Below are 71,343 nucleotides of genomic sequence, written 5' to 3' on the forward strand. Positions count from 1 at the left end.
TCCCTATTGATGCTAACTACTCTAAAGTACATCTAAACATCGAGAGATCCTTCATAACAAGAATCATAACCCTTGAATCCATAATTCAAATTCAAGGTAGAGTTAAGAGTAAAGTCTTGAGAGTTCTTTCGAGTCTTTTTGAGAAGTCTTTTACAATCTTTTAAAACTTGTTTTAAGACTTGAGTATGAGGATGAGTAGATTTGAGTTTAATTCTTCAAAATGAATATATGGGAACTAAGTATTCCCAAGAGTAAATGTTTTTACATTTAAAATGAGGGGGAACATCGATTTCCAAAGGAATTCATGATGAGTTTTAAGTACTATCTCTTTTCAAAGAAATATGTTGAGTAATAATCTAAAAAAAAATGTTTTTAAACATATCAGCTAAGTTATATTTTGGGAGTAGTATTAAGCATCAATATGGGGACGAGTTCAGATAACTCAAAGTCCTTATAAACCATGTAGCCAACATGGGTAGTAAGGGTCATACTTATTGATTTTTAAGCATAGCTTAGTGGATCCACTTAGTTGAGGAGTTCTATACCCGACAAGGTATATGACAGCTCTGGCAGCGTGGACAAGACTATGTATCATCACATAGCTCATAGTGATAGTTGTCGGTTAGAGAATCTCCCAAATCGAGTTATTTTGTATCTTTAAATACAAACTGAGTTATTATTGTATTTTTAAATACATTGATTTGTTATTTATTGTTTTAAATGATTTATATAAATTGCAGTTTTATTGTTGTTTTATACTGCATTGAGTTGAGGTTGAGTTGAGTAGAGTCGAGGTGAGTATGTTTCCTTCTTTCCAAGTTCAAGCTTTTATGTTATGATCAGTATTTTCTCTTACATGCTCGTACATTCAATGTACTGATGTCATTTGGCCTGCATCATTTCATGATGTAGATAAATGAGATCAGGGTCATCAATAGGCGATTCGTGGATACCATCTACAGTTCCAGAGTTGTTTGGTGAGCCTCCTTGCTTCTGGAGGATCCCTTGTTTATCTTCATCTATTTTAATTTGTTACGATGATCAGGGGTATTGTCTCAACAACTCTCATAGCATTTGAGGCTTCATAGATAGATAGACAGTAGTTCATGAGTCTTTTCATTTTCAGATGTCAATGTTCTAGACTTGCGTTGCCTCTTTGGCTAGTGAATGTTTTATTTTAAAAATATTCTGAGTTTACCTTTTGAGACAGTTGAGTAAAGTTACTTTTGAGTTCTTTTAAATGTTGAGTAAGTCTTCCACTGAGTATTGAGTCAGACCAAGGGTTCGCTTGGGGCCAACAATGGTTCTCGAGTGCCGGCCACTCCCAGGGTGTAGGCTCGGGACGTGACACGTTATACTATTAGTTTTTTTATCGATGAGAGAAAACAAATTATGTGTCTATAGAACAAACATATATATTGATTAGTCAATTTATCATTGTATAGTTTATTGCTCAAATAAAATATAAATATGTAATCAAATTTTTAAAAATTGTCTATCACATTACTTAAGATGCTATTTAGTTTTACTCATATAAATAATTTACTCATACATACACATCACTTAATATCACTCTAAAATCCTCACTTGGAATAATTAGGAACAAAATAATTCAATGCAAAAAATATTAAAAGGATACGTGATAAAATATAGTACTCGTATAGATTTAACGTAATAAATATCACGTTTTGTTAAAAGTTTTTCATGTGACACAAAAAAGCTTCTTAGTTATCACCTTCTTCCATTAAGAAATATAATTACACATATATAATCTAAGGAAATAAATTATCTTATCAACGTCCATAAGATAATTAATCAAAAACTCATTCCTGTACAAATTAGCAAAATTTAAGTTAATAATATTTATTTTTCTCAAAAAAATATATTTTATTTTGTTGTTTAGTTTTTTAATGACTAATTAGGCCACCACAACATTACCAAAACTGAAAATCAGTGACAATATCTAATTGAAATATCTAACTATTATCAAATCAAAGAATTAAGAAGCATATGATTTTTACGACCTTGTGAGACATATCGCATGAATAAAAGAGAATTAAAACATACCTTTGATAGACTCGCAAATGAACTTTCAATATAATAATTTCAAAGTTACGACATCATTTAGACAACATAATATACGAAATTAAATATAAATATAAACATGAATGAACAAAAATTAAGTTAAATTAATATTTATTTTTCTCAATAAAAGACTTATTTTACTCTTATTGTTTAGTTTTTTAATAACTAATTAGGCCACCAATACATTACCGAAACTGAAAAATCAGAGATAATATCTCATTGGAATATTTAACTATTATCAAATCAAAGAAATTAAGAAGCATACGATTTTTACCACCTTATGATACATATCACATGAATAAAAGAGAATTAAAACATACCTTTGATAGACTCGCAAATAAAAGTCGGTATAATAACTTTGAACCTTGGCCTAAAAATATTCTCAATCGCATCAACAATCAAATGACCATTACTTTCACAAAATAAATGTCATATATTTATAATTTAGTTCAAACTAAGCAATCAAAAAGAGGAAAATAATATGGCATGCGACACTTTCGATTTTAATAAAAAAAAAACTAATTCACGTAAAGCTTCAAATAATATAATGTAATCTGGGCTCTCTTAGAAACATATTTCTTGCCGATTAGAAATATGAATATGTCTCCATAAACATATTTCTCAATTGTACTTCTTGAATGTATCTCCATTAACATATTTCTCAATTGTACTTCTTGAATGTGTTTGGGATTATGTGTGTGGGTATATATAGATATGCATTTGAATCAGTGGCGGAGCCAGGAATTTCACAAAGGGTGTCCAAAAATAGCACAATAAAAGCTTTTTTCGAAAAGTAGAACTAGTGAGATTCGAGCACACAAGCACTACCTCATTCCAAGGAGGTGAAACCACTGGGCTAAAATACCTTGTTGTCCAATTGGACACCCTGACCACCATGTGGCTATGCCACTGCTCTCGACTCAAGTAAAGCATATCAAATTCATAATCAAAAGGAAGTACTGTAGTGAGGAAGCTATATAAAAAGTAATGATAAAAAATAATAGCAACAAATAATACAATAACGGAAGCCTTTCAATTTTAATTGATTTGGAGGAATATTTGGATAGTTAATTTTAGCATTTTATCATGACATGTAAAGCACACACAATATTTATTTTGAGGCTTTATTACTACCATGATTGCTTCTAGTCGTGCCTACTAAAATTTATTAATATTATAAATTTAAGCACTAATATTTCACTTTTTTCTAAATGGGTATTCACGCTTCTCATATTAAGAGTTGATTTGATTATTTTTAAAATAAAATTTTGATTTGATTAATTTAGTATTTTAAAATTAAAATTTTGACGTCCAAAAACTTTTGAGTTCTTTGATTAATCAAGCAGAAGCTTGCTTAGCACTTTCATACATACAAACTTTTAGTGTAGCAGGGTGGTACATGTTCCCATTGTACTGGTGTGGTACCCATTCCAGATGTTAGTGTACGGACATGGTACCCATTCCAATAATAGATGTGTTGATGTTGCAACCGATACCAATCATCAACACACAACGCATTTACAACCACAATGAATCGCAATAAGACGTGTACATTCATGTAACATATTTATTTTATGCGACTGATAACATCTTTTATTTCACATCATATATTTATGATTTCCCTAATTTATATCATGTATGCAGTATAACAACATAGTTAAAAAGCACATATAAAATAAACTGGAAAAACACACATTTATCACCTACCTCAGATCAAGCCTTGGAAACTCTAAAGAATTTGAGCTTTTCCCTTGTTATGATTTTTTGCTTGTTCTTAGTCTAAAACAACAATAAAACACGACAATCAATTAATAATGGCCTAACAATACTTGTATTATAGTAAAAACCTAAACCCCAGGTCATTGCCATGATCATCCCACTTAGAAAGGGTCATTTATATCATTAATTCATGCTTAAATCCTTCCCCAAGAGTAACACCCTTGATTCTAAGGCTTAAGAATCAAAATACAAGTTGGGGAAGTAATTAATTTACCTTTACCGAAGATCTTGGTGGAAAAACTGAAGAAAGTTTCCCTAAGTCACCCATTATTTTCCCAAGAATGAAGTTTAAGAAAATAAGAGGTTTTGAGACTTTTTTCTGCATAAAACCCCCCACTAACTCCGCTATAGCGGTGTCACCATAGGGGCCCACCCTCTATAACGAGAATTAATTTATCCCGCTATAGAGGCGTGAAACCCGCTATAGTATCTTGCATGAAAACAAAAAATCCTTCCAAATGCCTCCATTTTGCAATACACCTTCGAACATTTACGTTCTATAATAACGCCTTCACACCAAATTCGATAGTGGGAGTTTTTTTCACTCGAATTGATTGTGAAAAACCCTATGGATACCATAATGTCTTAGCTACTCAGAAACATGATCCAATCTTAGACATATCACCCAACCCCTTCCACGATTTCCCTAGAGTTTACCAAACTCTACCTCCACATTACCAAAATACCCATCCATATTATCAATATCCATTAGTTAATTTTTCAAATATCCAATCAAGTTACCAAAATCCACCTCTGCACTACCAAAACACCCATCCTAGCTATCGAGCTCCACAATACCCAAATTTCCAAACGCAAGCACCAACTCACCAAAATCCTCCAAACTACCATCAAGTACCTTCACATTCAGGAAATAATTACTATCCTCCTCACCCAAATCATGAGAAGAAACCTTCTAGAGTCTTTACTCCTTTGGTTGAGAGTCGAACACAATTTTTTGAGAGATTAAAATCAGCTGGCCTGATACAGACAATCGATCAAAAAAATATCAATGTCAACTCTAAGCTTTATAGACCCGATTTTCACTGTGCTTACCATTCAGGAGGTGCTGGGCATATTACTGAGGATTGTATCAACTTGAAGCATAAAATTCAAGACTTGATAGCTCAAAAGGTCGTCACCCTTCAGACTGCCACTCATAATATTAATAGTAACCCCATGCCGAATCATGAAGGGTGACTATTAACGTGGTTGAAGTCGAAGAAGATTTGAATGTGGAGAAAGTCATAATCTCAGTCAACCTTGAAAAGCTTGAGAAAGTTGTAGTCTCTCCAACCAAAAGAGAGAAATCCAAATTTGCGATCATGGCACCTCATCAATCTTTTGCTTTAGTCCCGAAAAAGGGGTCAGAACAAACACAAGATCGATCAAGCTTTTCCAAAATCATTGCCTCACTTATATCAATCTTTTCCAATGCAAAATGGTCCAGGGGAGGGAATCAAAAATTGGTTCAAAGAAGGTGATATTATGCTTGAAGAGATGACTCAGACACCAGTCATACTAGACAACGAGTCAAAGGAGCAAATGACTAACTGGACATCCACTTCGCTCTTGATTCCTCGATCATCTTGGTAGACAGAGACAATTTTATATGTTATTTCTAAAATTGGTGGGGTTCCGAATGAGGCTTGAGACCCCTCCTTTACTCTATTTTTGCCTCAGTATATTTTAAATCTTCTTCTTAATATTTTGAAAAAAAAGGCAAAATGATTTATCTTCGTGGACAAAGTTCTTATACAAACGAAAACCTCCCTTAATGAGAAAATTTGCTTTACTTGTTTTATATTTGCTATCTAATCTAATAGTATCTCTCTATGATTTCAGTGAAAATATTTTCAAATTTGTCAATATCATGTCACGTCACAAGCTGAATGAACAAAATAGGGCAGATGCGTACGAATTTGAAGACTACAATGAGAAGAACATAGTACCCAAACACCTAGCTGAGGAATTTAGACAGTTCGAAAGTCACTAAGAGCCGAATTCAGAAAAGATCAGAATACTGAATAAAGAGAATGATGAATGCATTAAAGAAATCAAAATTGGTGCCTACATGACAAAGGCGCAAGAAAGAGAACTCATCAGTTTGCTTGGAGAACACATCGATACATTTGTTTGATGACATCACATGGTTAAGCATGAACATTGGATCTCACAAGTTATCGATCTACTTAAATGTTGTCAAAATATAACATAACTGAAGATTCGATTTCTATCTTTTCCTTGTAACCACTTTTATTTGTTTGTAATCGTTTATGGTTGAAATTTTTCCTTTTGTATATGAACTACGTCTAAACTGAATTCTCAAGAATGAGATACGTAGGCAACCTATGTCGGCCTCGGTCACCCCTCTATCCCCTTTTGATATTTTTCGTTGGAACTTGAACTACGTTCGGCCTGAATTCTCAAGAATGAGATACGTAGACGGCCTATGTCGACCTCGGTCGGTTCCTTGTTTAAATTAATCCTATTTCGGTTAATCCTCAAGTTGGAGAACTACGTTTGACCTGCTTCCTGCCTCAACGGAATACGTAGGTGCCACAACGGCTCGGTCATATCTCTCGTAAAATTTCTATTTTTCTTTACAATAGAAACAAGGAAAGAATTTTTGAAAGGGACTCAAAAATTCTCGAGATGAGGATCTCTCCAATAAGTCGAGACTGAATATACATTAACAGTTGCAACTGGGAAAATTTTTTTTAGAGGATCTCAAAAATTCTACAAGTCATATATCAACAGTTCGAAATACCCTAAGGCATCTAACTGGGACAAAAATTTTTTAGGATGGCCTCAAAAATTCCTTCAAGCATCACTAGAAGTTTGTAGTAAATTTTGAATATTTCGAGCATATTAAAAGTTTAAAGCTAACTTCAAATGATATTTGGCATCGTTAAAGTTCATAGTCAACTACAACAATCTCCGAAACCTTTGGATTTCAGAGTCAACTACAAAACTTCCCGATTATAGTAGATTTCGGGAAAACCATGTCAGAAATTTCTCAATCTTTAAGTATTTTTGAATTCTACAGAACAAGCTATCGGACACACCAAAATTTTGAACCAAGGACGTCCATTTAAGCTTGACGTGACATGACACTTGATAGTGACCTTTTACAATTATAGCTTTTTGAAAACCTTTTTTTCTTAAAGATTTTATCTATATGTTTCAAATATTTTTGCATAAAATGTTTTGTCTTGTCTATCGAGAAGCAAGAGATCAGAGAGATCAACTGAAGATAGCAAGGAGCAACCGATTGAAGAAATCAACACAGATCAGTTTGTTTTAAAAACTAACAATTTCTCTGTGGATGCAGGTCTAAAAGATTGCCTCAAGTTCATCATATTTCTCCATTCAACGAATATGGAAAAGCCAAAATGGCGAGGAGCTCCCCATAATCGACAACTTTTCTGTGCATGCAGGAAAGTCATTGAAGTTTTTTAGAAAAAAAAGAAAGAGTTTGGAATACGAACAACAACACCTCGTTTAAATTCCCAGCAAAGCATAAGTCACAACGAAAACAAAGTGTTCAAAATGGGAACAAGTGAAAACATCACTCTCAACATATACAAGCATCTTCGATGACACGAGATTACACTTTTCAGCATCAAGAACGTTTGAAGACCATCATCTAGAGTATTATCAAATGAGATAATACCATCACCCAGAGGGACATCATCGTCATTTTATCAATGGAATATCCTCATCCTACCGATGAATCTTCATTTTCATCAACATCATCCTACCGAAGGATCTTTATTATCATTATCCTACCAATTGATCAACATTATCCTACCAATGGATCATCGACATTATCCTACCAATGGATCATTGACACTATCTTTCCAATTGATCAACATTATCCTACCAATAGATCATCAACATTATCCTACCGACGGATCTTCTTCATCATCATCATTATCCTACTGACGGTTCTTTATTATCATCATCCTACCAATGGACCCTCATCAATATTATCCTACTAATGGAGCATCAACATCATCATCCTATCGATGGAGCAACATCATCCCATCATTATCGTCATCTTACCAATGAAGAATCATCATCATTATTTTCATTTGCAAGAATGCCATCAAGAGAGTCATCAATATATTACATCAGTCTATATTTTATTATTTTGATATCAAAGGAAAAGTACATTCGAAGAATTATATTGCAAATATGAGATATAAGTTTTATTGGCCTACGTCAAGATGAAGGAACTAACGTTAAATGTTCAAGTAGAGCAACTAAGCGTCAACATGGTAAAAGACGCTATCTCTCCATTTGAATTACATTTTTTATGCTAATGATTTTTATCTCAGTCTTTGGCGAGAGCATCCAAGAGAATGAATTATCAAATCAAACCACAGGTGCGGACGACATCAACAAGGATGCAGCACAACGTGAAACTTTTTCTTAGCAGCGAACTGGGACATAGTCCGAAGAGAAGTACCAAATTCCTAGGACGCGAGCTGAGGAGAAATTTCCACCATAATCAAACCACACCCCTATTAGAAGGCATGTGGGTTTTTCTTTGAGTTTACCGATTTCAGTTCGCATCCAGAAATTTTTGGTCTCCACCGAAAGCAGCATTCCAATCCGAGTGACAATACACCAAGAGCTTTGGAAATTATGTCCGTGTAAGTTCTTACTTATGGGTGTGAAGTGCACCACATTCATAGTTAAGAGGCTGCAAGCCTCTTTTTTATACTCGACTTATTTGTCACTCTTCCAAAACCAAGGGTTATCTAGCATAATAGATTTTCTTTTCAACTGATCGAGTCGAACTACAAACAGTTTGATTCCTTGAGTTGAGGGATAGGTAGGCGGGATCAGTGTTGAAAACTTGGTTGTGTTATGATATTCTCTCTTAAATATTATTCCCAAGTGTTTCGGTCTCTTCATAATTCAATATAGGAATAACTTTTGAATTTTTTCAAAATCGTGCGTTAAATTAAGCATATCGAACTACAAGTGGCCTGAATTCTCATATCGCCTGAGATATGTAGGAAACCCATTTTCGGGGTTCGGCCATAATTCTTAAAGTCTGTACCAAACCCATTTTTCAAAAAACGAAGATGTGGTAGGTCAAAATTGGATTAGTCAATTTCATTTTCCTCGAATTTCTTGCATCAATCCAAGTAAAACAAGGGATAGTTGTTGACACCCAATTTTGACCCTCCCCGATAATAATTAATTTCCTAGCTTCTTAATTTTCAAACAATTTAGAATAATTAGCCTTATAAAATTCAAATATTTTTCAAGGTTATTTTAAGTATTTCATTCGATTTTTATAGTTTTTAAACGATAAATATGTTTCATATAATTACGTATATATAATTAGTATATTTTATGAATATCAGAAAATCACCTCAAAAGGATTTTACATTTTTTGAATTGAATAGTTTATTAATTTAGTTTGGTTTAAATTATGGTTAATTTTAAAAATTAATTAGTTTATAGTTGAATTGATTATTTTATTTTGTTAAGAATGAGAAGCTCCTAAATTAATTTTATTAATTCTTCTTATTTAGATTTTAACCGAATTTTCAAATAAAATTCAATTTGGTTAAGCGTGTAATCTCAATTGGCCAATTACTATTCAATTTGGCTTAATTAGTAATATCAAAGACCAACTTTGGGACAATTCCTTTCACCAGCCCACTTCTCAAACAAAACAAACCCAACACCTTAATTTCAATGCAATCAGCAACCAACAAAATAACCCATACTTCAACAACACACCAGTAATATACATACAACGATACCAAACCCACTACAACACCATACCCGACCCAAACAGTACGTGATACCCATCGACCCCATATGTGACTTCTTCCTCGCGAGAATTCAAAACCCAGTCCAGAAAAAGCCAGCGAACCAAAAACCAGCCCAGAAATTCGTGAGCAGCCCAACTCGCGAACCAGTACGCAGCAAAATCGAATCCAGCGACCCGAGTCCAGCAGCGACGAGTCCATCTCGTACGAGGACCATTGTTGAATTTTCCAAGTGTTGCCATCTTGATGTCTTGCTTGTCCTTGTTCAAGATCGGACGACTCTTCTTTCAATTTCGTTGGGAATTAGTACAATGGACAGCTTTCAGCCTTATCTCCTTAAGAAAAATTTGAATTTCAAATTGGAAATCACCTGAATTCTCGTCCCTTTTCTCCCCAAAAACAACCCTAGAATTTCCCCTATTTAAACCTCTTCTTCTTTAATGAAAAGGGTCGGCATTTTTTAGTAGAAAATTCTATAGAAAGTTTAGTTTGTGAAAGTGAAGAAGCGAGAAATAGATACATAAATCAGAAAAAGTTACACTCGAGAACAGAGAGTAAGATCGATTTTTGGATTCAGTTTCACTCCCTTAATCTGTTCATTGCTCGTTCGAGTTTGTGGAAGTGCATTCTAGCTCGTCTGTTTCGTTTGCTGTCCGGAAAAAGGTAACGTCTTCTCTGATATTCCCTTCATCTTTCTCATGTCGTTTCCAACATTGTAAAGTTGTTACTCTGTGGTCATGTAATGCTAATGTGGATTCAAAATTTTATTGTCTTGCTTTAAGTGTTGTCGCCTCTCTGTATCCTTGCTTGAATTCATTTGTGATTGTTTCTCTCGTTTTCTTATTTGGATTTTGTCAAATCCATTTTCATTCAATTATCCTTTTGTTTAAAATCAAAGGTCTTCGTTAAGTTCTGCTACTGTTACTGTTATCTGCTTTTCAAAATGAGATAGAATCTCAGAAGCTCTAATATTGGAGGTTGAGTGTTGTTGTATCTATTATTCATTGGATGCAACAGTTCATATTTTCTCCATTTTTGTTGGTCTCATGATAGTCCTCTAATAGCAGGTTCCGCTTGATTCATGCTTGTGTCTTCATTTCGTCCAGATTTTAATTTAAAAAATTGCTTGTTGTTTATAGCTTCTTGAGAGGGTATATCATGACTATATTATTCTAAAAAAGGAGAAGCTAAGATAGTGATGGGTTGCTGTCAATAATGGTGTCATCTAGTCTTTTTTTTCACGTCCCAGTCTTGACACTATTTGTTCGTATCTTGTTGTTACAATTCATTTGGAAAGCTCATCTTGGTAAATAGTATTTCTTTTTTTATTGTTATTTTTATTTTACCTACTGTATATGTTTACAATTTTGCCTTTGAAGGTTTAAAGAAGTAGTAGAAATGTCTCTGTCCAATTTAATCAAGTTTCTAAATATAAAAATTTAGCTAGCAATGAGAGTTCGTTTTGTTTATGGCCCGTTCTCATTAGTTTATTTGCAAGGGGAGTTGAAATGTTTTATTTGAGTATGTTCTGATTTGCTAAAAGTATCCCTCGATGTTGTTTGAGTTTCAATAGGCTCTATGAATTAGATGTTTATTTTTATTTTTTGTTGTTGTCAGGAAAAGGCTCAAATAGCATGTGCCATGAGATAATTGTTGAATGATTGTATTAGTAGATAGTTTAATTGTTCACTGCCATTTTGAATTTCACCTTGAAATATGTTTTATTTTTCTTAGCTATCTCTGGCATATTGATTATCTTATTTTCATTATCTGAATTTTGGATAAAGTTCTTTCATTAATTTGTTATTTGTTCCATGTCATTTGCCTTTGATTAATTCTTATCATCGTTTTTGTTGCATGTGAAATCTGCCCTGAGTCCTCACGGACTCCATCTTTGCATTTTCAATGGGGCCATGAAGGCCCCAAAATTCCTTTTTTTATTCGAGTCAGTCGGCCATTAAAATCGACGAACGGGTCCTGGAATCAAAAGAATATGCGGCAGATCAAAAAATTGAAAAGATTGGGCCAATGACCCACTCTTAATTCCAAAAGTTGTATTTTATTACTTTCGGGCCTAAGCCCACTTATCTATTATCCTGTTATATTCTAGGACAGATTTTTATTGGGCCTAAGGCCCAATAAAAATTAGATTTGTAGGAAAGGTACCAAATATTGGGCCAAAGGCCCTAAAAGTAGAAATCAGGCCCAAGTACTGGCCTAGGCGGACAGATCCAGACTTGGGCCCAAATCTTGTTTCCCTATCTACTTAATTGTCATTATGTGTTTATTTGTTAAAACAAATTTTGAGGTTTCAAAAATTCAACTCCCCAAAAGATAACCAATTTAAATAAAAAAAATTAAAATTAAATAATTCTTTTTTAATTTCTCTTATTCAAGCATGTGTATATTCTTAAAACTTATTAACCAAATAATTAATTATTAGATAACTGCGTGTTAGCGGGCATTTCGGGTGCTTTCAAACCCTTCCTGGAATGCTAATATGAACCCCGAACCCCGAACCCCCTTTAAGTATTTTCAAACGATTTCTGTTTTTTTAATCTTTTGGAAATAATAGTTTTATTGATTTTTCTTAAAAATTAAGTGGCGACTCTTAAAACCAGTCTAAGTATATGTTTTATAATAAAACAGGGAGTACTAAGTGGGATTTTACAACATAATTCAAACAAACGTATCAACCTCCCCAAATTCATTATTACACCTTTCCTATTTCCAAACGAATTTTCCATTTACCAATTAAACTATTTATTATTTAAATGACCTTTATAATTTGGGGAGGTTGATAAGTTTGTTTGAATTATGTTGTAAAATCCTACTTAGTACTCCCTCCTCCGGTTCCCTTATCTAGTTTGGTAGTTTGTTATTACTTAATCTACGTAATTTCTCCCAAAATTACCTTTTTTTTTATAACTCTGTTCATCTCTTTTCCTTAACCTAAGTTCTTAGCAACTTCTTCTTTAACCAAACCCCGGATACACTGTCCTTCGGTTCTCTGACCATGGCGGACTTTCAACTTCCCTAGGCATTTACAGGTTAATCTATCGTTGTTACTAAGAGGATAAGGAACTAACCATTTACTAAGAATAAGTAATGACCCATTATATGAGTATAAACAGTACATGTATGAACATTATATTATATTATATAACAGTAGTACTAAATATATAAAATAATACATAAAACTAGGAGAAACTACTAAGATCTAGAAAACACATAACTACTTACATTGATAGTGGTCGGAGAGTGGTTTCCCTTTCGGGAGTCCCCGAGTGACTTTGCAGTTACTTGAGAAAATAAACACTCACACAATTTTTACAAACTCACTTAACTCTTTTTTCTTAAGGGGAAAGAGATATGTAAAGCTAACTCGTAAACTAATTCTTTTTCTTTGCTATGCTCCGCTTGCTCTTTTCTCTCTTTTTTCTTCTTGCAAATGGTTTGGTATTTATAGGCGAGGATGGCGTTCTCCGGATTTGAAATTCGGATTTCAAAATGTTGAATAGTCTTTCTTTTACCTGTTGGGTGCTCTTTGGGCCCCATCGTCACATGGCTTTGCAAAACATTCCAAATTTTTGTCCGCTTTAGACTAGAGGTTTATTACGTCATGACTTACCTATCTTCCTTTGTCTTTTCTCTTGATTCGTCATTACTTACGTATTTTCTACGTATCTAAGTTGTGTAATGCTATGGAGTCGAAACTCATCCCTGAGTCGTCGTCTTCGTTTGGATCTTAGGAAAATTGTTCTAGTGATGGATTGTATTCACTTCCGTACTCATTACTTTCTGAACCTTCTGTGCCTGGAGTTTCTGGTTCGGGTTTTGGGTTTTTGCTTATGATTTCTTTGGTCTTTTCACTAAGTAACTTATGGAGGGAATTTTGTATTATTTGTTCAATTTTTTGTCTTTCTTTCTTTTTAACAAGAATTCTTTAGTCCTTTTTACATGTTATGCAGTTCTTGTTGTATTAAAACTGGCTGGTAATTTTCTTACACTTTTTGGCAAAGTGTCAACCATCAATTGATTTGATAAGTCTTCACTCGCTATCATTTGATCGAGACTAGTTGTACCTTTAGCTGGTACAATAGCTTCTTCTACATTCATTGGGGAATGTACACCCTTCTTATCCATTTTAGACCGAGATGGAGAACTCTCTTGTTCCTTTGGATGATCTTCTATTTGTAATGGTTGGGTCTGGTTGATTTCGAAATGTAAAGTTTTGATTCTTTCTTGTAAAAGGTAGATGTGTTGCGTTATTTTTTATTTTTCCTTTTCGAGCCTCTCAATGGTCTGGTTTTGTCTTTTGAAGCCATCTGTCATTGTAGAGCAGTGGTCGCAAAATATTATTTTGTCTGTGTCTTTCTGGATATTAGATTGTGGGAAAGGATTTGTGATTTGTCTTAAGGCTGGGCTTAGAAAATAATTTGGTCCAAGAGTTTCCCTTGCGTAATCCAGAGCTTCGTTTAGGTCATTGAATCTTTTGAAGAGGAGAGTAGGGAAGTCTTTTATTGAGTCTATTACTTTCGCCCATGTCTGGAAAATTCTAGTCAGTCTTCCTTGGACTATCACATAAAACTTGAACTTTTTGTCTTCATTTTTTACTGTGAAATAATGGCTTAATGAATTCATTACTGAAATGAAGTAACTATTATGTCTCGTGGTACTTTGTTATATGATATCCATAAATTGTCTATCAAACATCTATGCGGTCTATCTATCTTTGATTCTGGCTTTATTCTGAAACTTAAGTTGGATGGGGGGTAAAATATTAAATTTTGTCTTTCGAAATGTAGTCTCTCAAAGCTTGGGGTGTTCAATCTTGTTTCGTTTAATTTCGTCTATGGTTTGAACAAGGTGTTCTTTAGTAAAGTTTGGAGATATAAGTCTTTGTCCATTCCATATGTAGTGTTGCTTGAGCTGGAGGCCTTGGCTTTATCTTTCCCTGTACTCATTCTGAAAATAAATAGTTAGTATTCATGAGTCTGCTAAGCTGATCCGCTAACAAATTATCTTTCCCTTTGATATGTTCCAGGGATATATTATATATTGACATAGCATCTAAAAAATTTAACCATCTTCTTTTACTAGTACTCTTTCCATCTATCTTTTGATGAAATTTTACGATAGCTTCGCAATCAGTTCTTACTAAAATTTCCTTTTTATTGATAATATATAGTTTAAAACTATTTAGGCCGTAGATTAATGCTAATATTTTTGCGTCTATACTACTTGTGTTTCCTTTTTCTTTATATTTTCCGCTTTGGTAGGCGCAGATTCTTTCCTCCTTTTTGTCTCCGTACTTATTTTTCTTTGTTTTAAGTACTGCTCCCCACCCTTCTAGACTTCCGTCCGTTTCAACTATTGGATAGTCAGTTTCTAAAGGGAGGGATAAGTCTGGTATGGTTCTAACCATATGTTTGAGTTTTTGTACTAACTTTATATCTTCTGCGTTGACTGTTTTTTGTCCATTAGTCCCTGTTTTTGAATATAGGGGTCCTGCTATTTTTCCTAAGTCTTTTATAAAGTTCCTTGCATAATTTAAAATCCCTAGAATTTTTTGTAAATCTTTAGTCTTGTCTAATTTATCTGGCATATCTAGGACTTTTTTTGCTATGTGAGGTTGTAATTTAATTTTTCCATCTCCTATTTCTACTCCTAAAAAATTCATAAGGTTTTTACATAAATTCATTTTTTTCTACTAATTATGATACCATTGTCTACAAATAGCTTAAAGACTGTCTGTAAGTGACCTAAATGTTCTTTAATATTGTTCTAAATACTAAAAATCGTCTACGTTATAAGAATAAAGCTTTTATAATCTCTAAAAATACTATCCATTTTCCTTTGAAAGATTGGGGGCTATTTTTAGTCTGAAAGACATTACTAGCCATTCGAAGTGTCCTTCTGGACATGTAAAAGCAGTCCATTCTATACTATCTTCATGCATTTTTACTTGCTAGTATCCGGACTTACAATCGAATTTACTAAAACTCTTTCTTCTTTGTATTCTATTTATTAGCTCTGTTTTATCTGGTAGCTTTTATCCGTCCATTCGGGTGTTATCATTGAGTCTTTTGTAATTTATAACCATTCTTGCTTTTCCCCTTACTATTTCACTATGATTTCCGACCATGAACGTTGTTGATCTATGCTTTGATGTTGATCTTCTGATTACTCATATTTCTAGTAACTCCCTTATTTGATCCTCGAATTCCTTTAGGTCTTCATTTGTTGATTCTATAGAGGTTGTTTTTACCGTGTATTCTGGATTAATTATGTCTAGTTTGCAGGTTATGTGATTGGTGTCCCAGTATTTCAAGGGTCTTTCTCCAATTATTTCTAGTCTATCTAGAATTAGAATTACTTCTTCTAGATCCTTTTGATTCTTTATTACTCCTTTGTGTTGTAATCCCTTTTTAAAGTTGTAAAACTCTGTATTTATTTCTATTAAGGTGTAATTCTTTTCCACATCTTCTATATTTGAAACGCTCAGTTCTAATAGTTCAATTTCTTCCTTCTCCTCTATAATATGTATCTTGGCACAAGTGCATTCTTCTCCTTTGTTGCACCTTTTTGAAGTATTTGGGCTAAGTTCACTAGTTTCTGTAAGATATCTAGATTTTGTTGGAATAGATTCGGTTGTTATTGTGGTTTGAGTAGTGTTTTTTGAGAATATTATTCCATCTCTGGTAAGACAACTTCCATTATTATGTAGTTAGAAATCTATCCTTAAACAAAGTCTACCCTAATATTTAGATCTCTTGCTCAGATTTTTTCTAACTTATAGGTAGGTTTATAGAAGTCTGCACAAGTGTTTAGAAAACTTATTTTTGCATTATTAACGTAATGATCATATATATTAGAGGATCCGTTCATTTGCATGACGCTTTGTGGCTCTGGGAAATCTTTTATTACTTCTGGGGGAAAATGCATCTATTTATTATACTCTTCGTACATCCTGAATCTACTAGAGCGAGGGTTTCTATCTCATAGTCTTGAATTTTTATTCTAGTCAAGATTTTTATGGTATTCATTTTTTTTATCTTCATTGCAAATTAATCCTTCAAATGACATAGCCTTTTCCTTTTTGTTTAAGAGTTCTATTTCTAGTTCGGGCGGTTTATTGTTAATTTGGTTGGTTTCCTCTATTTCTACTCCTTTCCCTTTTTCTAGTTTACCCATTCTTTCTTCTAGTTTATCCATCCTATCTTCTAATGCTTTTAGCGATTTTTATTTTTGTGATAACATGTTCGTCTTTGACTTTAATATTAAACATCTTATCAATGCACCGAATGCATCCTACTAAGTAGCAGTTCTTGCATTTTGCTCTTCTATCTTTACTTGGATATCCTGTGCAATGAAAACATCATTGGCTGTCTAAACCTTTTCCTTTGGAAAATTCGTGGTCACATTGTATATTGATAAAAGTGTGGTCATTTAGGTTATTTAAATCTAGCTTCTCTAATCCTATTTCATTTATTAATGTTTTTCCTGAGTCCGATGAATCTTGTATTTCTCTATCTATGGTATTTATGCTTACTACTGAATATATACTTTCGTTATCTGACATATATTCGTCTACATTTATCAGAGTTTCTTGAAAATCTTCTATGAGCTGGGCATTTCTTGTCCTACTGTTGTTTCTTCCTGAGCAAGTATTGGCCAGATATTCTTCACATCCGCATGTGAAACAAGCTAGTCTATTTTTATAAATCTTGTTATTATTATGTTTTCTTACATGTTTGTCTTTATTTAGGTAGAGTTTCTTTGCAGTTGATTTTCTTACATAGTACTTTCTCTTAGGTTTGTATTCATGTCTACTTTGATATGGATTTTTATACTTTCTTGGTGGTTTACTTTGATCGTAACTTTGCGTTGTCTATATATTTTTACAGAAACCGATATGTAAAGCCAACTCGTAAACTAATTCTTTTTATTTGCTATGCTCCGCTTGCTCTTTACTCTCTCTTTTCTTCTTGCAAATGGTCTGATATTTATAGGCGAGGATAGCATTCTCAGGATTTGAAATTTGGATTTCAAAATGTTGAATAGTCTTTCTTTTACCTGTCGGGTGCTCTTTGGGCCCCATCGTCACATGACTTTGAAAAATGTTCCAAATTTTTGTCATCTTTCTTGTCCGCTTTAGACTAGTGGTTTAATTTATTACGTCATGGCTTACCTATCTTCCTTTGTCTTTTCTCTTGATTCGTCATTGCTTACGTATTTTCTACGTGTCTAAGTTGTGTAATATATATATATATATATATATATATATATATATATATATATTAGTACTTTTTTGTTTTAATTTATTTGTTTTTATTTTAATTTTGTACAACAATTTTAAAAATATAATTATTTTAAATTTATTTGATTGATTTTAATTTATATAACAACTAGTAAAATTACCCACACTTCGCGCGAGAATTTAATTTCACGGAATTTATAAAATAATACTTAAAACATATCGGTCATTAAAACTAAAACACTATATTATCTTACATACAAGATTACGTAGTAACAAACATTAATATAATGTAAAGGAAAATGAAAATTATTACATCTTAGTATCATTTATCATTATCCTTAATAACATAAGCATAAATTAATGACTGTAAAAATACATATCATGATCTATAACATAAGTAATGTCGTCAGTGAGTCACTCAACATGATCAAAGTACACAAATATTTAATTGTGAAGAAGAAGAAGAAGAAGAAGAAGAGGTTCAGAATTTTCGTTGTTTTAAAATGAGAAGAAATCCCTCTATTTATAGACAACAAATGATAGTGTGAACAAATGTTTATTGTGCCTTATCGGAAAAGTTACAACTATTTAAAAAAGTTGCAACCCTTCGGAAAGGTCACAACCTTTCATAAAAGTCACAACTTTTCATAAAAGTCGTAACTCTTCATTAAAGTCACAATTTTTCATAAAAGTCCCGACTTTTCATAAAAATCACAACTCTTCATTCAAGTCACAACTCTTCATTCAAGTCGCAACTTTTCATGAAAGATGAAGGCTAATTTTGAAAATAAATAAATTAAAAGGGAATTCTGGTTTGTGATGGCAGCGCAACGTAGGCGGACCTAAAGTTTTTCTTTATGCATATGATATATGATTAAAAAGTACAGACTATTTTTTTTTAATATAAATAATTTATCACCTGAAAGTTAAAAATAAAAAGTTATACGCTCATTTACAAATAAATAAAAATAAAATAAAATATGCGCCGGAATGACGAACACACACCGGGAATGAAGGCCCAAATGATTCAGTTGGAACACGCGCCGGCTCGAGATGGACACTCGAACTGTACGGGTGGCGCGCCGGAGAAAGCTGGTTCGGCCGGAAAAGTTACTCCGCCTCCTCCTATGGTTGCGGTGACACAGAATGACCTCTTTTGTAACAGATCCCAAACAAGATGACGCCCTTTTCTTATACCATTTAATCAATCAATAAATTGGAAGATCTTAGGTGAGCAATTCATAAATACAATACATTATGCTACTATTCAGGCATTCAACTTTTGTGGAGCTGAGTAGCAGCGCAGCCAGAATTTTTACTACCGTATTCAAAATATAAAGAAGTAAACAATCTTTTTAAGGAGTAGTATAATTTTTTTTGTCAAAGGATTTACCTGGCTTATGTCAAGTTCAAGTGGGTAGCTATGAGTTCCTGTATTTGTTTGACTCTAATGAACATGTTCATTTGGGAGATTTGTGTTAAAGTGTAAATATAACTCCTTAAAGGATTCAGCTATCTTTAATCTGCAACTATTCATAATTTCATATAGTATATTTTCAGGCTTTGGAGAGAATTCGTTTTGGAACTGCAATCCTCTGCATCACTGTAATGCAGCTTTTGTAATCTAGCTTTCTGCGGTTGGCTCTTAAATTATGCATGGTTAGGGGTGCAAAGTTCCACTCGCGCAGCATAGCTATGGAATATAAAGGAAAAAAGAAGTTAAGTGGCAGGCCTATTTTGAGTTTCGAGTTGTGTGCTGCAGACCCTCGGGGAGTTCTCGGTTTAAAAAAATAAAGGAAATAAAAACATGATATCTGATATGTAGATGCGGCTTAAGTAAATCTTCATCTTTACAGAAAAGCATGAGGTTATAGTTCAGATCCATAGTGTACAAATATTATCTGACCTGTGTTTAAATGTCCAAACCACTTTCTAACAAAGAAGTCCTTGTAGCTTCTTGATTTGAGCATAGTTGAATGTCCCATTACATGCATCTATAGATATCAATGATATGGGATATGTAAATGCGGCTTTAGTAAATCTTCATCGTTCTAGTGTTTATAATTTCTTTTGATGCTCATTTCTTTGTTGCAGTGTCCTCTCTTGTTCAAATGTTCGGTCTTTATTCTTCTCTCATCTCTCTCACTCTCTTTATAATTTCATAAAAATTGACGCATTCATCTCAGTGCATGTGTAATTAATTAAATTTTCTGTAGTTTTACTTTTGACTTCATAAATTGCTTCTGCTCTAATTTTATGACCTTCTTTATCGTTTAATACATATATTTCAAAATTTGAATAACCATTTTCTTCCTTTTCCCACTTTTCTATCTATTAGAATCAAATAGTATCTATTTAATTCTATCTCCATGTTCTCTAGTATTTGTGGCTTGCTGGTTTAGCTATGTTTTTGTATTTCCCTTTAGTAATAGTAAGCTAAACAACCCCCACTTATACACTGTGTGTCCATTTTCGAGTTGTTGGATCCATAATTTTGAATGGATATGTTTTTTCCTTGTCGTCGGAACTCACTACACCTCTTAGCCTATATTTTCTGCCCAACTCTTCAGGAATTTGTAGTTTCTATTTCTGTTCAGATAATTGATCTGGATTTCTATGATCTCTCTCTGTTCCATTCTGGTGGTTTCTCTGAAGTTGCTCTTTCTTTGGCCGTACAGAGATAGGCCTGACAGGTACCAAGCTAGGCTGTGGTCAAGGTGGCTGTGGGGCATGCACTGTCATGGTTTCTTATTATGATCAGAATTCAAAGAAATGCGTGTGAGTCTCTTTCTATCTATGTCTCTTATAAGTCTGTGTTGTCCCTTTTGTGCTTGGGATTGGGTGTATGCATGACTAAATGGGTAGCAATGATTTCTGCAACTGCTTTCTTGAAAAATGAATACACTTTCTTGTTTCTCATTAATACTATGTAAGGTTTTGGCTGGTATATAAACCCCCTTCCCTTAAGAAAACACTCATCACCAATAAAAAGAGACCTACTACCAAAACTTGAAATGACAAATTATGTGCAAGATGTCTTCATTCTTGTATCCAGGAACACGAGGTTGTTGTAATATTGTTAGTACATTGGACTTTGATACCATTTTCGTATATCCTTGGTGTCATGGCTTACGTGTGCATCAACTAATTTCACGGGGTACCCGCTATCTTCCACCAACACAGGTATCGGGTAACTTTGTCTACCAAGACTTGAATAGATGAGAAGAAATCATCTAGCTTTTTTTTTTGTCAACATTGGGATTTCAAACTTTAGATCTCATGGTTTTTAACCCACTTTATTGACCACTAGGCTACATCCTTGGGTGCTAATTTTAATACCTTTTCTTACTTTGCAAAAAGTTCTCTTAGGACGTGGAATATGAGTCTGCCGCAAATGTAGTTAGACTTAGTTAGAGAAACTAACGGAGAACATGGATAGTGAAGAGATAAAAAGCATAATGTAATACTAATATTGACAATAATTTGGTAAACATGAAGTCTAATTTGATTGGCCTGGGGTACATCTCTTCAATTGAGTTAGTATATGACCAACACTAAATTTTACATAAATCATATTTGGTTTCTCATGTCATAATTTCTCTATAGGCACCATGCAATAAATGCATGCTTGGCTCCTCTATATTCTGTGGAAGGGATGCATGTCATCACAGTGGAGGGAATCGGGAGCAACAAAGCTGGATTGCATCCAATTCAGGTAACATAGTTGGTTTCATATGTCCCCTGGTTTTCTTCACATGGTTTTTCTACATAATTTATTGATGGAAATAGGGTTCATTTCTCATATGGTCACTCAACTAATAGTTGTTATTATCTCAGAAAATCACTTTTCTTCTTGATTACAGTTTTTCAACAAAGAAAGTGACTTTCAACTATTACTTGAGTGACCATGTGAGAAATCTAACTCGATGGAAATATTTCCTTATGCAACTTTCTTCTGACTCTCCTGCTATGTCCACTACATCTAAAGGAATCATTGGCTCGCTTGCATCGCTCACAATGTGGATTCTGTACTCCTGGTTTCTTGATGTCCATGTATGCATTGCTACGATCATCTAAAGAACCGCCTACAGAAGAGCAAATTGAAGAAAACCTTGCAGGAAATTTATGTCGATGTACTGGTTATAGGCCGATTATTGATGCATTTTGAGTATTCGCAAAAACTAACAATGTGTTGTACACCAAAATATCTTTACAAGGCATTAGCACTGGTGAGTTTATCTGTCCTTCAACGGGTAAGCCTTGTTCATGTGGGCCGCAGGCTGGAAGTAGTGAAGTAGAAAGCATCGAGAAAAAATTAAGCAATTGCTGTGGCTGGAAGCCATTTCACAATGAGACTGATGGAACCACATACACCAGCAAAGAACTTATTTTCCCTCCTGAACTTTTATTAAGGAAATTGACTTATTTAAGTTTGAGTGGATCAAATGGACTAAAGTGGCACAGGCCTTTAAAACTTCAACATGTGTTGGATCTAAAAGCAAGATTTCCAGATGCCAAGTTAGTTGTTGGAAATACAGAGGTGGGAATTGAAGTCAGGCTTAAAAGAATTCACTGTCCTGTATTAATATCTGTTGCACATGTTCCTGAACTTAACCATATAAGAGTTGAGGATTGCAGCTTAGAAATAGGTGCTGCAGTGAAATTGTCACGGCTCGTGCATGTATTAAAGAAGGTAAGAGACAAGCGTCCTGAGTATGAAACATCATCATGTCGAGCTCTCATTGACCGGATAAAGTGGTTTGGTGGAATACAAATACGGAACGTTGCATCGGTTGGCGGGAACATCTGCACTGCAAGCCCAATATCGGATTTGAACCCTCTTTGGATAGCAGCAGGAGCAAAGTTTTGTATAATGGACTGCGAAGGAAATGTCAGAACATGTTTGGCTAAAAATTTCTTCAAGGGCGATTCTAAAGTGGATCTCAGAAGTAGTGAAATTTTACTGTCAGTATCATTGCCTTGGAACAGGCAATTTGAATTTGTGAAAGAATTTAAGCAATCTCATAGAAGAGATGATGATTTTGCCATCGTGAATGCTGGGATGCGTGTCTGCCTTGAAGAGAAGCACCGGAAATGGGTAGTTTCAGATGCTTTGATTGTGTATGGTGGGGTCGCTCCATTTTCATTTGCTGCATCAAAAACTAGTCATTTTTTAGTCGGGAAAAATTGGAACAAGGAGCTGTTGCATGGTGCTTTGAAAATGTTAGGGGAGGAAATTGTGCTGAAGGAAGATGCACCGGGTGGGATGGTTGAATTCCGAAAATCATTAACGTTTAGTTTCTTCTTCAAATTTTTCTTGTGGGTTTGTCATCAAATGGATGGACAACCATCATTTATTGAGAAAGTTCCAGCTTTACATATTTCAGCTGTAGATTCACCTCTTCGACCATACGTTGGTTCAGTTCAGGATTTTGAGATTAAGAAGCAGGGTAATTCTGTGGGTTCCCCTGAGGCTCATCTTTCATCAAGGCTTCAGGTAACAATGTTCATAACTTGATAAAAGAACTTATAACCTATTTTTAACTCACTTTTCACTATTGAAGTTGAATTTAAGTACATTTAGCATGAACATTAGACTAACTATTCTTTACAAAAAGTATAATCAAACACAACTCCAACGCCAACTCCATAAATTCCAAAAAAATGAAAAATATTTGGAATCTATGGCAAAATGCCTACTAAGACATTTAGCTTTCAAAAATTGTGTTTGGGGTAGTGGTTTCACGTTTTAGCTTTTTCCCATTTTATTTGTTTTCTGGCTTGTGTAGGAGCATATTTCTATCGATAAACACCATTGGTGCACTTTAATATTCGTGGATCCATTAAGTAAATGGATTTTTGTATTACTTTATTAATAATTACCAACAACTTTGGGTCTGTTTGTTGCTTCTAACTTTGCTTAGGTATAACTCTTTCTTCTGGGAAGGAAACTTTTACTATAATCGTGATGTCTATAGTGTACGAACTTTGAAATTGTTTGTCTATTCTGGAATTGGCATTCTGATAAAATAGTTGTCCTTCATCTGCTATGCTTTTCCGAAATCACCACTTAATATTTTGCTGGAAAACGTGACCATTTTCAGGTATCTGGAGAAGCAGAATATCTTGATGATGGGCCAATGCCACCCAATTTTTTGCATGCTTCTTTGGTATTAAGCGAAAAACCTCATGCTCATATACTTTCAATAGACGATTCGGGTGCCAAGTCCTCTCCTGGATTTGCTGGAATATTTTTGGCTAAAGACGTACCTAGTAACAACAAAATTGGAGCAATTGTTGCTGATGAAGAAGTTTTTGCCACAGAGTTTGTCACTTGTGTGGGTCAGGTATGACACCATGCTTTGAGATGTTGTTTCCATGATTAAATATATCTATACCCTAATATAGATTAATATTCATGTTAAAGAAATGGACCTTGGGCCTATTATTTTCTGGGTGAATACTATTATTTTGTAGGTTATCGGAGTTGTTGTAGCTGACACACATGAAAATGCAAAACTTGCTGCTAGAAAAGTTCAAGTTGAGTATGAAGAGCTACCTGCAGTTTTATCAATAGAGGATGCAATACAGGCTAACAGTTATCATCCTAATGCGGAAAGGCATCTGAATATGGGTGATGTTGAACAGTGTTTTCAATCAGGTCAATGTGACCATATTATAGAAGAAGAAGTTAGGGTAGCTGGTCAGGAACATTTTTATTTGGAGCCTCAGGGCACTTTAATATGGACAGTGGATAGTGGGAATGAGGTGCACATGCTCTCATCTACCCAGGTACTTCAACAGAAATCTAGTTATTTTCTCATGGTTTGTCAAGTATATTTTGGTTTATAGGACATCAATTGTGGTGTTGGGTTCTTCGTTTATCTTTTTCCCCATAACATCTGTTGTTTGCTTGGTTACATGTAGTTTTTAATAATCCCTTTAAAAAGGTGGTAATAAGTGTAATTGCCATCCATCGGCCATTGAATTGACAACTGTTGAATGAGTAGGCAGATTTAGTCATAATCTGCTCCACCATTGAGCTGGCAGATTTGATTATAATCTGCTCCACAAATAAAGCTGGCAGATTTGATTAGAATCTGCTCCTGTGAATATGGGATTAGAATATATTATTCTAGGAAAATAATTTAGAGGAAATCCCTTGATTCAAGGATTTCCTAAGAATTAGGAATTGATTAGTTTATTTGGTCTTTACTTGTTCTCTTATAAATACTGTAGAAACACTATGAATAAAATATACTTTTCCAGTATCTAAACTTTCAACAGCCATTTCTTCTCCATAAAGCTTCAATCCTGTCATGGAAGTCAATTTCAGTTAATAAATTGCTCTTATTTCCAAAGAGCACTAGATGTTAATGTATGTTAGAAAACACAAGAATATACACTGCATATTTTTGTATTCTTGAAAGGCCCAAATGGCACACATTTTACCATGATATGCAAATTAAAATGCTTATTATGTACTGCTACTCTTTACTTTTTTACGCAAAGTAAAAAATCATGCAAAACCTATCTTTAACTATAAATAGCATAGCTCCCTGCTAAAGTTCATCATTTTGCTCTGCATAATTTTGCTTCTCACACTCGCATGATATATATGTGTGATAGATTAAAATTATCTAAGTTTGGCATTGTCAGATTAGAAATAATCATGAGTGTGCTCTTTGACTTCAATCTTAGTTAGTTCCTTAAGTTTGTTTAGAATTCTACAGATCATTATTATGTTGTAAGCCTGGTTTGGTTCGACATATGAATTAGGTTGAAACCATCTTAAAATGCTACATCCCTGTAATTTAATATCTCTGCTGAAAAATTGGTGACAGAATCATTGTCTATTTTGCAGGCTCCTCAGAAGCACCAGGAGTATGTTTCTCACGTTCTTGGTCTTCCGATGTCAAAAGTGGTTTGCAAGACTAAAAGGATAGGTGGTGGATTTGGAGGCAAGGAGAGCAGATCTGCTTTCCTTGCTGCTGCAGTTGCTGTTCCATCATACCTGTTGGATCGTCCAGTGAAACTCATTCTGGATAGGGATATAGACATGAAGATAACTGCGCAGCGGCATAGCTTTTTCGGAAAGTACAAGGTAAGTAGATGAGTTTGTGATCATGTTATACACAGCTAGACCTATTCAATGCGACATGTGTATGGCATGGGAAAGCTTGTTTAACTCATTCACTTCTGCGGTATTTATTCTCAAGAGTTTCTGGGAAATACATGATATTGTAGTTTAAATTTGAATTTGTGTACTAGTATCTGGTGAACAATTTTTTGTTATTTGAGTGTGTCAAATCTTTTGGGATGTGTCAAAATGGTAAGTGTGTCATATATGTTGTGATGGACGAATATGTATTCCTTCCAATTTACCGAAAGACATTGAACTGTTGAGCAGCATAAACAGATGAGAGTTCTTTAGGCATTTTTTGGAAATAATTTAACTTTAAACTTCTCATTTTACCCTCAATGACATGATTTTATAGCCATGCATATGTCATGGCGTGTTTCAGTCCACTAGTTTCAAAAGTTTGTCTTTCTTAAACTCCGTGCACAGTCAAACTAGTTCACATAAAATGAAACGGAGGAAGTAGCATTTTTTTTTGGATTGGATGAATAATTTGACTACTCTTTTCTTATTTTTAGGTTGGTTTTACAAATGAGGGGAAGGTGCTTGCCTTTGATCTTAGTATCTACAATAATGGTGGAAATTCTCTAGATCTATCACTTAATGTACTTGAAGGTGCTATGCTCCAAGGGAACAATGCGTATGACATACCAAATATGAGGGTTTATGGAAATGTCTGCTTCACTAATCTTCCTAGTAATACAGCTTTTAGAGGATTCGGGGCCCCACAGGTTATGCTAATGGTTGAGAATTGGATAGAGAGGATTGGCATGGAAGTTAACAAAATCCCTGAAGAAATAAGGGTATGCCTTGTGCTTCTGATGATTTTCTAACTAGTCTTTCTTCCTATGAGATGCATGTCAGCTGCTTCATTGTCCCTTGCTTTCTTTAGTCTCACAGGTCATATATATAAATTGTTTCTCTTTTTCACCAGGAAATGAATTTTGTCAGTAAAGGATCAATCTTATATTATGGTCAGAAAGTTGAAGACTGCACCTTGGGGAGAGTCTGGAATGAAGTGAAATCTTCTTGTGACTTCATTAATGCTCAAAAAGAAGTTGAAAATTTCAATCGACATAATCGATGGAAAAAGCAAGGTATTGCCATGGTGCCAACCAACCTTGGGATATCTTTCACAACGAAGTTTGTTAACCAGGTAAGTTGGTGTCTTTGCTGTACAACCTAGAGTTCCCACATAGGTCCCTGTTCCTTTGTGTAAATGAGGATATCAATTATATTGCCACTTATATTGCCTTTGTTTTATCTGGACACTGCTTTTAGCAAAGGTTTGCTGACCAACCCAAGCTATTGCCTCTGGTTCTTCGTAAACAATACTTTGTTCGATGCTGAGTGTTACACATATTTATTTTATGATAAAGTATAATCCCAAAGATTTATGTTGGTTATTCACTGACTGATTCACTACAGGCAGGTGCTCTTGTTCAAGTTTACACAGATGGAACTGTGTTAGTCACTCATGGGGGTGTGGAGATGGGCCAAGGTTTGCATACAAAGCTTGCCCAGATTGCTGCATCTTCCTTTAATATCCCTCTAAATGCAGTGTTCATTTCAGAGACAAGTACTGACAAGGTATTGGGTGTGAGACAAATAACAGTATATCATTGTTTGAAACTTCTAATTTTCTATTGGTGAAGAAACTGGGAATCATATGACTTAACACTTATTTTGATTCTAAAATTATGCTGTGATGAGAGAAAGAGCTAGGAATGTGCTAGATGGCGATGAGAGATAATGAACTAAACAAGAAGTTGAATAACCGATATTAAGAACTTGAACATATTCTAAATTTTATTCAGTTTCTGTAGATATTGAGCTTTGCCACTGCCTTTACTGGCAACCTGAAAATTTTAAAGTATATATATAATAACTATCTTCAGAGAAGGTAAAATTGATCTTCCTTGGATCAAAGATGCTTTGTTCCTTGGATAGGGAGAGGGGCGAGAAATTCTTCATAGCACATCAAATTTTATTCAAAATCCTTGTGTTGCATCATGCATGCCATTTTTGTTATTCACTTTATGAAAATTATTGCTTGTCTCATCGGCTTTTTCGCCAATCCAGGTTCCAAATGCCTCGGCAACAGCTGCTTCTGTAAGTTCTGACCTGTATGGAGCTGCAGTACTGGATGCATGTGAGCAACTAAAAGCACGGATGGAACCTATTGCATCCAAGAATAACTTCAGCTCTTTTGCAGAGGTTCTCCTTTTGTCCTGGATTTTAAATGATCTTTTCAATTTTGAGTTTATGTTATTTCATTTCTATTCCGGTTTATTTCTCTGTCTGTCATTGAAAATATGTTGATGACTTATTCTTGGACAAGGATGAGAGGAAATTATAATTATGAATTTCTTGCAAATCTCTTTAATTTAATGGGCTAATAGGTACAATAAATAATATTAAATTAAAGAGAAAACATGGAGGCTGTTGTCAAATCAGTTGTGGCTTGTGATCAATCTTATTATATTGTCTGTTTAGTTTCTGTTTCCTAGTCTTCTTTTTCTCCATTTTGCATGATCTTCCTATGTTTAAGACGTACTCTGACATCATCTTTCAGATAGAGAGCGATATATGCATATGCCCTAACACACCTTCCTTCCACCTTCAAATTATTTAATTGTCCCTACCCTACAATGTCTCCTCCTGGTTTCTTGACACAGATACAGTAACCTCCTTATCGGCAGTTCACAGCGTAACACTTCTTAAGCAGTGGATGCAAAGATGTGACGTCCCCCTTCTGACTTGCAAAAACTCAAAAAGGTTAAGATGTGCCTTTGCCAACTGTTAAATAAATGGACCTTGGGCCCAGCTTATCTCAAGAGTTGAGGATTGCCCAAGACCATGCAAGAGTCTAAATTCCCTTCCCATTATCGATATGGGACTCTTCACACCTCCGCATGCCCAGGGCTAGACATCTGGAGCGCGAGCAATTTAATTAGCTTTAGTAATGCCAGCAGTCTTGTTGTTTAGTTGCTTACAGTTTTAGTTTAGTAGGCAGTAAAGAATTAAAAAGATAGAGTATATCCCATTATTTTCTTGGGAACTGTTGAGTTCCACTTTGGTGGGATGAGGAAAAATTGGTTTCTTTGTATGGTCTTGGACAATCCTCATCTCATGAGCTAATTTTTGGGGTTGAGTTAGGCCCAAAATCCATTGCTCTATACTACAACAACATACCCAGTGTAGTCCCATAGTGGGGTCTGGGGAGGGGTAGAGTGTACTACCTTGAGGTAGAGAGTCCGAAATCTGATAGACCCTCAGCTTAAGGATGAACAGTCCAAAGTAGTCCAGAAAAAGAAGTACAAAAATTCATTTCTCTATCAGGAACTCAAATTGAAATTTCTTGAAAAAGAGGACAAACTAGGAATTCACAATTCTATACCATGAAAGATTTTTGGTAATGGAGCATAAGGATTTTCTGGTATATTTCATTTTCCAATAAAGCTTCTGGCGCAAATAGTAAAATTTCTTTATATGCCATGTTCTTGTGTAATTTCACTGATACTATTACCAAGCCCCGATGGATTATTATGCATATTTTTTATATCAATCCTTCATCATCAGAACATAATTCTTTATTTATCTGACTTAAATTGTGTTTTTACCTCAAAAGTTGACTCTGAAATTTGCACTGCCTTCTTCTACAGCTCTGTCATGAATCATGATGATAAAAAAGGAACATTGACCACTAACCACATGTCTTGTCTTTGATTAACTATCAGCCTGTCAGTGCGTGCTACATGGAAAGGATAGACCTTTCTGCTCATGGGTTCTTCGTTACACCTGATATTGGCTTTGATTGGAAATCTGGAAAAGGCAATGTATTTAGGGACTACACCAGTGGTGCTTCATTTTCCGAAGTTGAAATCGACACATTGACAGGCGATTTCCATACTAGGCGAGCAGATCTTCTCGTAGATGTTGGGTTCTCCCTCAATCCAGCGATTGATGTTGGACAGGTCATTGTTCTTCTCTCTGTACAGTTTATGTATACATTTTGATTTTTGTCATTTGTTTAACTGGTCTGCTTGATGAAATAATTTAACTATATGAAATTAAAAGTATACTATCGATTAGTAAATGCTGAAGTGATTGATGATTGAAGCTGCAAGTTGTGGCTTTTTCCAGATCTATCAACGTGTAGGTAATGTATGAGCAATCTTCATTTTGAATGGTAAACAAGAAAAAAGAACAGAGATCCGATTTCTAATGCCTACCTACCTTTCCTGGAATTAGAGAAGGTCTCCATTTGTTTGTACTGAGCTTGACAGGGATTATCAGATCTGCATTTTATTCTTCTTTTCTCCTAATGTACTGATATCTACAAAGATGACTTGGATACATTTTGTAGAACGCCATTACCTCCCTCTTTTGCGGACTTGCAGTTTTGTCTATATTTAGATAGAACTAGAACCACTATCTCACAGGATCTTTGCATCTTTCAATCTGAAATAGAGTTTTGCTAACATTCGTGCATACTCCTTATACACTTGATGCAGGTAGAAGGAGGTTTTCTACAGGGTCTGGGATGGTTTGCATTAGAAGAGCTGAAATGGGGCGATAAAGCACACAAGTGGATTTCACCTGGATACTTATTCACATCTGGACCTGGAAGTTACAAGATTCCAACTTTGAATGATGTGCCTTCCAAATTTAATGTCTCTCTTTTGAAAGTAAGTTTCACTGCTATCTCCAATCAATGAGCTGCTATGCACCATTTCTTTAACTGCTTATAATCCTAGTACAATTGTACTTGAACTACTATATTGTTGTTCCTTTATTCTTGAATAATTTTTCGGCTTATCAATAATATAATTCCTATTTCTATTTGGAAGTCCATATGCATCTGCACACCATATCTTGACTTCGCCATTAACAATCTGCTTGACATTTGCCAACAGAATGCCCCAAACGCCAAGGCTATCCATTTTTCTAAAGCAGTAGGGGAACCACCCTTCTTCTTGCATCATCTGTCTTTTTCGCCATCAAGAATGCCATAAAATCTGCAAGGATGGAAGCTGGTTACAACAACTGGTTCCCTCTTGATAATCCAGCCACTCCAGAGCGTATTCGAATGGCTTGCACCAATGAATTTACAAGACTAGTTGTGGATTCTGATTTTCGCCCAAAACTAAGTGTTTGATGGTTGTACTGTACTGAATAAGTGAAGTTCTTAGAGCTTCATATGATGTCTTCTTTACATTTTCCCGTGACATTATGCAACACTTCATAATAACGTGTAATAAAGATGCTTCGTTATTGTTTCGAGCACTTATAATATATGAATGGAAGAAAATGACCCTACAAAAATGTTGTACATTTCAAAAACTTTTACGTGAAAAACTTAATTTCGAAGAGTTAATTATCATTATCTTGGGTAGTGTGTTTTTATATATGCAAAATGACCTGGGAGAGCCCTGTACTTGGCTCCGTTTGTAAGTTGTTGGACCTTCATACTTATCAATTTGTCAACTAAATCCCTAAACTCATTAGAACACAATATTTTAAATCTCTCTGACCATTGACCGAACTTATGTGACATTTGATAATGTTGAGTTGGAAAAACACGCGTCGCAACGTATATATCAACTTGTATAATATAGTATGCATTAAATAATAATCATGAAAGAATAATATGCAAAATGGATATGAATTACTATAGAATGAGTTGTTTTTGCAGTAAAAATGCATGGATATCGTGTTTATTATTAAGATAAAAAAATAGTAATGTTTTACTAGGAACATGCGGATTTTTTTTAAATGAGGTAAGAACATGTAATTAAATATATCTCACCTAATATATTATAGAGATGATATCATTGGTACATGTTCTTAAGTAATTTCAATTGCTAGATTGAGTAATTCCTTTATTGTAATTGGAAACGGGCTATGTTAAGTAATTTCGTTATCGTAAATATACATCACAAAATCAAATATTGATTTCATTAATTCAAAATTTTACCTTTACACAATTTTCAGCAGAATCTTCATATACAAAATTACATGTGTATGATTCATACCTATATTTTGAAATTATAAATTAATTATGGCTCCCATCCCGTAACTATCTGTCTAAAAATATATTTAAAAAAACAAAAGAAATTAACATGGAAAATATATTTTAATTAGTTTCATATACAAAATGCTTATACAAAGTATATTAAGGAAAAAAATAATTAAAGGGATGAACTTACGGTCAACACCAGAAATTATGACGTTTTAAAATCCCTATTAGTAACCCATACATCTAATGTATTAAATTTCAATAATAAATAAATGTTTCCAAAACAATCAAAAACATTCTATGGACCTTTTTTTATTTTTGTTAGAATTGAAAGAATCATTTTTTGTCTTCTATTTTGATTGACAAATGAATTATCTAAATATGATATAAGTACTATTTAATATTTCATTTCTTAGATATTTTATAATATTTTAATTTATAGTATGGATAAAATCGTAATTCAACTTTTGATTCGAAAGCTTTCCACTTTTCATATACTTTTCATATGAATTTCTAGTTGTTTTTGGCTGAGTTTTCAAATTTGAAGATAGTATTTTAAAAATTGACTGTTATTTTAGTTGAAGTGTTACTTTCTTATAACTTTATGTGTCTTACCTTTTTTAATTTGTTTAAATTAATACTTATTTATATACTTATTAATAATTCTGAAATTTAACATTTAAAATAATACGCTTAACATCACGAGGTAAAGAGTTATCCTATTTTTTTTTAAATAATAAGATCCAATCAAATTACTTTTTAATTCAGATAATCTCACCTAACATGTTCTCACAAGATTAAAAAATAAAATACCATACTTTTCTCCCTTATTTTTATTTGCCAACTATATTGAATAAAAATATGTTGTAAAATTTAAGAACAAAAGAATAATATAAAGATTAGACAAAAAAATATAAAATAAGAGGAATAATATAACATAACTTTCTTTCTTTCGAGTGTTTTCAACATTATTCTTAACATCACTATTTATAGGATTACGTTGAGAAATACCAAAGGGTGTCATAAACATTACATTAAATCTTGAGAATTATTCCCCATAACGAAAAAAATAAACCTAGGAGTTATGGTCATCCATTTGACCATATTATTAACAACATTACTACCAATCAAGGAGGAAATTAACCTATGTTATTTTTATCTGTTATTTTTAGAACAAGAGAACCTTTTCCTTGTATTTTATCTCTTAATATTAAATAATTATACTTATCGTAATCATTGATCCAACCCTATGTATAGTATGTAGCTTGTGTCTATCATCTTACCACTTGTTTTGGATGATTGTTATCAGACGTATTATATTGTATTATTAATTTAAATATAATATTTATTTTGATTGTTATTTAAATTTTATTGTGTTGCATCGTTTAAATTTAATCAAGTAATGATAAAAAAATTCAATTTATGTAACGATGATTATGTCGTTATCTGAATATATTTTTTCTCATTTTGTCTTTTATTCATTATATTTAATAATCATATTTCATTTTATCTTACTTTTGGTAGTAGCTCCACTCTATATCCTTCTTTTTTTTGGCAGATTTACCATTCATATTATAAATGTGTAATATTATGTGACAAGGAAAAAGGATACTAACCGCTATCCAAACAAACAAAGTTTTAGTAGAAACTTTGGATCTTTTTTTAGCCGAATCAAACCCCAACACTTTTTCATCCGCTGATTTTTTTTCCTTTTCTGGAAAAAATGGGTTCTATGATGAAGGAGGAAAGGATAGAAGAAGAATCAAAGGAAGCAATTTTGTATGTTAATGGAGTTCGTCGAGTGTTACCTGATGGATTAGCCCATTTGACTCTACTTGAATATCTTAGAGGTTAGTTTTTAAGTTTAGTTTTGTGGGTTTTTTCTCTTTTTTTCTTGTCAGAAACAGTTTTAGATGAACAATGAACTAAGTTGGCATTTGACTATAGATTTTGGATCAAGATATTGACCATAAAATTTGATTAGATATTAAAAATTTGATCTTTAAGCCAGTTTTTGGGGAGAAATTTCACTTTTGTCCATAAAACTTTAATATGCATGTCCAGACAACATCAGGTTTTTGAAAATCATAACTTTAAAAACTCAAATTTTCAAGTTTGGGATTTGATTAAGCTTGGACTTACTTGTGCTGAGCTGTATTCCTGTTTTGTTTCTATGGTAAATGTTCAATTTGGGTAATTTTTATTAGTGTAAATCTAAATACTGAAAGGACTATGCTTTCTCCAGCTAGGTTTAATCTGTGGATTTCATATGTTTAGTATATTTTCGGGTTTCTTAACGTTCTCTCTGGTACTCTGTGCTTTATCCACTTCCGTGGCCCGGAAGAATTTCCAAGTTAAAATTTGACAAACAAATCAACATGGAGGTAGTATATAGAGATAAGTTGAAGGAATAGTAGCTTTTAAAAAAAGTAGAGCACTGACTTTTGATTGAGTAATAGTAGTTGTACACTATTAAAGACAACTTGATATGTCTGCAGTAGAAAATGACAAGGAAGATTGAAAACGTGTTTGGCTAAGTTCCAAGAATTAAAAGTGCTTATTGTAGAGAGTTTAGGTGATTTATCTAGCTTATAGGAGCAAAATAAGCGTTTTTGAATAGTAACAGAAGATATTTTCCAAAAGTTTAAAAATTCCCAGAAGCATTTTCGGAAACTTGATCAAGCATAAATTACTGTTTTAATATTGGTAAAAGTAAATTTGATTTGCCAAATACAAATTATTACTATAAAAAAAATAGAAAATATTTTTCAAAGTTAACAGATTTTTACAAAATTGATCAAACATGCTGTAAGCAGGAGATTGAGGAGTTCTCGTGCTTTTGAAAAAGTTGACCATTACCAAGGATGATGGGTAAAGTAACTTTAAAAGATTGGATCAAGAGGAGGAAGAATTATTCGAAAACCTGAACGATAAATATATATATATATAAAGATGTAGATAGTAGATATGTGTTATTGAGAGTATGACAGAAGTTTGTGATAGTCCCTTATATTAAATAGTAATATTAGTGGGTTAGCTAATGTTGACATACCGGGATGACTTCCAACTGTTCAGTGACATACAGTTAATTATATTTTCTGTATTCTTAACTTCTGCTGGTGTTTGATCTTGTAAATTGGTGCAGGTTGGATCTTAAGACCTTTATTGTTTAATACATATATTTCGTATATTTCAACATTGAACAACCAATTACTTCCTTCTCTCACTTTTCTATTAGTTAGACTTGGGCATCATCTGTTTAATTCAATCTCCATTTTCATACAATTTGTGGCTTGCTGGCTGAGCAATTGATGTGTTTGTACTTACCCTTTAGTTATGCAGTTGGATACATATAGTGATAAAAGTTTGTTGAGTCCATTTTCGAGTTGCTGCCAATCTGTAGCTTTTATGCAGTTGTTGTTACTTTTTAATGAATATGTTTTATACATTGTCTTGAGAACTCACTACACCTCTTACGAGTTTATGTTGCCCAATACTTCAGGAATTTGTAGTTTTTATTTCTGTTCAGTTGATTGATCTGGATTTTATCCTCTCAGTCTCTCTCTGATTCTGTTTTGGTGGTTTATCTGAAGTTGCTCTTTCTCTATGGCTATGCAGAAATAGGCCTGACAGGCACCAAGCTAGGCTGTGGTGAAGGTGGGTGTGGGGCATGCACTGTAATGGTCTCTTTTTTTGATCAGAATTTGAAGAAATGTGTGTGAGTCTCTTTCCATCTCTATCCATCTACGTCTCCAAGTCTCTCTTATATCTTCTTTTGGGGTGTGCAGGTTTATGCATGATTTAGTGGATAGCTATGAGTTCTGCACTTGTTTGCATTTGCATGGGTTATAATTTGTGCTGGATAGGTGTGATCCATATCTTGATCTGTGGGATGTTTTTCTTCTGATCAGTTGTGTGATTACTCTGAGATCTGAGATCTTTCTCGTTAGTTTTTGAATCCCCAAATTGTTACTCACTTTCATTTTGGGTGGTAGGGAATGAGGTTATTGATTGTATCAGGCAGTAAAGCTTTCGCCTTTGTCATCCTTTTACTTCTGTTGCTCTTAGTACTATTTGTTTGTCTGTTATTAAGCCATACATGAGCGGAGGAAGTCAGTTAGGTGGGTCTTGGGTAATTGTAGGAGATAAGTTTTCATTCCTGTAAACTGATGTCTGTTTAACATCTAAAGAAGTATGATAGCTGTCAAGATGGATAGCAGATAGCTCTCCGCATAGTTCTAGAAGATGGCTGCTGATTGGATAAATGTTCTTTATCCTCAATTGATTTTGTATCCTTCAACGAACGAAACAAGCTTTCTTTAGAATCGGGGAGGTGGAAGTTCAGAGACCTTATTACTCTGTATCTGTTCTAGCAGACTAGTTACAGGTTGTGAACCCTTTGGCGTTGGCCTGACCTAATACTAGGTTAACCTAGAAGTCAGTTGGGAAGGTTACTTAAAAAATGAATAAAGCATCCATGTTTCTTATGATTACAATGTGAATGCTTGACAAGTACGTAAACCCCATGCCCAAAAGAAAGCATCACCACGAGAAAAAATATGAGACCACTACTACTGAAACCTGAAATGAACAATTATCATGCTAGATATATAGTCTTCATTCTAGTATCCATTGAGCATGAGCTTTCTGTAACACTGCTAATCCTGGCTTTGAGATGATATCTTATTCTGCTATAAATTCTCTGGTTGGGGTGGTTGGAGTGGTGGTGATGCGAGTCTTTGGCGAATGTATTTGACTAAGAGAGTACAGAGAAACTAGTTGAAAAATGTTAGAGAATATAATTAACTAATATAAAGTGTGTTCTCTCTAATAGCTTATGAGATCGAAACACACTTCAACATGGTATTAGAGCAGACAAAAGCTTTTAAATGAGATGGTCACACACTTCAACAAAAAATATGGTTAGTTAAGAGTAGGACTGGCAAATGAGCTGGTCGAGTCGAATATGAGTCGATTGAAAACGAGTTAAATAAAAATGGGTAAAATACTCGACTCGACTCATATTTGAAATGGGTAAAAATGAGTTACCCAATGGATAATATGGGTATCCATATAGGGATCATGTTAAAAGCTTTAAAAGAAAAATCTCTTACCTCACTCTTTACTCCTGCCCCCCCAAACAAAAATACTCAAAACTTTTTAAATTTAACCTGCCCATCCCCACCCCAACTCCAACGCCTCAAAAATGGATTTTTTGTTACTACTCCGATCCCCCTCCCCCAACCCCTTCCAAAGAAAAATTTGTTTTTAAAAAAATGATTTTTTTCCTTATCCCACCCATCCCTACCCCGACCACCTACACCTTAAAAAAATATTAATGTCACTTTTCTTTCTTTTATAAATGAGTCTCCTTTACCTATTTAACTACCCACTTTTAAATGGGTAAAATGAGTTTGACTCGTTTTTTACTCATTTTAAATGAGTTGGGTACCCAACTCATTTAAGATGGGTAATTTGTATGGGCACCCAACTCATTTAAGATGGGTAATTTGAATGGGTGCCCATATAAATTGTCCATTTTTCCATCCCTAGTTAAGAGATAAAAGAACATAATCATAATAATTTATTAGCAAGCAATAAATTGGTAAACTTGAAGTCTGCTTGATTTGATTGGCCCCCCAGTGCATCCCTCCCATTCAGTTAGTATATGACTATTAAAAATTTCCATAAATCATATTCAGTTTATAAAGGTGTATTTTCTCTATAGGCACCATGCAGTAAATGCATGCTTGGCTCCTCTATATTCTGTGGAAGGGATGCATGTCATCACAGTGGAGGGAATAGGGAACCGCAAAGCTGGATTGCACCCAATTCAGGTACATTAGTTGGTTTCACATGTCCCATGATTTTTACATGTTTTTTCAATGTCATTTGTTAATTCAAATGGTACCTTTTATGGATCATGATGTATGCAACATTCTTGTAACTCCTCTGCTTTTCAACGACATTCTAAAGGAATCATTGGCTCGCTCGCATGGTTCACAATGTGGATTCTGTACTCCTGGTTTCGCCATGTCCATGTATGCATTACTACGATCATCTAAAGAACAGCCTACAGAAGAACAAATTGAAGAAAGCCTTGCCGGAAATTTATGTCGATGTACTGGTTATAGGCCAATTGTTGACGCATTTCGGGTATTTGCAAAAACAAATAATGCTTTATACACCAACACATCTTTACAAGACATTAATACTGGTGAATTTATCTGTCCTTCAACGGGTAAGCCTTGTTCATGTGGGCCGAAGGCTGAAAATAGTGAAGAAACCATCAAACAAAATTTAAGCAATGATTGTGGCTGGAAGCCGTTTTCTTACAATGAAACCGATGGAACCACATACACCAGCAAAGAACTTATTTTTCCTCCTGAACTTTTATTAAGGAAATTGACTTATTTAAGTTTGAGTGGATCAAATGGACGAAAGTGGTATAGGCCCGTAAAACTTCAACATCTGTTGGATTTAAAAGCAAGATTTCCAGATGCCCGGTTAGTTGTTGGAAATACAGAGGTGGGAATTGAAGTCAGGCTTAAAGGTATTCACTATCCTATATTAATATCTGTTGCAGATGTTCCGGAACTTAACCATATAAGTGTTGAGGATGATGGCTTAGAAATAGGTGCTGGAGTTAAGTTGTCACAGCTTGTGGATGTATTAAAGAAGGTAAGAAATAACCGCCCCGAGTACGAAACATCATCATGTCGAGCTCTCATCGAACAGATAAAGTGGTTTGCTGGAACACAAATACGAAATGTTGCATCAGTTGGTGGGAATATCTGCACTGCGAGCCCAATATCAGATTTGAACCCTCTTTGGATGGCAACAGGAGCGAAGTTTCGAATAATTGACTGCAAAGGAAATGTCAGAACATGTCTGGCTAAAAATTTCTTCCGGGGCTATCGCAAAGTGGATCTGACAAGTAGTGAAATTTTACTGTCAGTATCATTGCCTTGGAATAAGCCATTCGAGTTTGTGAAAGAATTTAAACAATCTCATAGGAGAGATGATGATATTGCCATCGTCAATGCTGGGATGCGTGTCTGCCTTGAAGAGAAGGACAAGAAATGGGTAGTTTCAGATGCTTTGATTGTATATGGTGGGGTTGCTCCACTTTCATTTGCTGCATCAAAAACTAGTGACTTCTTAATCGGGAAAAGTTGGAACAAAGAGCTGCTACAGGATTCTTTGAAAATTCTGGAGAAGGAAATTGTGCTGAAAGAAGATGCACCTGGTGGGATGGTTGAATTTCGAAAATCATTAACATTTAGCTTCTTCTTCAAATTTTTCTTGTGGGTTTGTCATCAAATGGATGGACAACCATTATTTCTTGAGAAAGTTCCAGCGTCGCATATTTCAGCTGTAGATTCATCTCTTCGACCATCCGTTAGTTCAGTTCAGGATTTTGAGATCAGGAGGCATGGTACTTCTGTGGGTTCCCCTGAAGTTCATATTTCATCAAGGCTTCAGGTAACAACATTCATAGCTTGATAATTATGCAATATTTATTGATGTCTATTCCTGAACTGTTCAGATTGGAAGATGATAATTCCACAAAATCCTAGATTGCATGTGGACAGACAAGAAGCAACTGCTAAATGCTTAAAGACTTCTTGACCTCCTAGCATGGCACTAATTCTTACGCCATAATTGAAGTAAGGGCTGGAATTGCCTTTGTGCTAATGGAGTTCATGAATGTAGCTAATCTTTGACTTCCGCACTTCTGATGAAGAACAAGCACATAAAAGATACATTTGCTGTTGGTTCATGAAAAAGTGAATTTTGGGTTTTTAGTTCCTTGCTGCTCCTCCTTCTTGTTGTATGTATGGGATTGAATCTGTACTAACAGCATAGGGGGACATGGTGTCACTTTCTACTTTCTCCAGTTTATATATTTTCTGGCTTGTGCAGGAGCGTATTTCTAGAGATGAACAACATTGGTTCCCTTTAAAATTCTTGGATCTAGTAACTAAATGGATTACTGTATTATTATTAATTTCCAATCAACAACATTGGGTCCCTTTAATGCTTCTATTTTGCTCTGGTACTCTCTCTTTTGAGAAGGGAGGTATTTCTATGATTGCAAAATCTATAGTGTACAGCTCTGTCTATGCATAGGAAATTGGAACTTTTGGAAAGTGTTTTATTATTTTGAGCTGGCATTCTGATGAAATAGCTGTCCTTTTATTGGCTCTGTTTGGCCAAAATTGCCACTTATATCTTGGCTGATAAACTTGACCATTTTCAGGTTTCTGGAGAGGCTGAATATACAGATGATGCACCAATGCCACCCAATAGTTTGCATGCTGCTCTGATATTGAGTAAAAAACCTCATGCTCGTATACTTTCGATAGATGATTTGGGAGCCAGGTCCTCTCCTGGATTTGCAGGTATCTTTTTGGCCAAAGATGTACCTGGTAACAATATGATTGGACCAGTTATTCATGATGAAGAACTTTTTGCCACAGAGTTTGTCACTTCTGTGGGTCAGGTAGGATGGTATACTCTGAGATGTTCTCTCCATGCACAAAATCTGTACACTATATTAGGTTAATATTCAGAATAAACTGGCTTCTCTTGTGATGTTAAGTGAGGTAGACTTGTAATAAGGTTTTGATTTGGGAATGACTTTATAATTGCAACTGTTTTTTCATAGCTACCTATTATTGTCTGGGTGAATATTTGTAGGTTATTGGAGTGGTTGTAGCTGACACACATGAAAATGCAAAACTTGCTGCTAGAAAGGTTCATGTTGAGTATGAGGAGTTACCTGCAGTTTTATCGATAGAGGATGCTATACAGGCCAACAGTTATCATCCTAATACGGAAAGGTGTATGACAAAGGGTGATGTTGAACTGTGTTTCCAGTCAGGTCAATGTGACAGTATTATAGAAGGAGAAGTTAGGGTAGGTGGTCAAGAACATTTCTATTTGGAGCCTCATGGCACTTTTATATGGACAGTGGATAGTGGGAATGAGGTGCACATGATCTCATCTACCCAGGTACTTCAAACATAAATCTAGCAATTCTCTCTTAGTTCCTCAAGTATATGTAGGTTTATAGGGCATTAATTCTGGTGTCGTATCTTTTCTTCTTCTCGTGGTTTGCTTGTTTAGATGTAAGTGTTAATATAATCATTAAAAGAAGTGGTAATAAGGGGAAGTGCCATCAGCCATTGAGTTGCCAAAGCCTTGATCATATCATGGAACTCAATTTCAGTTTATAAGTTGCTCTTGCGCCCAAATTTATAATAGAGCTTGTTTAGAAAAAACATGTATCCTGCATGTGTTTTCAGTATTTGAAACTGTCAGATTACACATATTAGAACATCGATTGCTTTTTTATATGCTTATTTTATGACTGCTGTTTTAAATTTTTGACGCAAAATCGAAAAGGTTTGCAAAACTTAGTTTTAACTAGAAATAGCAAAGCTAACCTCCTAAAGTTCTTAGCTTTTCTCTACTTACTCTTTCTTCTCAGACTCACATGATATATATGTGATCAAACATAGTCATCTAAGTTTGGTGTCAGTTTGAAATAATCATGAGTTGTTTTTATGATTTCGGTTCTAGATAACTATTGGTTTCTTAGAGATCAATATTATGCTGTTAGATGGGTTTAGTTCGACATGTGGATTAGGTCAATATCCAGTTTAAGATGCTACATCTCTGTAATTTACTTGTTTGGAAAGGTAGAATATCTGTGCTTCTAATTTGGTGTCCCAATCATTGTCTATCTTGCAGGCTCCTCAGAAGCACCAGAAGTATGTCGCTCACGTTCTTGGTCTTCCGATGTCAAAAGTGGTTTGCAAGACCAAAAGGATAGGTGGTGGATTTGGAGGCAAGGAGACTAGGTCTGCTATGCTTGCTTCTGCTGCGGCTGTTCCATCATACCTGTTGGATCGTCCAGTGAAAATTATTCTGGATAGGGATACAGACATGATGATAATGGGGCAGCGACATAGCTTTCTTGGGAAGTACAAGGTAAATAGATGAGTTTATGATCACGTTACACAGCTAAACTCATTCTATGCAACATTTGGATGGCATGGGAAAGCTTGTTTAACTCACTCACTTCTGCGGTGTTTATTGCTCAAGCATTTGTGGGAAACACATGATATTGTAGTTTAAATTTGAATTAGTGTAACTAGTATCTGTGAACAGATTTTGTTATTCGAGTGTGCCAAATGTTTTGGGATGTGTCGAAATGGTAGATGTTTCATATATATTGTGATGAACAGATATGTACACTTTCTGATTTACTGAACACATTGAATTGTTAGGCTGCATAGACAGATAAACTCTTTAGGCATTATTTGCATTGGATTTTGTAGTGTAGTAATAACAACTGGAGAAGAGTCAAGGCTACGAACTCGACAAGTTCTTTCCCAGCCTGTTGTGCTGTTTTTTGTTACATGGACCAAATCAGTATAATACTTAGTAGATATAGATTATTGGACTATATAAGCCTCCTCAAGTGGAGGGATGATAGGAAGGGAAACATTTGGTTTTATTCATTTTAGTAGGCATTGGTTTGCGTCATTTTCTGTTCTGATTTCTATTAGCATTTTCTTTTGAATATGGAGAAACAATGTTAACATTCTCTATTATTGTTAGGTTGGTTTTACAAATGCCGGGAAAGTGCTTGCCTTGGATCTTCATATCTACAATAATGCTGGAAATTCGTTAGACCTATCAGCCGCTGTACTTGAACGTTCTATGTTCCATTCACACAATGTCTATGAAATACCAAATGTGAGGGTTAATGGAAAAGCATGTTTCACTAATTTTCCTAGTAATACAGCTTTTAGAGGGTTTGGAGGCCCACAGGGTATGCTAATTGCTGAGAATTGGATAGAGAGGATTGCAGTGGAAGTTAACAAAAGCCCAGAAGAAATAAAGGTATGCCTGGTGTTTCTGCTGATTGTCTGAATAGTCTATTTTCATATGTGATGCATATCAGCAGCTTCACCATTTTCACTTCCTTTAGCACTGTAGATGATGATGTATATGGATTGTTTTCTCATTTTTCATTTTTCCACCAGGAAATGAATTTCATCAGTGAAGGATCAGTCTTGCACTATGGTCAAAAAGTTGAAGACTGTACCTTGGGGCGTCTCTGGGATGAGTTGAAATCTTCTTGTGACTTCATTAATGCTCAAAATGAAGTTGAAACTTTCAATTGCCATAATCGATGGAAGAAGCGAGGTATTGCCATGGTGCCAACCAAATTTGGAATAGCTTTCACTTTTAAGTCTATGAACCAGGTACATTCTTGACTTTGTTGTACACCCTAAAGTTCCTAGTTAGGTCCATGTTCCTTTGAGTAGTGAATAGTTTAAGTATTGCCTTCATTCTACTCTGCTTTCAGCAATGATTTGCTAACCAGCCCAGGTGGCTGGATATATGTAATAAGCTATTTCTTTGGTACCTATGAGCATGATAACAGCCGCTGACTGACTTCTGTAATTGGTTAAGTTTTCCACTTCCTTTTGAGATAAGGTTAAAAAGCATTCTATTTACTGTGTAGGACCACAGACTATTGCCCCTTTTCAAGATGTGATTAAAAAAATAAGACTCCTATTGTCACACATTTCTCATTCTTTCAAGCAATTTACAAAATGCAAGTGGTAGAGGTGAAGAGCACCTGAATAAGTTAGGATGTAGATGTGAATAGTTCTACAGGAGATATAGGTTCATGTTCTTCAGAAACAACACCTTTTTCGAGGCTGATTGTTTCATAATTTTAGCTCTATGAAAAGTTGTAATCCCAAAAGCTTAAGTTGGTTATTCACTGACTGATTGACTACAGGCAGGTGCTCTTGTTCAAGTTTACACAGATGGAACAGTGTTGGTCACTCATGGGGGTGTGGAGATGGGCCAAGGTTTACATACAAAAGTTGCTCAGATTGCTGCATCTTCCTTTAACATCCCTCTAAGTGCAGTATTCATTTCAGACACAAGTACTGACAAGGTATTGAGTGTGAGACGAATATCATTATATCATTGTTTGAAGCTTCTATTCTTCTATTGGTGAACAAACTGAAAGGATACATCATTCTTGATTGATTGAGACAAAACGATTCCCTCAATAGAGCTTCACTCCGTCAAGCCTGTACGAGTAGTGAAGAAGTATAGATTTCGTTGGTTGTTGACCGACGGAAAGCATGGGATCAAAAAAGGCAATCAATCATAATTGAGAAAATAATTCAAAAAAATCTTGGTAAACACGGGAATCTCGGAATCACATGGCATAATTCTTGTTTTATTCTAATATTAGCTGGTACGAGTTATCAAAAAATATTAGCTGCGACGACAGAAAGGGTTAGGCATGTACTAGATGGCGATGAGAGAAAATGAGCTAAACCAGAAACTTAATAGCCAATAAAGGGAAGCCCGGTTCACTAAGCCCCTGCTATGTGCGGGTTCGGGGAAGGGCCGGAGCACAAGGGTCTATTGTACACAACCTTACCTTGCATTTCTGCGAGAGGCTGTTTCCACAGCTCGAACACGTGACCTACTGGTCACATGGAAATAACTTTACCACTTGTGCCAAGGCTCCTCTTCCATAATAACCAATATAAAACTTGAATTTACTCGGTCTGTAAATGTTGAACTTAGATACTGCCTTCACTTGCTACCTAAAATAATTGAAACTGATCTTCCTCGGCCAAGCGGTGGTTTTCTTGGTTTGGGGTGTGTGTGTGTGTGTGGATATTTCTTCTAGCACATCATATTGTTTTATTCAATTTCCTTGTGTTGCATGTCAATTTTGTTTGCAGATTATGAAAAATATTATTACCTGCCTCATCTAGTTTTCTTGCCAATCTAGGTACCTAATGCTTCACCAACAGCTGCTTCTGCAAGTTCTGACATGTATGGAGCTGCAGTATTGGATGCATGCGAGCAAATAAAAGCACGGATGGAGCCTATTGCATCCAAGTCTAACTTCAGCTCTTTTGAGGAGGTCTTTCTTTTTGTGCTGGCTTTTAAGTAATTTTTTGATTTGATATCTGTTTTATTTTATTTTTAATCTGCCTGACTTACTTGTCTATCATTTGAAATATGTTTATGACTTATGTTTTGAGGAGGAAATGATAAAATACTCTACTCGTGAATTTCTCTAATTCAATGGGCTAATCGGTACAGTAAGTGATAATTAAATTAAAGAGCAAACATGGTGGGCTGTTCAAATCAGTTGTGGCTTGTGATCATCCCTATCATATTGTCTGTTTCGTTTTCCTATACTTGTCTTTCCTTTCTCCATTTTGCTTGATCCGTATCATACTCTTCTTTTTCTCCTTATGGAATACTACCTCTAATCTGACCTCATTTTTCAGATAAAAAGGGATATATGCATATTCCCTGATACACCTTCTTTTCCCACCTTCAAATTATTTTGAGTGTAACCACCAAATGATGGTTTCTTCCTACAGTAACTCCTTGTGTGAAATTCACACTTCTTCAGGGTTAGGCACCAATTGTGAAGAAGATGATACGGCGTATATCATTTGGAAGAAGATAATTTATCTTTGAAGTTCATCAGAGTATTGGAGATCTTATGTTTCTGTTACCTGACTAAGTTGAGTTTGAGAAGTTCAAGGAACAGAAACTAGCGATTAGTAGATATGCACTTTAATGAAAAGAAGGGACACATGCTCTGTGAGGAGGTACTAAGCTCTAGGTATTATTAGTCTACAGTGCATGCATCTGGCATCTCTTCAAGCATAGCCTTGCATGGGCTAGTGTTTGACCAGGCTTATTGCCTATTTCCATATAATTAAAGGACAAGGAAAAAGAGTCTAAGGCCCAGCAATACATTTTACCAGTATGGTGTGAAGCCCCGGTGAGGTTCAGGCGCAGCAGTGACAAAGTCCTCGAACACCAAGAAGCAAGGAAACAACTCCTTCGAGGTGAATCAAGCTTGATGGGGACCTCTCAGTCCAATTATCCATTGGATAATGGAAAGTACAATGCGGACAAAGGCTTTTATTTCAAAAAGAAAAGAGGACCAAGCGGCTTTGACCGAAGGGCACGTGGTTGCCCTAATTCAAAAGATGGGGCCTGATTTAATTAAAGAGCAGTTGGGCCTTTTGGGCCATTTAAAAAATAATAAAGAGTCTGGAATGAAGGAAGTCTAATGTCTCCACACTTCAAAAATTCCTGAAGCAGAGCCTTTCATCGATAATATTCTCGGGCAAGAGGGTACGTCTTCACCGAGACCCTGTCTCTCTAAGGAAGAACTTGGAATGCTGGAAAGCCTCTGCCTCTCTCCTGGAACCATGGAATGTGTTAAAGAGAGAGGGGATTGTTCAGTGGAGGGGGAGAACAGACCTGTGGCTATTATTGAGGAATATGGGGGAGGGGAAAGTTTTATTTATTCTGATAGGGAAGCGGGACCTCGAGGTGATAAAAGAGCTGGGCAATTGATGAACTTCGAAGAACCATTACCTCTCCAAATTAATGATTCCCTCTCGGAGCAAGAAATTGAAGATAAAGCTTCTCTTTGGGTCCAGTCAAATGTCCTAAAGCTTAGTCAATTGTTTGAGGCTGCCTTCGAAGGCTGCGATAAGGTGGCCTTTGATCTTTTTTTAAGAATTGATCAAAAAGGGGTGAACTAACACAAAAGGCAGCATCTATTGCATCCACCAGTGGTAAGAAACTCATTCCAAAAGAGATTAAGAACCTGGAATTCCATGTTAAATTTAAAGAAGGTGAGCCAAGGAGTAGAGGGAGGATAACATCAGCCAATTATCAATGAAGCTGAAAATTTTCAGCTGGAATCTGAGGGGGGTAAATTGTGAATATAAGAGGAGGTTAGTGAGGAGAGTAATACAACAATGGGGGGCAGATATATATGTGTTAGTAGAGACCAAACTGACAGTAAAGGAAACTCATGTTTTTAGGCAGCTGTGGCAGAATAGGTGGATGGGGGAGTGTCATCTGAATGCAACGGGTAGAAGTGGTTGTAATGTGGGATAAGAGATACTGGAGAGGGGAAGTCGTGGCAACTGCCAACCAGGGTCTAACAATAAAATTTGATGGCATCAACCAAGTTCTTACTTGGTTCCTTAGTGCAGTGTATGCTTCCTGTGATACTGTGACTAGAAGAGAGTTGTGGCAAGAGTTGAGCAACATCAAGGAGGTATGCAGTGGCCCGTGGGTATCTTGTGGTGACTACAATATCACAAGGTACCCAAATGAAAGATCAGAAGGGCACAGAATAACAGGTGACATGCAGGAGTTCACGGAATGGATAAATGCGATGGAATTCGTGGATCCCCCTCTTTTGGGGGATTCTTTCACTTGGAGAAGAGGAGATGGCCATAGCTCAGCTTCCAGAATTGATAGGTTTTTGTATTCATCTCAATGGGATGAGTCCTTCACTCAGATCAAACAGAATTTGCTGCCCAGAATAGGTTCTGATCATAACCCCATCATGCTTGATTGCGGGGAACTGAATTCAAATAAGTCCTATTTCAAATTTGAACAATGGTGGCTGGGGGTGAATGGTTTTGCTGACAAGATTAAGGAATGGTGGTTGTCTTTCAATATAAATGGCACAGGTTCTTACATCTTAGCTACTAAACTAAAGATGCTGAAGCAAAAATTGAAAGAATGGAGACTGACACATAGAAATGATTGGAAACATAAGAAGGAGGAAATCCTTCACCAGTTAGCAGAGATGGAAAAGACTCAGGAGCTGAGATTACTCTCAGAGGATGAACTACTCCAAAAGGTTCATCTAGCCATGGAATTTGAGGAGGTTGCCAAACAAGAGGAAATAGCTTGGAGACAAAGATCTAGAATACAATGGCTTAAAAAAGGTGATAAAAACACAATTTTTCCATAGGGTTGCAACAGCTCACAAAAGGTTTAATTCTATTGACACTTTGGTGGTGGAAGGAAACTCTATCTCAGATCCAGAAGATATTAAAGGAGAAATCATCAACTTTTATCAAAAGTTGTACACAGAGACTGAACAGTGGAGACCGGAGTTTAAGTTGCAAGGCTTGGAAACTATTAGTGAGGAAGAAAGAGATTGGTTGCAAACTCACTTTGAGGAGGCTGAAGTTTTGAAGTGCATCAAGTCATGTGCTAGTGACAAGGCACTTGGCCCTGATGGCTTCCCCATGTGTTTTTTTCAGAGTTTCTGGGAGGTGCTTAAGTTTGATTTTATGAATGCAGTAAACCAATTTCATGAAAGACACGAGTTTGAGAGGAGCTTCAATGCCACCTATGTGGCCTTTATTCCAAAGAAGCCAGAGGTGACTGAACTTAGAGACTTTAGACCAATAAGTCTAATTGGTGGAGTTTATAAAATTTTTGCCAAGCTTCTGGCAGAAAGGGTGAAAAAAGTAATCAACAATCTAGTCAACAAACATCAAATGGCCTTCATACAGGGCAGACAGATCCTAGATGCAGCTCTAATAGCTAGTGAATGTGTAGATTCAAGGATTAAAGGTGAAACCCCAGGAATCACGTGTAAGCTTGATATTGAGAAAGCCTATGATCATTTGAACTGGGATTTCCTTATTAACATTTTGAGACAAATGGGATTTGGAGAGAAATGGCTTAAGTGGATAGGATTTTGCATTAAAACTGTCAGGTTCTCTATATTGATTAATGGAGAACCTACTGGTTTTTTTCCCTCACAAAGGGGGTTGAGGCAGGGTGATCCTCTTTCTCCTTTCCTCTTTATTCTAGCTATGGAAGGACTTAATAGTATGATAAGGGTGGCCACTCAGAAGAAATGGTTAAAAGGGTTCAAAGTGGGCAACCAAGCTGGGGAAGATCTACAAATTTGCCAATTACTGTATACAGATGATACTGTGATCTTTTGTGAGGCCAAGGTTGAGCAGGTGTGTTTCATCAGAACAATATTAGTAATCTTTGAGGCAGTGTCAGGGCTTTCTGTGAACTGGAGAAAAAGCAGCATGTTTCAAGTCAAGGAAGTAGCTAACATCCGGTGTTTAGGAAATATTTTGAGTTGTAAGATAGATAATCTCTCAACTACATATCTAGGGATGCCATTGGGTAACAACCACAAAGAAATAGAAATATGGGATGGAATTGTGGAGAAGACTGAGAAAAAGTTAGCCATCTGGAAGACACAATACCTATCTTTGGGAGGAAGAATAACAATGATCAATTCTGTCTTAGATGCTCTCCCTACTTATGTTATGTCTCTCTTCCCCTTACCTGCTAAAGTGGAAGACAGATTAGATAAACTAAGGAGAGATTTTCTTTGGTTGGGCAACAAGGAAGGAAAGGGCATTCACTTGTTCAAATGGCAAACTGCCCAACTAAGCAAGAAATCAGGAGGTCTTGGCATTAAGAATCTAGGTCTGCAAAATAGGTGTTTACTGTCAAAATGGCTATGGAGGTTTGGTAAAGAGGGGCAGGCTCTGTGGAAGGATGTTATCGTTAGCAAGTATGGACAAATTGATTCATGGGCCTCCAACACTGTGACCAGCACCTATGGGGTCTCAGTTTGGAGGTCTATCAGAAATTTGTGGCCAAAACTTGCGAGGAACATATGCTACAAGGTGGGTGAGGGGACTAGGATCCTTTTTTGGAAAGACAAGTGGATAGGACAGAACTCCCTCATGGAGGACTTTGCAGATTTGTACTGTTTTTGTGACGACCCTGGAGCATCTATTGCTGAGATGTGGTCTCAACAAGGGTGGAATATAACCCTTAGGAGGCTCTTAAATGACTGGGAGGTGGATAGAGTGGCCAACTTACTGCAAAGGTTGGAAGATTTTTCGGGACTCAACACTTATCCTGATTGCATCAGATGGAAACATGATAGGGATGGGGAATTTTCTGCTGGAAGAATGTACAAAAGAGACCTGGCAACACATCCGGGGGGGCATTTTTGGACCTTGGAAACAAATCTGGAAGTCCAACACTCCAACCAAGATAAAGTGTTTCACATGGTCAGTGTGCAGAAGAGCATTGACTCAGGAGAGACTGAAAAAAAGAGGATTTCAGATTGTTTCTAGGTGCTTCTTCTGCCATGAGAAGGAGGAAACAAACAATCATTTGTTCCTTCACTGTAGAGTGACTGCCCAGATATGGTACATGTTTCAAAGCATTATCCAAGACCCTTGGGTGGTGCCTGAGCATACTGCTGGCCTACTAAACTGTCGGATGAGAAGAGGGGGGGGGGGGGGGGGNAAAACACAGAAAAAATGGTGGAATCTAGTTCCATCTTGCATATGGTGGTCAATTTGGAAGGAAAGAAACAATAGGTGTTTTAAGAATATTACTAACCCAATGCAGAAAGTAAAAGAAAACTGCATTAATACTCTATATTTTTGGTGTAAAGAAGAGGGTATATATGAAGTAGATCAGTTAGTAGATTTCCTAGGCTCTTTGTAATCTTGACTACTTTGCCTTGGAATTTTTTGTTTGGTTGCCAGCATACCCTCATTGCTGATGAATACAACTTTACCTTTCTCAAAAAAAAAAACCCATGAAAATGGAGGTACTTAGTAACATACGAAGAAGGGACTTGTCCATCTAGGAGGATACACAGTGTTTTGCATAAGATGCAGCAATTATGGCAGCAGATGAAACACTTAGCAACATGGGCATGTAGCAAGAGAGTGGGACATGAATCATGACATTCCTAGTTACAAGATTATTGGAAGGCTGGATCAATGAGTGACTTTCTCAAAGCTCAATTTTTAAAGAAAAAAGTATTTTCACCTCACCCATCTGCTTTATTCCTTCGATTATGTATACACCACTGCCTGTAGCAAGACCACATGTTCAGTATATTCATAATTCATCGTAATCTTGGGAATTGAAACATTAAATTAGAAAAAACTCAGAAAAGGCTTGAGTATCTGCAAAAGAGAATTTGTGAAAGATTTTTTGCAATGGAGCAGTAAGGTTTTCTTCATGGTTTATTTCATTTCCCGAGCAAGCTCATTACCTTTCTGTGGCATATTGTTCCATAATTGCATTGTATATAATACCTTGTTCAGATTGATAACGCCGCAAGCATTTTGTATCTTCCCTCATGGTCCAATGTAAACCTTTATTATATGTCTTATATTTTACTTGTACCTCAAAACTGACTCTGAAATATTGCACTTTGTCTTTTTCTATAGCACTTTCATGATGATAATAGAAAAACAATTAACTGCTGACTTGATGTCTTGTTTTTTGATTAAATATCAGCTTGTCAGTGCGTGCTTCTTCGAGAGAATAGACCTTTCTGCTCATGGGTTCTACATTACACCTGATATTGGCTTTGACTGGAAATCTGGAAAAGGCAGTCCATTTAGGTACTTCACCTATGGTGCTGCATTTTCCGAAGTTGAAATTGACACATTGACAGGCGATTTCCATACTAGGAGAGCAGACGTTATCCTAGACCTTGGATTCTCCCTCAACCCAGCGATTGATATTGGACAGGTCATTGCTGCCCTCTCTGTACTATTTACGTATAGATTTTGAATTTTTCAATTGTTTAGCTGGCATGCTTAATGGCATATTTTGAATAAATGAAATTTACAAGTAGACTATCAATTAGTAAATACTGAAGTAATTGATGATTGAAGGTCTGGTAAGTTGTGTCTTTTGACAGATCTATCTACATGTAGATAATGTTTGCATTTCATTGTTTTGAATGGGGAGCAAGAAGGACGAATAGAATTCAGATTTATAAACTCCATCTCCATTTCCTTGAATTGAAGTTAGCTAATTGTTTTGTATTGAACTCAATAGGGCACACTCCAAATGTTCTTCTTTTTGTTTATTTTTCTTATTCTAAATATTCACATATTTACAAGGATGACCTGCATGCATATATTATGTCTATTGCCATTACTTCTAATTGTCTAAATTCTGGAAGAGATAGTAACACTACCACATTTGGAGATGGGCTGGATCTCGCATCTTTCGATCTGAAATGGACCTTTGCTAACATTCATGCATACTCTATGCAGATAGAAGGAGCATTTCTACAGGGTCTTGGATGGGTAGCACTGGAAGAGCTGAAGTGGGGCGATAAAGCACACAAGTGGATTCCACCTGGGTGCTTACTCACATGTGGACCTGGAAATTACAAGCTTCCGTCTTTGAATGATATGCCATTCAAATTTAATGTCTCTCTTCTGAAAGTAAGTCTCACCACTATCTCCTCCTTGATATTTAGGTGTCTCTAGATATTCAGTGTTTGCTGAGTAGTTGTAAGTCATTTTCTTATTTGTTAGAAAATTGTATTCCATAAAATTTGGTTCAGCATACAGCTGATAGGTACCATGTCTTGAACTGCTTATATCTTGACAATCTGCTTGACATTTGGCAACAGAATGCTCCAAACACCAAGGCTATCCATTCATCTAAAGCAGTTGGGGAACCACCCTTCTTTCTTGCCTCAGCTGTCTTTTTCGCCATCAAGAACGCCATAAAATCTGCAAGGATGGAAGCTGGTTACAACGACTGGTTCCCTCTTGATAATCCAGCCACTCCAGAGCGTATTCGAATGGCTTGCACTGATGAATTTACGAAATTACTTGTGAATTCTGATTTTCGGCCAAAGCTAAGTGTTTGATGGTTGTACTATATACTGAATAGGTGAAGCGTTAGAGCTTCATATGATACCTTCTCTACATTTTTCATGTAACATGTTAAATGAGAATGCATTCTTGAAATATAATACCTATTTAAACTCTATTAATTCAAATAAATAAAACTTGTTTTTTCTTTTAATACTTTTTTGTTTTTCCTTATTTAAAACCTTTACAAAACTGATAGGGAAAATACATAAAAATTCCCCTGAACTTGGCACGAAAACTTACTTTAGTACTTAAACTACACGGGTGCTTATATACCCCCTTAACATCTTTTATGTGAATTATTTTCAACCCTCCGAACATCAGCCTAGTTGAAGGCTGGGCATTGTTACACACACGCGTTTTCATTGGTCCACGTAACAAAGGGTTTTAAAAATATTTTACCCGTTTTATATAACCCACCCGTTCCCAAAATACAACCCGACCCATTTTTAACAAATATCCCTAAATCTCTCTCAAATCTAAAGACCTAATCTGAATAATAACAAGTCATTAGCGTGAAGGATTTGTTGAGTTTAGGATTTGCGTGAAGAAACAAAGTTACCAGGTTAGTAATCTTCGTTTAGATGATTGTAACATTTGATCGAGTGTAGGGTTTTCGAAAAGCTTAATTTTTTTTATTTTTTCAGTTTGACGATGGATGTGTACGTTACCTTAAGGTTTCACCATGGTGGAAAACTACAACAAAAACCTCATATTAAGTATGAAGGAGGTATTGTCACTGATTGTTTTGATTAGATGTTGATAAATTGTCCTACTTTGAATTTGTTGATATAGTTAAAGAAATTGGCTACAACTGTTCTGCTTGTGTTGTTTATATTAAACCACCTAAATGTCGACGTGTTGTTGAAGTTAAAAGTGATAGGGATATTATGGGTATTGTACATAAATTAAAAAATGGAGATATTGTTGAACTTTATGTGACTCATTTAGTTGAAGAAGTTGTTGCCACCCNCCCCCCCCCCCCCCCCCCCGAAATTGGATATCTAAATGATGTGGATGGGAAATCTAATACTACTTTTGATAAGGAATCTAGTCAAACTTTTGAGGGTAGTGAAGGTTTAGGATTTGAAGAGGCTGCACAACCTGAAGAACCTATTGTGGGTAAGTGTTGGGTAGGACTTCTGCTAGTGTTAGAGAGGACTTAGGTAGGGCTTCTGTTAGTGTTGGAGAAGACTTGGGTGGTACTTCTTCTGCTACTGCTGCATCTGATATTCCAGAAGTTGGGTCTGATTGGGAAAGTGAAACAGAAGCAAGTGATGAATCAGACAATGCAGAATTGTCAGAATTGTCTGGTGAAGGAGAATATGAGTATGGTAGTAATGTTCATGAGGAGGTTATAAATCTTAGGAAAGAGAAAAGGGCTGCTAAAATAAAAAAGAGAAAAGAAAAGAGCCCTAGATCTGAAGGAGTTGATTTAGGAAAAAAAGGAATTGATTTGGGAAATGATGAATATTTATCCAAGAAATAAACTACTTTTGAGGGTAAGATAGCTGGAGATGAGCCCTACTTTGATTCAGATGAATCTGTTAGTTTTGAAATAGATACTGATGAAGATGTTAATGAGGAAGATGAGGTTGAACAACCTATAAGAAGACAAAGAAAAGCAAGAAGAGCAAAAAGAAATAAAAAGAAAGTTGTATTTGATCATACATGTCAGTTAATAGTTTGGGAGACTGGTCTTGCTTTTGAAAGTGTTAAGCAGTTTAGAGAAGCTATTACTAGATATACAGTTCAAGAACATGTTGAATTAGATAAATATGTTAATGATGCAACTAGGGTGAGGGTAAAGTGTACAACTGGTTGTCCATGGTTGTTGTTTGGAAGTATTGATTCAAGAACATGAGATTTTGTGGTGAAAAATTATAATCCAGTTCATAAATGCAATGGCACAACCAAAAATAAATTGGTGAATTCAAAGTACTTATCAGAAAGGTACAAGGACAGAATTATTTCTGAGCTTGGCATTAGAGTTTTTCAGTTTCAAATTTTAGTGAAGAAAAAGTTGAATGTGTATGTAGGGAGGACTATAGCAAGGAAAGCTAGAAACATTGTGTTGAAACAAATTATGGGTGATCATGTGGAGGAGTTTAAAAGAATTTTAGATTATAGAGATGAGCTCTTAAAGACTAATCCAGGCAGCACATGTGTGGTGAGACTTAGTGAAGAAACTTTTGAAGGTGGCAGAAAAATGTTTCAATCATTTTACATATGTTTTGATGCTTTAAAGATGGCATTCAAAGCTGGAGCTAGAAAATGTATAGGATTTGATGGTTGCTTCTTGAAAGGTGTTTCTAGAGGTCAATTACTTGTGGCTGTTTGTAAGGATGGGAACAACCAAATGCTACCACTAGCATGGGCAGTTGTTGAGGTTGAAAACACATTCACTTGGAAATGGTTTATCAAGCTTGTAAGACATGATCTTGAGCTAGGAGATGGAACATAATTGACAACCATTACTGCTATGCAGCAGGTATTTTTGTTTTCTTTTTCATTTATTCATTAAGTTAGATCTCATGTTATTCTAAATGTTGTTGTTTAAAGGGTCTTGACAAAGCTATTCAAGATCTTCTGCCAAATGCAGAACAAAGAATGTGTGCAAAACATGTTCTAGCCAACTGGTCTAAAAATTGAAAAGGCATTGAAAGAAGAAATTATTTTTAGAGATGTGCCAAATCTACATATGAACAAGAATTGAAAAGAAATTTGGATCATATGGAGAAGTTAGGCACTAGAATATATGATGACTTATTGTGGTACAATATAGAGAGGTGGTCTAAATTATACTTTAAGTTTTTTAGCTGTTGTGATAGTGTTGACAACAACATGGCTAAAAGCTTTAATTCATGGATTTTGGGGCAAAGACACAAAACTATCATCACAATGCTTGAAGAAATAATGATCAAAGTGATGAGAAGAATAGGACAATTGAGGGAGTTTTGTGATACTTGGATAACAAACATATCTCCAATGGCCCTAAAGGTATTGACAGAGAACACAACAAAGTCAATAAAGTGTAACCTTGAATGGAATGGTGAATATTGTTTTAAGGTTAAAGACAGCTGGGATAACACATTTGTTGTGAATCTAGGCAATCAAATATGTACTTGTAGATCTTGGATGCTAAGAGGTATACCTTGTTGTCATGTTATAGCTGCACTTCATTTTAGAAAATTGGAGCCCATTAACTATGTTGCACATTGGTATAGCAAGGAGACTTATCTCAAGGTCTATAGTCACTACATTCAACCAGTTACTAACATGAAAATGTGGCCACAGTCGGCCAACTCTTATGTTATACCACCTGCTATAAAAACACTACCAGGAAGGCCTAGAAAGTGTAGGGAAAAGAAGCAGAATGAAAACAAAACAGGAAAATTGTCCAAGAGAGGTATTGAGATGACCTGCAGTCTTTGTCATGCAAAGGGTCATAATAAGAGGGGTTGTCATTTGAATAATCAAGTTAATGCAAGCAAATGAAGAGGAATGGGGAGAGGATGTGAGCCTAGTTCAACAAGGTCAAGTGTTGGTTCTTCTAGAGCACCAACTGAATCACAATCAAGCACAAAGAGAGGAAGAGGTCGACCAAGAGGTTCTACAAAACATGTAATGTTTATAGTAATTCATTTAGTTGTTAATTTACATCTTAATCAGTCTAATATTTTTGTTGATCAACTTATGTTATAGGCTAGTGCTACTGGAAGGGGAAGATGAACTGCAACTGGTAATGGAACAGGGATTGGTGTTGCTGCTGATAGTCTGGTGCCACTGGAAGGGGAAGAGGAACTGGAACTGGTTTAGCTGGAAGAGGAAGAAGAACTGGTGTAGCTGCTACTACTACTGATGTTCCTGGTGCTACTGGAGGAGGGAAGAGGCCAAAAATGGTTGGAATGGGGATACTACATACACAGAGTGGTTTTACAATCCACAATGTAAGTTGTCTTAATTATTTACACAGTTTTTAATTTTAACTTATGAAGCATCTAAGACAACATATTTTGTGAATCTAGCCTGGAATGCCTCTGAACTCTTCAATAGTGACTGGAAATCTTGGGCATCATAAACCAAGATCAGGCTTAAAATGGAAAGGAAAGGTTGTTGTAACTCAACAAGGTCTTCAAGAGATGAGAGAAAACAAAAGAATGAGAACAAGGTCCAATGCTGCTAAAGTTTAATATGAAAACTGCTTTAGTTTGATATTTTAATTGTTTTTGGAACAATTATGCAGTTGTGGCTGCATTAGTTTGATCTGTTTGTTTTTGAAACAATTATGTTGCAGTTGTGACTGCATTAGTTTGATCTATGTTTGTTTTTGAAACAATTATGCAGTTGTGACTGCATTAGTTTGATATTTTAGTTCTCTTTTTGAAACAATTATGCAGCCAGTTTTGCATTACTTTTATGTGTACAATTATGCAATTGTGACTACAATTAGCGAATGCAATTACAAATAAAACACAAACAAATACACAAACCACCAAATTACATTAAGAGAATAAGAAGAACTCCTTACAAAAGAGTCTTGCACCTAATTGGTTACAACATAAATAGTGCTACACTACACCAACATTGATCTCACTACATCAACAACTTAAGGTAACTTCATTGAACATTTCTTCATATATATCACCCAGAACCAATAGCTTATAGCTATAACCACAACACAACAATAAGCTACAACAAAAAAGAGCACATTCTACCATGTTCTTCTCCTTTTATTCTGCATCACTTTCATCTTCTCAACCTCTTCTTGCAACATTTTCAATTTCATACCTAGACAATCATCATCTTGTTTGAAATCTCCCGGCTTGTCAACTTCTTCAGTAACCTCAACCAATTTAAATGCAGTGGCTGAGGTTTGAGAGGATTCTACTATATTCTCAAGCTCACCCAATTTCTGTATTAGTTTAGGAATCACAAATTTCGACCTCGGATCAATATTTTCTTTATCCTTCCAACACCAAAAGTTGCAAGATCTAGGACCCTTCAATACTGAAAAAGGATGAAGGAATTAGTGGTTAATCAAATTCTTAATCGGCAAAAAAAATTTAAACAAAAATGATCTTTACCCCATAATAAGGACATGACCAATATTTTCTTCCGGGATTATTTGAAGTCCAAGATGTTTTCAAACGCACCACAAGTCCATGATTACAATAAACTTTTTTCTTCGTAGTATAATCATCTTCTTCCATACAAATATTTGTCAAATTAATTGATTGCATTGTGTGCTACAATTTTGTGCAAGAATTAACGAGAATCTGAAAAAAAATAGAAAATAAGAAAAAGGGAGGAAAGAAAAATCAAAATAATAGATGAAGAAGAATAGGTTTGAATCTTACATTTTGAAGAACAATTCCTTCAAAGATTCAACTTTTAGGTTTGAATCTTACATTTTGAAGAACAATTCCTTTAAACATTCAACTTTTAGGTTTGAAGAGCTAAGATTTGAGAAAAATAATGAATTAGGTCACTATTTTTTGGATGATTGGGTTGGTGAGGGAGAAGAGGTATTTAGGGTTCTTCAAAAGTGAAGATTGTTCTTCAAATGGGTAATGGATCGGATATTACCGTTGGAGAGACAAATTTAATTTTAAAAAAATGTTAAAAGATGACTAATGCGCCGTTCTAAGCTGTAACAACACGCGCACAAGGTTGGTGTTCGGAGGGTTGAAATTAATTCACATAAAAGATGTTAAGGGGGGTATATAAACACCCGTGTAGTTTAAGTACTAAAGTAAGTTTTCGTGCCAAGTTCAGGGATTTTTTTATGGTAATTGTGGTAGTCATTGAAAAAGGACAGGAAATATAATACCTATTTAAACTCTATTAATTCAAATAAATAAAACTTGTTTTTTCTTTTAATACTTATTTGTTTTTCCTTATTTAAAACCTTTACAAAACTGATATGGTAATTGTGGTAGTCATTGAAAAAGGACAGGAAAAGTCAAATTACTTTTAAATACCGAATTATTAATTTAAATTTCATGGGATTGTACCGACTCAATATAATTCCTATAAATAGGGATTTGGGCTTTTATTTTTCTTAGAGAAAGGCCAAACACAATTCATCAATTTTCATCATGGATGCAAAACGTCAAAAGTGTATGTTCTCACCTTTTTTTTAGAAAAAATTACAGAAATTCCACCTTTTAGTTTACTTATTACCATTATCCCCTATAAGTTTTATAAATATTCAAAATCCCTCATTTTCGCGCATCAGATTAGTGTATCTCGCGCATCAGATTAGTGTATCCCGCGCATCAGATCAGTGTATCCCGCGCATCAGATTAGTGTATCATGTAGAAAATGTACATTATCTCGTGCATCAGATTAATGTATCAGCACTTATATTATTGTATCAGTTTGAGGGATTTCTGTAATTATAAACTTTTAAGGGATAAACTGTAATTTTACCTTAAAAGTATGTAATTTCTGTAATTTGCCCTTTTTTTTACTAACAGATTAAAATGTCTATTTTTTATTTTTTTTTTGGATACACATGTTTATTTAGTGTTTGGTTTTGATAAATCTATGGGCATTGAATCGAACAAAGCAAATTATTATTCAAGATGAGACTTGCATTCAATGACGTTTATTAGTGAAATTCTTTTTTCCAGATCGTATTATCCTAATGGTTAATTGGAATGATACAATTGGTACGATTAAAGCATACATTCAGGAGGAAAGGGGAATTGCTTTTAAGAAACAGAGAATTTTGAGCCAGGATGGTGAAGAAACATAGTGATTCTTTGTTAATTCTTCGATATGCACCGGTAATATCAGTGTTAAAGATGCATGGTTACTGATCAGTCGAACAATGTAAATTGTTATTCATGATGACACTTACAAAGATGTGATTGAATTTCTTTCAGTATCAAAATCGAAATTAATTACCAGTATGTGGATGTGATCACACTATTAAGGATTGTCACGTTTCTTATACCCTAATGGTTGGGCTAGAAGATAGCATAGCTGCGGATAAAGCATACATTCATGAGAAATCGGGATTTTGTTTTAACAGACAAGCTTCTTTTGAATGAGGATGAGGTTATAAGACACAACGCACGAACTCTTTCTTCTCTAGGAATAAAGAAAGGTTGTGATTTAATCCTTCGATATGGACTTGTATACAAAGTACCTTTCATTCATAAGCGTGCATGTTGTATCTTTAAGATGAGGATCAAGCCTGGTGATACAGTTGGAGAAAAAAGGCTGGTATTTCTTTGTTGCCGTGGACGAAGATTAGCAGATCATGAACTCATGTTTGATATTTAGTATCTGTTTTTATTTCATTTAATTTAATATTTTGTTTTTATTTCATTTAATATAGTAGTTTGGTATTCATATATATATGACCTATTATTATGATTTAAGATTAATCTGTACATGGTTAGCTAGCTAATTGGCTAGTTGTATTCATATTCATATGTTCGATTGAATTAATAAGAGACGAGATGATGTTTGACAGTTGACAAGCACTGCATATATGTGTCCTCTTCAGTTTCTTAGTATGAAATGGAAAGTTGTTATGAACTGGTCTTTTTGTTCTTTTTAAGTGTGGAGTTTTGAAGATATTCACTATGAATTATAAAAACAATAGAATTGGAAAAGACGAAAGTATTTGTTATTTTATTCTTGAAGAAGTAGGTATACAATGACTAAATCCTATGTATTTATATTCTCCTTAACTAACTAACTTACCTAACTTTTTGGTAACTAACTTCTTGAAGTAGTCCTAACTAACTCTAAACACTCTCCTTCTTTTTAACTATCTCATTACTCCCTCTCAAGCTAGGTGGTGTAAAAATATTTAATACCCCTAGCTTGGACGGTAGATAGTCGTGTTGTGGCCTGTTAAGACCCTTGGTTAGCAAATCAGTCAGCTGATTATGTGTTGAAACATAAGTAATCTTAACCAGCCCTTGTTGAAGTTTTTCCCTGATGAAATGACAATCAATCTCAATGTGTTTAGTACGTTCATGATAGACTGGATTAGAGGCCAATAGAATAGCAGACTTGTTGTCACTATATACTTGAACTGGTAACTGAACCTCAGCCTTTACTTCTTTCAGCATTCCAACCAACCAAACTAACTCTGCCACAGTAGAAGCTAAGCTCCTATACTCAGCTTCAGTTGAGCTTCTTGAAACAATGGTTTGCTTCTTAGCTTTCCAAGACACCACAAACTCTCCAAGTTTAATCACATAGCCAGTCACAGACTTCCTTGTAAGAGGGCATGATGCCCAGTCTGCATCACAATAAGCTGTAATTTCATTACTACACTTGCTAGATAGTAGTATACCTTGACCTGGCTGTCTTTTAATGTATTTGACAACTCTAAGTGCTGCATCCATATGAGACTTCTTTGGTTGATGTAGGAACTGACTTAAAGTTTGATCACTAAAAGAAATGTCTGGTCTGATCATATTTAAATATAGCAACTTCCCAATCAGTTTTTGATAAGCACTTTGATATGTTAGAGGCTCATCTTGATTCTGTCCAGTTTGATCATCATATTGCTTTGATGTCAACTTTACATTTACATCCATAGGTGTTCTTGTAGTCTTTGCTCCTGATAAACCAACTTCAGAAATAAGTTGAAGTGCATACTTCCTTTGATGTATGACAACTCCATTGTTTGACCTTACAAACTCTATCCCAAGAAAGTATTTCAACTCTCCTAGATCTTTCATTTTAAAACATTGTTGTAAGGACCTTTTTGTTTCCTCCACCAGCTTTAAACTACTTCCTGTTATTAAAATATCATCCACATAAACCAAGATTATCGTAGTTCCTTCAGTTGTCCTCCTTGTAAACAAAAAGTGATCATACTGACTTTGCTTGAAATGCAGCTTCTGTAGACTTTCTGCAAACTTATGGTTCCATTGTCTTGGTGCTTGTTTAAGCCCATACAATGACTTTTCCAATTTGCATACCTTATTCATATTCTCCCCCTGATTGGAAAACCCTTGTGGCATAGACATATATATCTCATCCTCTAAATCACCATTTAGAAATGCATTATATACATCCATTTGATGTATATGCCAACTCTTGGATACAACTAAGGCTAGAATGGTTCTTACTGTGACCATTTTTACTACAGGAGAAAAAGTTTCTTTATAATCTATGCCCTCTTGCTAACTATATTCCTTAGCTACCAGCCTTGCTTTATACCTTTCTACTTCTCCAGTTGAATTGTACTTAATCTTATAGATCCATCTACATCCAATAGCAACCTTCCCTTTAGGCAACTCAACTAGTTTCCAAGTGTTGTTATCTTGTAATGCTTGTATTTTAGCTTGCATTGCTTCAATCCACTTAGGATCTTTACTAGCATCAGCAAAGGAAGTAGGTTCAGTTAGCACAGAAGTTGCAGCAACAAACTCTTGATAAGACTTAGATAAGTGACTGTATGAAACACACTCATCTATAGGATACTTCACCTGTTTTCCCATATTTAAGGACACAAAATCTTTCATCCAAATTGGTGGATGAACTCCTCTAGTAGACCTTATATTCACCATTGTCTGAGGATCATTAGACATACAATCATGTCCTTGAACTGTTTCCTCCACTGTATCTTGTTCAATTTTATCAGTAAAGTTTTTGTCTTATTCTGTATCACATTAAGTTTCTTGTACATACCTATGATTAACTCTGTTCTTGTCACTCATGTTATCATAGCCTAACTTCCATTCTACATTCAACATATCATTATCCAAATGATTTACAAAAAGACCTTTTTCACTTTTATCTAAAACAGTTAAGAAAGGAAAGACTGACTCTCTGAATATCACATCTCTACTCACAAAGAAGCTGTTGGAAGTCAAATCTAACAAAATATAACCCTTTTGAGTTTAAGTTGCTTGTTTGTATGGATCCCATACATCCAAATGAGTCAAATAAAAAATTTGACTACTTTTAATACTACTAACAGGAAACATATTTCTGGTTTGTTTTGCACAAGGACATACAGTACACTCATTTAGCACTTTATTCACTACTTCTGAATTAACAGGAAAAACTTTACTCAACATTTGTGCAGATCCATGTCCTAGCCTCTTATGCCATACATTCAATTCCTTTTCTGATAACTGTTATCTCTAGCTTCTTTTCATGTACACCAAATGACTGGTGCTTTAATTGATCTTTTGACAAATTCCTTAGCAGTAGATACAAACCATCCTCCTCTTTACCAACTTCCCTTACCTTGCCAGTGTAAAGCTCCTGAAACACACAAAAATGAGAGAAGAAAGTGACTGAGCAATTTAACTCCTTAGTCACCTTACTCACTGATAGTAAGTTGTACTTGAACTCTGGTGTGTGATAAACATTTGTAATCACACTTGGAGATATGTTACATAATCATGTATGAGACACATATGACACTTCCCCAGTAGGTAAATATACAGGTTTTGTCTCTTTAACCTTGATAACAGACTCACTAGTAAGCATATCCAAGTTTGACACCATATGATTAGATGCCCCAGTATCTACAATCCAGACCTGACTATTTTCAGAAACTAACAAGACTTTACCTGCAGTATTAGCCTGAGTTTCATGCGCATGGCTTGAATCTTCTGATTTTTGTCCACCTTCTTGATTCTGCTTCAGTATTTGAAGAATTTGACTATACTGATCTTTGGTGAAATTACATCCTTGTAACTGGTTTGAACATTCCTCTATATTACTCATATGATTTTTCATAGGTACATTAGTGTTACCTCCATAGTTGAAAGAAACTCTATCAAACACATCCTCATAATCATCCTTTCTTGTGATGTTAACATCATTTCCAACCATGTAAGCTCCAGTTCCTGTACTAGTATTCACTTTCCTTTTTGACTTGAAATCAGATGGATACCCAATTAGCTTATAACACTAATCCTTAGTGTGTCCCTTGCATCTGCAAAAATCACACACTACTGGAAAGTTCCTCTTGAACTTGTTAACCCCTTGGGAACTAGAGCCTCCACCAGTTCTTGAGTACATTGCCAAAGGATCCATTCCAGTACTACCCATAGAACTTAGGCCTATACTTGACCTACTAGAGGTCATTTTTTGACATTCATCATTTACTACCATAGCATAGGCTTGATTTACTGTAGGAATAGGATTCATCAACAAGATTTGACTTCTTGCTTGTCCAAATGACTCATTCAATCCCATCAAGAACTGATACAATTTCTGGCGATTTGGATGATCCACAAAACCTCTTGCCTTTTCACAATTACATCCAGGAGGTGGTACTAAAGTCTCAAATTCATCCCATAATGTTTTGAGCTTTGTAAAGTATACAGACACATAATTTGTACCTTGTTGCAAGGTTGCAATTTCTTTGTGTAGACTGAAGGTTCTTGATCCATCTAATTGATCAAACCTTTCTTTTAAGTCATTCCACACAACTTGAGCTGATGATGTAAAAGCTACTCCTCCTAGCAAACTCTTTGACACAAAATTTAGAATCCATGAGAGAACAATGACATTCACCCTTTCCCACTGACCTCTTAATTCTGCACTTACATCTTCTTGTTTACACGATCCATTTACCAAACCAATCTTGTTTCTTCCAAGTAATGCCAATCTAATCGACCTACGCTATAAAGCATAGTTGTCAATTCCAATAAGATGGAATGAAATCAGATTAACCCCATTGATATCAGCAGGACTCAAGAACAAATGATGACTATAATCAACCCCTTGACTCATCGACATAGCTGGAATAGAGCTTGGATTTCTAGAAATTCCACCAACACTCCAGTTGTTTGTTCACCAGTTACCCCTTGAGTCATGTTTGTAATCTTTCTTCTTCTTTAAATTGATTTCTGGAAGCTAAATTGAATTATCAAGACGAACATAATTCTTTAGACTCTGCTCTTCAGACGTAATACACATAGACGAATAAAATTCTCCAGATTCTGATCTTCAGACGTAATACACAGATGAATTGTTTAAAGTTTTATCACCTGCTCTGATACCATGAAGATATTCACTATGAATTATAAAAACAATAGAATTGGAAAAGACGAAAGTATTTGTTATTTTATTCTTGAAGAAGTAGGTATACAATGACTAAATCCTATGTATTTATATTCTCCTTGACTAACTAACTTACCTAACTTTTTGGTAACTACCTTCTAACTAACTTCTTGAAGTTGTCCTAACTAACTCTAAACACTCTCCTTCTTTTTAACTATCTCATTAAGTTTGCTTATCAATATCACTATGGTTCTTAATATATAACAAGAATAAGACTGACATAAAATAATTAAATAAATTCATTAACCCCCCAACTAAATGAGCACGGGGTCGTTTGGTACAAAGATTAATAATGCAAGGATTAGTAATGTTGGGATTAGTAATGCGGGGATTAATAGTGCAGGGTGTTTGGTTCATTATTTCCAACCTTATCTTGTGTTTGGATTAAAACTTAATAATTTTTTTCTTTCCAATTATACCCTTGAATTATTATGTAATTGGGTTATGGTAAATAATTGTCGTACAAATATTATTTTTTATGGCCTTCTAACTAGCTATGAGAAAAATAATTTTGTTGTCATGTTTACTTTTTTTTCACTTAAATTATTTGAGGATGAATAATTATATCTTACTAAATTGATCACTACAAAATGTCAATTTTCAATTTATAAAAGATAAACTATCAACTTTTAAAATTGAAAAGACGGTAAACAATAGTAAAATTGAATAAATCATCTACATTTACACATAAAAATTGCAAGTTGTAGTTTTACTATGTATGCAATTTTATAAATTGTTCAAAACACAAATAATTAGAATAAACAATTAGTTAATGTTAAACAACTCACATTTCAAATATTGTATTAATTTGTGTTGGATTTATCTAGTAACAAACAACTCTCTCTAAATAATTTGTAAGCTAATTATTTAAATAAAATTATTAGTACAAATATAAAACATAAATCAAGAAAATAAATAAAATAATTAAAATGATTAATTGAGGGATATTTTTGTCTTTACATAGACTTATCCCATGGTATTATATCCTATGTATTACTAATACCTCCAAATGGAATGTATTAGGAATACATCCTATAATACAATGTAGGAGGTATAACTAATTCATGGATTAGTTATACATATGCTCAAATTCTTACCAAACATAGTACTAAATAATACCATACATAGTACATGGACTATTTATTTTAATGCGGCATATCAAACGACCCTTAGATTTATCTTATACTAATGTATGATCTTAACACAAGTTCACCATCAAAGAGATATCTTTCTTTATTTTACATTAGGGGTTGTTCGGTATGAAAGAAAACATTTTCTGATGTTTTTCANAAGTTTGGCAGATGACATGGGTAAGCTTGTCATACTCTGCACAAGTTGATTGTGTTGAAATTTATTCAAGTCCCTTCATCCTTCTGCTTGTTTATCCATTTTTGTGTGTGTTTCGCTTTATCTATGTCGTTTTAAAGCTAAAAAGAGTTTCTGGAATCCGAGATTGATGGTTATGTTGTAATCGAAAAGCATCCTAAATTAATAAAGGTTTATTGTTAATTAAGTGATTTAAATTGTTTTCAAACACAGTGTAGCAATTTAAATTCTAATCAATTGCCAACCCTACAACTTGTTTGTGAGCTGGTTTTAAGGCGTATTGCAGTCTCCTGCACTTATGGTAGTTGTTTGTTTCTCTCTTTCACATTTTGGACATCTCAAATATAAAGACTTTCAGGGTTTGCGTTTGTACCGAAACAACAGTTTCTCTTCTTGTAGGCGTTTTAGTTCCTGACCCGCAGCTAGATCAATATGTTCTCTGCGGAAGCAAGACATTTTTTGACAGGCAATCTTTTTTACTTCATTGTCATTTTTCTTAGAAATCCTTCCTGGTTATTTTCTATTCTTGACTTCATTTAATTTTCTTTTATAAAAGAAAATTAAATGAAGTCAAGAATAGAAAATAACCAGGCAGGATTCCTAAGAAAAATGACAATGAAGTAAAAAAGATTGCCTGTCAAAAAATGTCTTGCTTCCGCAGAGAACATATTGATCTAGCTGCGGGTCAGGAACTAAAACGCCTACAAGAAGAGAAACTGTTGTTTCGGTACAAACGCAAACCCTGAAAGTCTTTATATTTGAGATGTCCAAAATGTGAAAGAGAGAAACAAACAACTACCATAAGTGCAGGAGACTGCAATACGCCTTAAAACCAGCTCACAAACAAGTTGTAGGGTTGGCAATTGATTAGAATTTAAATTGCTACACTGTGTTTGAAAACAATTTAAATCACTTAATTAACAATAAACCTTTATTAATTTAGGATGCTTTTCGATTACAACATAACCATCAATCTCGGATTCCAGAAACTCTTTTTAGCTTTAAAACGACATAGATAAAGCGAAACACACACAAAAATGGATAAACAAGCAGAAGGATGAAGGGACTTGAATAAATTTCAACACAATCAACTTGTGCAGAGTATGACAAGCTTACCCATGTCATCTGCCAAACTTAGTGAAGATTGCTTCAAGTGCGACTTGACGCCATGAGTCAACTCTGAGAGAACAGATTGAGCCAGATGTTTCTCCATGTCATCAATACACCTAATCATCCAGGTAATTAACATTATAAACTTGGTAACCATTGAACACTTAGAATTAAGACAAACAACTTTACCTTTCAACAAATTTCTGCTCTTGTTTAGACAATTCCATAAGTCAGTATTTTTTATATGAAATGCATAACTTTCGATCTACAGTAATGAAGATGGGATAAGCTGCTGGGACACACAAAGAGACGAAATCCTATGACACTCAAACAGATCATGCTGTAAAGACACTACCAGTAACTTAAAGAACTATAGCTCTTTTCATCTATGAATCACCTAAATCAAAGACATAATAAGATACTATAATTATCAAACATCTATAATTTAATGCCCCATAGGATAAGACATAGATTGTTATATTTCTCAAAACATTACAAACACATATTTTGAGAGTTCGCACAAGATAAGACTGCTTTGTTTCTTATACTCTCATACCAGATCAATCTGCCCATTCTCCACAAGTGGCTTTATAGACTTGTAAGGTAGAGCATTCAGATCATTGACTTCAATGTTCACTGGTTCTTCCCCACTGTCATAAAAGAAAATTAATGAAAGTCAAGAATAGAAAATAACCAGGAAGGATTTCTAAGAAAAATGACAATGAAGTAAAGAAGATTACCTGTCATTAAGCTGAAAAGATTCAAAAACGTCTTGCTTCTGTAGAGAACATATTGATCTAGCTGGGCTCAGAAACTAAAACACATACAAGAAGAGAAACTGTTGTTTCGGTAAAACGTAAATCCTAAAAATCTTTATATTTGAGATGTCTAAAATGCGAAGAGAGAAACAAACAGATACTGAGTGCAAGAGACTGAAATATGCCTTAAACCAACGCACAAACAGGTTGTAGAGTTGGCAATTGATTAGAATTTAAATTGCTACACTGTGTTTGAAGACAATTTAAATCACTTAATTTGAAGCAAACCATTATTATTTTAAAATGCTTTTCGATTACAGCATAACCATTAATCTCATATTTCAGAAACTCTTTTTAGCTCTACAATGGCATAAATAAAGCGAAACACACACATAAATGGATAAACAAGCACAAGGAGGAAGGGAATTGAAAAAATTTCAACACAATCAACTTGTACAGAGTTTTGCAAGCTTACCCATGTCATCTGCCAAACTTAGTGAAGATTGCTTCAAGTGGGACTTGACGCCATGAGTCTACTCTATGAGAACAGATTGAGCCAGATATTACTCCGTTTTATCAATACACCTAATCATCCAGGTATTTAACATTATAAACTTGGTCACCATTGAACACTTACAATTAAGACAAACAATTTTACCTTTCAACAAATTTTTGTTCTTGTTTAGATGGACAATTCCATAAGTCGGAATTTTTTAGTATGTTGATGTGAGGCCAAAAATACATATTTTAAATCATTATTTGCCTCTCATTTAGTATTTATTTTTGTCTTTTTTGAGCATGAATTTTATGGATTGTACTAAATACTCTCTCCGTCCCATTTTATGTGAGGTACTTTAACTCGACACGAAATTTAAGAAAGAAAGAAAGACTTTTAAAACTTGTGGTTCAAAATGAATGATAGAAATTTGTGTGGCTGTAAATAATTTCATTAAGGGTAAAATAGACATTTTATAGTTAAATTGTTACTTAATATATAAATGTGTCATTCTTTTTGGGACTAACTAAAAAGGAAAGTAAGTCACATAAACTGGAACAGAGGGAATAATATATTTTATCTATAGGATTAAATTGATGTAAAGATGAAGAAATTTGGAGTTAAAACAAATTAAAGATGGAAGGTTGAAAAGGGAAATCAAGCAAACAATCTTAATGAATTAACTATAATATAATAACATTATATTATAGGGCAAATTACAGAAATCACATACTTTTAAGGTAAAATTACAATTTATCCCTTAAAAGTTTATAATTACAGAAATCTCTCAAACGGATACAATAATATAAGCGTTGATACATTAATCTGATGCGCGAGATACATTAATCGTTAAGTAAGATACATTACAATTTATACATGATACACTAATCTGTATACATGAAACATTAATCTGATGCGCGAAAATGAGGGATTTTGGTGATTTGTAAAACTTATAGAGGATAATGGTAATAAGTAAACTAAATGTGGGATTTCTGTAATTCTTCCTATATTATATATGCAGCAGAATATGAATTAGAGAAAAATAAATATATGCCACGTGGCAGAAGAGGCGCAAATTGTAAGCTTAGGTGGTTACCAACTGGAAAACGTTTGGGTTTTGATTTTCTAGTTTGTTTTGGACTCAATTATTTTATTTAGGGTTTCCTACATCTATGAATATTTCATAAGAATAATTATTAAGGGAGGTGGATACAATGTAGAAAATAACTTTTGATTTAGGGATTCAACTTTTCTTCTCTTTTATTTTTTTTTATATCTTTAATTTGAATGATTCGTTGTAATTGCTCTATGTCTATGTGGAGTTAAACTTTTTGTTTTTAGATTATATTTACTTACAAAATGGTTGTGTAGTGATTTTGATTCAGCATAATTGTTTATCATATTGGTTGTTCTTATATTCTTGCTATTTTGATGATTGACCACCATTAGAATAAATTTATTGTCTTCTTTTGAACTCGGGAGATGAATACAGGGATAAAACGTGGAATATAAGGAGCATGATCTTTTCTTGCATATCACTTGAATTGATTTGTATCTTGAATATGGATATACAAAGGTGTCTTGCTTAGCTCAAATACGGAAAGACAATGTAATGCTCTATAGTTGGTTCAATTTATCTCCGCTCAACGATGTAGTTAGGATGTCAATTGTGGTAGACGGTTAGAGGTCGGGAGATCATGACTATATTATCAACTCCGTGAATCAGCAACTAGATAATCAAATAAGTTGATGAAATTAATGCTAAACATGATTGTTAGTTAAATCATAATCCTATATTGATTCATTCATTGATTATGTGAAAAATCTATATTTTCTTAGTTAGTTGTTTTTTTGTTATTTATCTTTACTTTTAGTTTAGATAGTATATATTCATTTTTGAAATCCTTCCCTTAAATAAATAATCAGAATTAGTATAATTTAGTAAATAGTTAATTGATGTGTCCTTTGGGTTCGATAATAAGGTTCTTTTAAGAGCCACTATATTACTAGCGCGACCGCGTACACTTGCGTATGCAATGGGAGCAACAAGTTTTTGGCGCCGCTGCTGGGGACTCAGAAATTAATTGTTTTTCAAAATTAAACTTTTTCTTTTTATTTATTTAAGATTATTAACTATAATATAATAATATTTTTTATATATGCAGCAGAATGTGAATTAGAGGAAAATAAGTATGTGCCATGTGGCAAAAGAGGCACAAATTGTAAGCTTATGTGGTTACCAATTGGAATCCGTTTGGATTTTGATTTTCTAGTTTGTATTGGACTCAGTTATTTTATTTAAGGTTTTCTACAACTATAAATAGTCCATAAGAATAATTATTAAGGGAGTAGGATACAACGTAGAAAATAACTTTTGATTTAGGGTTTCACCTTTTCTTCTCTTTTATTTATTTTACATCTTTTATTTGAATGATTCGTTATAATTGCTCAATGTCTATGTAGAGTTAAACTTCTCGTTCTCGGATTATATTTACTTACACAATGATTGTGTAGTGATTTTGATTGAGCATAATTGTTTATCATATTGGTTGTTCTTATATTCTTGTGATTACTATTTTGATGATTGGTCACCATTAAAGTTGTAATGACCCGAAAGGTCATTTTGGTAATTTTTCGTGGAAATGACTATTTTGCCCTTTCGGTAGTTGCCCCGAGTCCCATGTTTTGTGGTTGTAAAGTTAGTTTGAGGAAAAGTTGGTAAAAAGTTGAGTTTTTATGAGTTAAAGTTGGTTAAAAAGTGCTTTTTCGAGTTATTTGGAGTTTCGGGACTCGGATCGGATTTCCGTCGATTCCGGCAATTTTAGAATGTCGAAACGGGTCTGTGTGAAGTTACGGAGTTGAATTTGGAGTTGAAACGAAGAATTGAGGTCCTAAGTTGCTAAAGTTGTGAAATT

General features: G+C 34.8%; 1 protein-coding gene and 2 pseudogenes across 3 annotated transcripts; all 3 read left to right on the forward strand.

Annotated features, from left to right (window-relative positions):
• Positions 1-20,475: 20,475 nt before the first annotated feature.
• On the forward strand, positions 20,476-31,385 carry LOC125845234 (xanthine dehydrogenase 1-like; annotated as a pseudogene). Its single transcript, XR_007444246.1, has 13 exons — positions 20,476-20,700; positions 21,529-21,637; positions 21,911-23,419; positions 24,027-24,269; positions 24,400-24,714; positions 25,787-26,026; positions 26,581-26,865; positions 26,997-27,218; positions 27,491-27,652; positions 28,145-28,279; positions 29,803-30,039; positions 30,580-30,753; positions 30,982-31,385. The product of XR_007444246.1 is annotated as a xanthine dehydrogenase 1-like (transcript).
• Positions 31,386-33,730: 2,345 nt separating this feature from the next.
• LOC125845232 (xanthine dehydrogenase 1-like) lies at positions 33,731-52,720 on the forward strand. Of its 2 annotated transcripts, XM_049524697.1 has the most exons (14): positions 33,731-33,934; positions 35,703-35,802; positions 37,813-37,921; positions 38,061-39,569; positions 40,348-40,590; positions 40,788-41,102; positions 41,844-42,083; positions 42,717-43,001; positions 43,145-43,366; positions 43,912-44,073; positions 44,932-45,066; positions 51,294-51,530; positions 52,064-52,237; positions 52,429-52,720. In XM_049524697.1, exons 1-14 carry the CDS (start codon positions 33,808-33,810, stop codon positions 52,669-52,671), a joined length of 4,101 nt encoding a protein of 1,366 aa, XP_049380654.1. In that variant the 5' UTR covers positions 33,731-33,807; the 3' UTR covers positions 52,672-52,720. The 2 variants fall into 2 exon arrangements, 1 of the variants encoding a protein (XP_049380654.1); XR_007444245.1 differs by lacking the exon at positions 52,429-52,720 and having other exon boundaries at positions 44,932-45,092; positions 52,064-52,172.
• Positions 52,721-55,663: 2,943 nt separating this feature from the next.
• On the forward strand, positions 55,664-57,042 carry LOC125845622 (uncharacterized; annotated as a pseudogene).
• The last annotated feature ends 14,301 nt before the right edge of the window (positions 57,043-71,343 follow it).

Source organism: Solanum stenotomum, chromosome 11, assembly GCF_019186545.1.
Source record: "Solanum stenotomum isolate F172 chromosome 11, ASM1918654v1, whole genome shotgun sequence".
Classification (NCBI taxonomy): domain Eukaryota; kingdom Viridiplantae; phylum Streptophyta; class Magnoliopsida; order Solanales; family Solanaceae; genus Solanum; species Solanum stenotomum.

Excerpts from the sequence above, each read along its gene's own strand:
- LOC125845232 (XM_049524697.1), top strand. The coding sequence starts at position 33,808 with ATGGGTTCTATGATGAAGGAGGAAAGGATAGAAGAAGAATCAAAGGAA. Across the intron at positions 39,570-40,347 it reads ATATTTCATCAAGGCTTCAG|GTTTCTGGAGAGGCTGAATA; the intron begins GTAACAACATTC and ends GACCATTTTCAG. Across the intron at positions 44,074-44,931 it reads CAGACACAAGTACTGACAAG|GTACCTAATGCTTCACCAAC; the intron begins GTATTGAGTGTG and ends TTGCCAATCTAG.